The following is a 72,089-nucleotide window of genomic DNA, read 5'->3' as shown; positions in this document are numbered from 1 at the left end:
ATTTAGTGCTGTATTATGTGAGTGATTTAGTGCTGTATTATTTGAGTGATTTAGTGCTGTATTATGTGAGTGATTTAGTGCTGTATTATATGAGTGATTTAGTGCTGTATTATGTGAGTGATTTAGCGCTGTATTATGTCAGTGATTTAGTGATCTATTGGGTGAGATATTTAGCGCTCTATTATCTCATGTCTCACTTTCTTCCCAATTCCTGAGCAATTCATTGAAAGCTTAATAAACAGTCAATATCAGTTATTTTTAATATTTAAAAATAATATATATATTATTAGGAAGTGAATATGTTTTAGCAGTTCTAGAAAAATGCTATGGAAAAGTCTGAATAGTTTCCAGATTATTACAGCAAATAAAAAATAACTTGTTCAAATCTGCAAGTTTTTGTGCTCAAATACATCTCAAACCTTTAGAAATCAGGGACGTGATCCGATATAGATCGCAATTTGCGGCGCAAGCGAGGGAACCCCCACCGCCTGTAGTTTCAGCTCGCAACTCGAGCTATCCAATATACCCCGCCGGCAATTGCTAAAGTGCCGTAAGTCGGATAAACCAGCGATGTCCAGAAATCTGCGTAAGTACAAATTTCTGGAGTCGCCAGTGACTTACAGCACTTTAGAAACTGCCGGCGCCTACAAAACCTGACTAAGTTATTAAATCTCCCGTACTGTCTAACACGCCTCCCAAACATAGCCCGACACGTATAACCCTCTATCCGCTATCCCCCCTCACTCTCCTAATAATAAATGTATTAACCCCTAAACCTCCGCTCCCGGACCCCGCCGCACCTAATAATGTTATTAACCCCTTAACCGCCACTCCCGGACCCCGCCGCCACCTACATTAAAATCGGGTAATACGAGACAGCATCACTGCTAGTGCTCTGGCATAGGGGTTAAACTGCTACACCCCAGAGTAATGTATAAAGTACAAAAGAAATGCCAGCACTGGGATACAAAGTTATATATTTATTGTAGACCTAAAAATTGCGACGTTTCGGGGTAACCCCCCTTAATCATGCAATCTAATACAAACACATTGCAGTACAATATTTAAACCCTTAGGTATTCGCGCCAATTCTGTGATACACTGTGAGTGTGGCGCCATCTACTGGATAGACATAATTATTTCAATCTGCTTATTTTTCTCAAATATTAAAAACATAGTGTTCAAGGCAACAATTTATTACTATTAATGCATATACTAACAGTTCACATGACCTCTGATATTCTTGATAAGAGTATAATTATAATATGAAATATACAGACTAGGGGCTCCCTGAGTATCCACCAACACTAAATATGGTGTATTGAACAAAGTATTAAATCTGTCTGTCAGTCATTAAATGTAACATTTAACCCCTTGGGTGTCATGGTCTCCATTTTGAAGATCCACCACATCTCTCTTTGCTTTAGTAATGTTTCCCTATCGGCACCATTTCTAGGGGCTTGTACATGCTCTATAATTTGCCAACGTAATTGACTGATGTTATGATTTTTATCAATGAAGTGTTTAGATAGAGGGGCCTCCACATTTTTATTTCTAATATTACTTCTATGTTGGCTAATTCGGTCTCTTATTTTTTGGGTGGTCTCACCCAGGTATACTAGGGAACATGAACATTTGATAATGTATACTACAAATCTAGTTTCACATGTGTGAAATCCCCGTATGTCATATCTTTTCCCACTGTGTGGGCGAAAGAAATGGGGACCCTTTATAACCGAACTACAGCTCATGCATCCTAAGCATGGATAGGTACCTTGTTTTTTACTACCCAAAAGTGTTTGTCTGAGTCCCTTAGTTGGGCCTATATCTGTTCTGACTAGATGGTCTCTTATATTCTTAACACGTCGATAGGCCATTAAAGGTGGATCCTGTAGTGATTTAATGTGAGGGTTACAGTTCTTTAAAACATACCAGTTCTTCCTAATTATTTTACCTATTTTGTCACTATAGGGGCTGTATTGTGAGACAAAAGCCATTCTGTCACTCTTATTTTTATTTACAGATGGAGTCTTACTTGGGTTCTTGATTTCTTTTAATTTCTTATTGATGAGGTGGGATGGGTACCCTTGTTCAATAAATTTATCTTGCATCTGTCGTAACCTATAATTTCTGTCTGTCTCCTCACTAACAATCCTTTGCACTCGTAAGAGTTGACTCTTAGGGAGTGACTCCAATAGCTTTTTAGGATGAAAACTATCAAACCTTAACATAGTATTCCTGTCTGTTTCTTTAACAAAGAGGTCAAATTTTAAGCCATTCTCACCTTTAATTACTTTGGTGTCAAGGAATGTAACCGATTCTTCACTATGTGTGACTGTAAAGTATAAATCCCTTACCTCTGAGTTGAGTTCAGTTACGAATTTCGTCAGGGATCCAATGTCGCCCCACCACACGCCAAACACATCATCTATATAGCGGAGCCAAACAGCTCCATGTTCCTTGAACAGATGGTTTTCATAGACTTTTCTTTCCTCGAATTCATTTATATAAAGGTTGGCGTAGGATGGGGCGACATTGGACCCCATTGCTGTACCCTTAACTTGGATGAACCAGTCTTCCTGAAAAAGGGAATAATTCCAATAGAGTATTAGACACAGTAATTTCTCAACAAACTCACACTGTATAGCCGTGTATCTGCCGCTCACCATGAGAGTCTTTCTAATGATGGCAATGCCCGTCTCATGTTTTATAGAGGTGTATAGACTCCTGACGTCCATGGTGAACAGCAGATACCGGCTAGTAGGCAGTTCAACAGTTTTGGCCCTTTCCAAGAAGTGCCCTGTATCTTTGATGTAACTGGCCATTCTGGCCACTTCGGGTTGTAACAATCTGTCAATGAATTTTGAGATATTTGTAAATATGGATTCTACACAAGAGACAATAGGCCTCCCTGGGGGTTTATGTAAATCTTTATGAATTTTTGGAACCGTGTAGAATATTGGGTTTCTTGGTTTGTCAATAAAAAGGTACTCTGCCAGTTTTTCATCTATTACTTTCATATTTACAGCCTGATCTAATATAGACTTGATCTCTTTTTGTATTTTAAATTCCGAATTATTAGAGACCCTTCTAAAGGTAGTGTGGTCATTTAACTGAGATCTGATCTCTGTGATATAGTAGTCCCTATCCATGACGACTGTTGCCCCACCTTTGTCAGCTCCCTTTAAAATTATGTTGGTATTCATTTTAAGTGATTTATGTGCAGTATTATCGTTTTTAGAAAAATTCATCCTTGTCTGTTTATGTTGTTTGGCTACCTCCATTTTTTTGACAGCAGCTTGTATAGTTTTGATGTCGTTTTCTACTAAATTTATAAAAGTACTCACACTATGATTATATACACTGGGGTTAAAGGAACTTTTTTTCCTCAAATTTAGTTTTCGTGCTGTAAGAGTATCTTTATTATAATTAGTATTAACAATATTAGAAATATTAGAATCAATTGTGGACTCTACAAAAAATGTTTTAAGTTTAATATTTCTAAACAACCTGTGTAGATCTTTCGACAATTCAAAAAAGTCAATGTCTTTTTGTGGACAAAAAGAAAGTCCCTTGTTTAGCATAGTTAGTTCTTGTATAGACAATTCTGTTTTAGAGATATTTACCACCGTGGTTTGCTCCTCTTTTATTTCTTCAATGTCACCTTCCTTTGCGACTTTCGTGAGGGGTCCGTTGCCTTCTGTGATTGCTTGGCCATTTTGTTTGCTGTGCTTGCGTCCACCTCGGCGGCATTGCTTTCGCTGCCACTCTGATCCAAAGGGGATGATTCGGCACCACTTGATGACGTCATGGAGCGTTCCGCATCACTGCCATTACGGCTCTGTTGGCGTCTCCGTTGATTGGTTCTTCTGCGGTCACTCAACCTGTGTGAGCTTCGGTTGCCATGGAACCCTCCACGCCATCTATACACTCTGCCGGTTCTGTAATCTTCCTCATCGCGTTGGAATTTGGTACGCTTAATCTCCTTAATCACTTTTTGTTCAGCTGCCAGCTTTTCTTCAATTCTCTTCTCCAAAGTATCCATCTCTTCTCCGGTAAGTGCTGCGGTTAAATCAGCTCTGTGTTTTTTAGTCAACTCCGTTTGTGTCTCAATTTCTTGTAGAAGAGCTTCCACAGTGCACACCATTAGATCCAGCGAGCACTTATTCAGTATAGCCTCAAATCTGTCACAGTAGGCTTGATTGTCCTTTAATAATGTCGGACATGCGCTCATCCTGAGCCCCCTAGGTATTCTGCGCACCCTGTAGTATTCCGAAAGATTGAGCTTGCATTCTATTGGCTGATCGGAACAGCCAATAGAATGTGAGCTCAATCTGATTGGCTGATTGGATCAGCCAATTGGATTGAACTTGAATCTGATTGGCTGATTGAATCAGCCAATCAGATTTTCTTACCTTAATTCCGATTGGCTGATAGAATCCTATCAGCCAATCGGAATTCGAGGGACGCCATCTTGGATGATGTCATTTAAAGGAAACTTCATTCATCTTTCAGTCGTCGGGCCAGCTTGATGTTCCGCGTCGGAGGTCGGAAGAAAGAAGATTGAAGATGCCGCTTGGAGGAAAACTTCACCCCGATGGAGGACCTCTTCTTTGCCGCTTGGATGAAGACATCGCCGGGATGGAAGACTTCTTCTTTGCCGCTTGGATGAAGACATCGCCCGGATGGAAGACTTCTTCTTTGCCGCTTGGATGAAGACATCGCCCGGATTGGATGAAGAGTTCGGCCCGGCTGGGTGAAGACGACTCAAGGTAGGGAGATCTTCTGGGGCTTAGTGTTAGGTTTTTTTTAAGGGGGGTTTGGGTGGGTTTAGAGTAGGGGTATGTGGGTGGTGGGTTTTAATGTTGGGGGGTGGTATTGTGTGTTTTTTTACAGGCAAAAGAGCTGATTACTTTGGGGCATGCCCCGCAAAAGTCCCTTTTAAGGGCTTGTAATAGAGCTGTTAACTTTTGTAATTTAGAATAGGGTAGGATTTTTTTTTTATTTTGGGGGGCTTTATTATTTTATTAGGGGGCTTAGAATAAGTGTAATTAGCTTAAAATTCTTGTAATCTTTTTTTATTTTTTGTAATTTAGTGTTTTTTTTTGTAATTTAGTTTAGTGTATTTAATTGTATTTTAGTTTAGATATTTGTAGTTTATTTAATTAATTTATTGATAGTGTAGGTGTATTTGTAACTTAGGTTAGGATTTATTTTACAGGTAAATTGGTAATTATTTTAACTAGGTAGCAATTAAATAGTTATTAACTATTTAATAGCTATTGTACCTAGTTACAATAAATACCAAGTTACCTGTAAAATAAATATAAACCCTAAAATAGCTACAATGTAATTATTAATTATATTGTAGCTATCTTAGGCCTAGATTTGGAGTTCGGCGGTAAAAGGGCTGTTAACGCTCCGCGGGCTTTTTTCTGGCCGCACCATAAATTTAACTCTGGTATCGAGAGTTCAAACAAATGCTGCGTTAGGCTCCAAAAAAGGAGCGTAGAGCATTTTTACCGCAAATGCAACTCTCGATACCAGAGTTGCTTACGGACGCGGCCGGCATCAAAAACGTGCTCGTGCACGATTCTCCCATAGGAAACAATGGGGCTGTTTGAGCTGAAAAAAAAACCTAACACCTGCAAAAAAGCAGCGTTCAGCTCCTAACGCAGCCCCATTGTTTGCTATGGGGAAACACTTCCTACGTCTGCACCTAACACTCTAACATGTACCCCGAGTCTAAACACCCCTACCCTTACACTTATTAACCCCTAATCTGCCGCCCCCGCTATCGCTGACCCCTGCATTACACTTTTAACCCCTAATCTGCCGCTCCGTAAACCGCCGCAACCTACGTTATCCCTATGTACCCCTAATCTGCTGCCCTAACATCGCCGACCCCTATGTTATATTTATTAACCCCTAATCTGCCCCCCACAACGTCGCCGACACCTACCTACACTTATTAACCCCTAATCTGCCGAGCGGACCTGAGCGCTACTATAATAAAGTTATTAACCCCTAATCCGCCTCACTAACCCTATCATAAATAGTATTAACCCCTAATCTGCCCTCCCTAACATCGCCGACACCTACCTTCAATTATTAACCCCTAATCTTCCGACCGGAGCTCACCGCTATTCTAATAAATGTATTAACCCCTAAAGCTAAGTCTAACCCTAACATTAACACCCCCCTAAGTTAAATATAATTTACATCTAACGAAATAAATTAACTCTTATTAAATAACTTATTCCTATTTAAAGCTAAATACTTACCTGTAAAATAAATCCTAATATAGCTACAATATAAATTATAATTACATTGTAGCTATTTTAGGATTAATATTTATTTTACAGGTAACTTTGTATTTATTTTAACCAGGTACAATAGCTATTAAATAGTTAAGAACTATTTAATAGCTAAAATAGTTAAAATAATAACAAATTTACCTGTAAAATAAATCCTAACCTAAGTTACAAATAAACCTAACACTACCCTATCAATAAAATAATTAAATAAATTACCTACAATTACCTACAATTAACCTAACACTACACTATCAATAAATTAATTAAACACAATTGCTACAAATAAATACAATTAAATAAACTATCTAAAGTACAAAAAATAAAAAAGAACTAAGTTACAAAAAATAAAAAAATATTTACAAACGTAAGAAAAATATTACAACAATTTTAAACTAATTACACCTACTCTAAGCCCCCTAATAAAATAACAAAGCCCCCCAAAATAAAAAATTCCCTACCCTATTCTAAATTAAAAAAGTTACAAGCTCTTTTACCTTACCAGCCCTGAACAGGGCCCTTTGCGGGGCATGCCCCAAGAAGTTCAGCTCTTTTGCCTGTAAAAAAAAACATACAATACCCCCCCCCCAACATTACAACCCACCACCCACATACCCCTAATCTAACCCAAACCCCCCTTAAATAAACCTAACACTAAGCCCCTGAAGATCTTCCTACCTTGTCTTCACCATCCAGGTTCACCGATCCGTCCTGAAGAGCTCCTCCGATGTCCTGATCCAAGCCCAAGCGGGGGGCTGAAGAGGTCCATGATCCGGTCAAAGTCTTCATCCAAGCGGGGCAGAAGAGGATCTTCCATCCGATTGAAGTCATCATCCAGGCGGCATCTTCTATGGTCTTCCATCCGGAGCGAAGCGGCAGGATCCTGAAGACCTCCAGCGCGGAACATCCATCCGGACCGACGACTGAACGACGAATGACGGTTCCTTTCAGGGACGTCATCCAAGATGGCGTCCCTCGAATTCCGATTGGCTGATAGGATTCTATCAGCCAATCGGAATTAAGGTAGGAATTTTCTGATTGGCTGATGGAATCAGCCAATCAGAATCAAGTTCAATCCGATTGGCTGATCCAATCAGCCAATCAGATTGAGCTCGCATTCTATTGGCTGTTCCGATCAGCCAATAGAATGCGAGCTCAATCTGATTGGCTGATTGGATCGGCCAATCGGATTGAACTAGATTCTGATTGGCTGATTCCATCAGCCAATCAGAAAATTCCTACCTTAATTCCGATTGGCTGATAGAATCCTATCAGCCAATCGGAATTCGAGGGACGCCATCTTGGATGACGTCCCTTAAAGGAACCGTCATTAGTCGGGAGACATCGGAAGAAGAGGATGGATCCGCGTCGCCTGCTTCAAGATGGACCCGCTCCGCACCGGATGGAAGAAGATCGAAGATGCCGCTTGGAGAAGATGTTTGCCGGTCCGGATGTCCTCTTCTTGCCGGATAGGAGGAAGACTTTGGAGCCTCTTCTGGACCTCTTCAGCACCGGATTATGGATCGCCAACCCCCGCTTGGGTTGGATGAAGATCTTGGAGCCAGGACGGATCGGTGATACCTGGATGGTGAAGACAAGGTAGGAAGATCTTCAGGGGATTAGTGTTAGGTTTATTTAAGGGGGGTTTGGGTTAGATTAGGGGTATGTGGGTGGTGGGTTGTAATGTTGGGGGGGGGTATTGTATGTTTTTTTTTACAGGCAAAAGAGCTGAACTTCTTGGGGCATGCCCCGCAAAGGGCCCTGTTCAGGGCTGGTAAGGTAAAAGAGCTTGTAACTTTTTTTAATTTAGAATAGGGTAGGGAATTTTTTATTTTGGGGGGCTTTGTTATTTTATTAGGGGGCTTAGAGTAGGTGTAATTAGTTTAAAATTGTTGTAATATTTTTCTTATGTTTGTAAATATTTTTTTATTTTCTGTAACTTAGTTCTTTTTTATTTTTTGTACTTTAGCTAGTTTATTTAATTGTATTTATTTGTAGCAATTGTGTTTAATTAATTTATTGATAGTGTAGTGTTAGGTTAATTGTAGGTAATTGTAGGTAGTTTATTTAATTATTTTATTGATAGGGTAGTGTTAGGTTTAATTATATCTTAGGTTAGGATTTATTTTACAGATAAATTTGTAATTATTTTAACTAGGTAACTATTAAATAGTTCTTAACTATTTAATAGCTATTGTACCTGGTTAAAATAAATACCAAGTTGCCTGTAAAATAAATATTAATCCTAAAATAGCTATAATATAATTATAATTTATATTGTAGCTATATTAGGGTTTATTTTACAGGTAAGTATTTAGCTTTAAATAGGATTAATTTATTTAATAAGAGTTAATTTATTTCGTTAGATGTAAATTATATTTAAGTTAGGGGGGTGTTAGTGTTAGGGTTAGACTTAGCTTTAGGGGTTAATACATTTATTAGAATAGCGGTGAGCTCCGATCGGAAGATTAGGGGTTAATAATTGAAGGTAGGTGTCGGCGATGTTAGGGAGGGCAGATTAGGGGTTAATACTATTTATTATAGGGTTAGTGAGGCGGATTAGGGGCTAATAACTTTATTATAGTAGCGCTCAGGTCCGCTCGGCAGATTAGGAGTTAATAAGTGTAGGTAGGTGTCGGCGACGTTGAGGGGGGCAGATTAGGGGTTAATAAATATAATATAGGGGTCGGCGGTGTTAGGGGTAGCAGATTAGGGGTACATAGGGATAACGTAGGTGGCGGCGCTTTGCGGTCGGAAGATTAGGGGTTAATTATTTTAAGTAGCTGGCGGCGATGTTGTGGGGGGCAGATTAGGGGTTAATAAATGTAATATAGGGGTCGGCGGGGGTTCGGGGCAGCAGATTAGGGGTACATAAGTATAACGTAGGTGGCGGTCGGCAGATTAGGGGTTAAAAATTTTAATCGAGTGGCGGCGATGTGGGGGGAGCTCGGTTTAGGGGTACATAGGTAGTTTATGGGTGTTAGTGTACTTTAGAGTACAGTAGTTAAGAGCTTTATGAACCGGCGTTAGCCAGAAAGCTCTTAACTCCTGCTATTTTCAGGCGGCTGGAGTTTTGTCGTTAGAGCTCTAACGCTCACTGCAGAAACGACTCTAAATACCAGCGTTAGAAAGATCCCATTGAAAAGATAGGCTACGCAAATGGCGTAGGGGGATCTGCGGTATGGAAAAGTCGCGGCTGAAAAGTGAGCGTTAGACCCTTTAATCACTGACTCCAAATACCAGCGGGCGGCCAAAACCAGCGTTAGGAGCCTCTAACGCTGGTTTTGACGGCTACCGCCGAACTCCAAATCTAGGCCTTAGGGTTTATTTTATTGGTAAGTATTGAGATTTAAATAGGAATAATTTAGTTAATATTATTAATATTATTTAGATTTATTTTAATAATAATTAAGTTAGGGGTGTTAGAGTTAGATAGGGTTAATATAGTTAATATATATATATATAAGATAATAACGATATTAACTATATTAACCCTAATATAATTAGGGTTAATATAGTTAATATAGATGGCGGCGGTGTAGGGGGTCAGGTTAGGGGTTAATCTATTTAATATAGGTGGCGGCGGTGTAGGAGGATTAGATTAGAGGGTAATACATTTATTATAGGTGGCGGCGGTGTAGGGGGATTTAGATTAGAGGCAAAAGAGCTGATTACTTTGTGACAATGCCCAGCAAAAAGCCCTTTTAAGGGCTGGTAAAAGAGCTAATTACTTTGGGGAAATGCCCCGCAAAAAGCCCTTTTAAGGGCTGGCAATAGAGCTGTTACTTTGGGGCAATGCCACGCAAAAGGCCCTTTTAAGGGCTGGTAATAGAGCTTGACTGTCCCTATAAGGGGTTATTTTAAAAGATACAATTTCAATAGAACAGTTTGAAAACAAATGTGGGGTTGAAAAAAACTAATCTTAAGATATAAAAATGAGGATGCCCATTCATCAATTGTAATGAAGATACTCTATAACTTACAATTTAATGTAGTGCTGAAATTCTAATACCCTGCGCTCTGGCCGCCCACCTCAAAAGTATTTTTTTTATGAGCTAACAGTTTAAGCTTTTCTCCAATCTAGCCGTCCAGCACTCACACATTTTTTTTGTAGCTAGAGCGCGGATTGGAGAACAGCTCAAACAGTTAGGTCAGAAAAAATTACTTTTGAAGTGGGCGGTCAGAGCGCAGGGTGTTAGAATTTCAGTGCTACATTAAAAAGTAAGTTATAGCGCATCCTTTTTACAACTGATGCATTAACTCCATCTAAAACATCACTAACATTCCAGATCTGTTTATACAAAGGGGAAGTTAACCATCTGTTTACTGGAATTTAATTCTGTAATTGTCAGCCAGTTAGTGGGACAGCTGAAGCATCAAATGGTAATGAATACAAAATGTCATATGCACAATGGGTGCTCAGAGGAGGGTTAGGAGGGGCATTCTCTTTTCCCAGACATTTTGCTCCTTTCATATAAGGATAAGCACATCATTTAGTCACTATTTTGATGCTAATGAGACACTATTTAAATATTCAGCTCATGTGCACAACAAGAAGTCTCTCCTGTGCTACATGTTTACACTGATTTTATTATACTTAAAGGGACACTGAACCCAAAATTGTTCTTCCATTTTTCAGATAGAGCATGCAATTTTAAGCAACTTTCTAATTTACTTCTTTTATCAATTTTTCTTCGTTCTCTTGCTATCTTTATTTGAAAAAGAAGGCATTTAAGCTAAGGAGCCAGCAAATGTTTGGTTCAGTACCATGGACAGCACTTGTTTATTGGTGCTCTCCAATCAGCAAGGACAACCATGGTTGTTCATCAAAAATGGGCTGGAATCTAAACTTACATTCTAGCTTTTCAAATAAACATACCAAGAGAATGAAGAAAATTTGATAATAGGAGTAAATTAGAAAGTTGCTTAAAATTGCTGCTCTACCTGAATCACAAAAAAAAAATGGGTTTAGTGTCCCTTTAAGCATTGTATCCCTCCCACCCCCTCCTCCATTTTTTATTTTTTTTAAATCTGGGGACTCTCATTTTGTGACCACTGAACTGAAATTGATACATTAGTAGCACAGATAATAAAGTAAACATGAAAGGCAATGCTAGGTCTCTTTTGTTTGGTAAACAATAAAATAACAAACAGCATCATATTTACATTGTGTACTTCAATTTGTCTCTTTGCTCTTTCATGTAGGCGCAACTTATTATTAGATAGAACATTCCTGTAATGCGTAGGGTTAGAATATATCAGCTTGCACAAACGGTTATAACCCAAACTGTCAGTAGAGGGCAGCAGTAGTAAATCCTAGACATGCAGTGCTTTATACCAGGAGTTCTATTGTGTATAACAACAACTTTACTCTGATACTTCTTACGGTAATAAATAATCATAAGTAGCCGGGGCAGCATGTGGTGTATTGTATGTACCAGGATCGGATTGGCAATACAATGGACACAGTAGTGTTTTTTTTTTATCTCCCCTTTAATCTGTTCCCAGTGAGTGATACATTTTACCTAATGTATGAAATTGTTTGCAAATAGCAATTTTATTTTATTTTTTTCACGTGAAATAGCTGATTTTGCCTTTTGTATATATACAGTTGTATGCAAAAGTTTAGGCACCCCTGGCAATCTCCATGATTTTCATTTATAAATAAATAACTAGTCCTAAAGCCCGTTCACACGGGCCATTTTTTGCAGTACAGCGGTCCCACCTTGCTCTCTTGCTCCCCCTCTCTTTTGTGCTCTCTCCCCCTCTCTTATGCGCTCTCTCTCGCTCCACCTCTCTTTTGCTCTCTCTCTCCCCCCTCTCTTTTGATCTCTCTCCCCCTCTCTTCAGTGTTCTCTCCCCCTCTCTTTTGTACTCTCTCGCTCCACCTCTCTTTTGCTCTCTCTCTCCCCCTCTCTTTTGCTTTCTTTCCTCCTCTCTTTTGTGCTCTCTTCCCCCCCTCTCTTTTGCACTCTCTCTCGCTCCACCTCTCTTTTGCTCCCTCTCTCCCCCTCTCTTTTGCTTTCTCTCCCCCTCTCTTTTGCGCTCTCTCTCCCCCCTCTCTTACGCTCTCTCTTTCTCCCCCTCTCTTTTGCATTCTCTCTCTCTTTTGTGCTCTCTCTCTCCCCCCTCTTTTACATGCTCTCTCTCCCCCTCTCTTTTGCGCTCTCTCTCTCTCCCCTCTCTTTTGTGCTCTCTCCCCCTCTTTTGCGATCTTTCTCTCTCCCTCTCTTTTGCACTCTCTCTCCCCCCTCTCTTTTGCACTCTCTCCACCCTCTTTTGCGCTCTCTCCCCCCTCTCTTTTTCTTGTCTCTCTCTCTCCTTTTTTTTGCTCTCTCTCTCCATTCCTCTTTTGCTCTTTCTCTCCATCCCACTCTTTTGCTCTCTCTCTCCCCCTCTCTCCCCCCTCTCTTTTGCTCTGTCTCTCTTGCCTCTCTTTTGCTCTCTCTCTCCCCCTCTCTCCCCCCTCTCTTTTGCTCTGTCTCTCTCCCCTCTCTTTTGCTCTCTCTCTTCATCCCTCTCTTTTGCTCCCCCTCTCCCCCTCTCTTCGTTCTCTCTCCCCCTCTCTTTTTTTATCTCTCCCCCACTCTATTGCTCTCTCTCCCCCTCTCTTTTGCTCTCTCTCTCCCCCTCTCTCTCTCTCTCTCTCTCCCCCTCTATTTTTCTCTCTCTTCCCTCTATTTTGCTCTTTCCCCTCTATGTTGCTCTCTCTCCCCCCTCTCTTTTTCTCTTTGTCCCCCTCTCTATTGCTCTCTCTCTCCCCCTCTCTTTTTCTCTCTCTTCCCTCTATTTTGCTCTTTCCCCTCTATGTTGCTCTCTCTCCCCCTCTCTTCTGCACTTTCACCTCTCTTCTGCTCTTTCCCCTCTCTTCTGCTCTTTCCCCTCTCTTCTGCTCTTCCCCCTCTCTTCTGCTCTTCCCCCTCTCTTCTGCTCTTCCCCCTCTCTATTGCTCTCTCTCCCCCTCTCTTTTGCTCTCTCTCTCTCTCTCTCCCCCCTCTATTTTTCTCTCTCTTCCCTCTATTTTGCTCTTTCCCCTCTATGTTGCTCTCTCTCCCCCCTCTCTTTTTCTCTTTGTCCCCCTCTCTATTGCTCTCTGTCTCCCCTCTCTTTTTCTCTCTCTTCCCTCTATTTTGCTCTTTCCCCTCTATTTTGCTCTCTCTCCCCCCCTCTCTTCTGCTCTTCCCCCTCTCTTCTGCTCTTCCCCCTCTCTTTAGCTCTTTCCTATCTCTTTTTGTCTCTCCCCCTCTATTTCTATTTCTCTCCCCTCTCTGTCGCGCCGACCGTGCCCGGCCACGCCCCGCCACATCCCGACGCTCCCAATCGACCACGCCCACTTTCGCCACAAACTGCATGGATTGTCAGGTAAGGACCGGTGTGTTTGTCCTTGTGCTGTCTCTACTGCGCATGACAGCCTCGGACAAACACACTTGGCCTTTTATATAATAGGATTGGGTGTTTGGATCAGCAATTTCATTTTGATCTATCAAATAACTGAAGTAATATTTCAGTAGTGAAATGAGGTTTATTGGATTAAATCTCTGCAATAGCTTTTTGTAGCCTTCCCCCAAACCATAAAGATGAATAATCTTTGTTTTCAGGTCATTTGAGAGTTGTTTTGAGGCCCCCATGTACAGGGCTGTCTTTAATATTGACTGGACCCTGGGCAAAAATTTTCTTGGGCCCCCCCATGCAATTTCGCTCTCCACCCCAACATCCCAAAAAACAACTAAATCTATTTTTTTTTTATTATTAGCCCAGCAGTGGATTATCCACTGCTGAGCTAATCATTTAAAAAATGAAATAAATTGCAATATGTGAAACTGGACCTAAGCAGTACTAATAAGTATATAAATATATAAATTCCTCCACTGTGGATTCATTTAATATTCTTTTGAATGTGATTCTGGTGTGAGGTTAGCTGATTAAAGAGATTTAGGGCAGCCAACAGGAGCAAAGCAAGGTAAAGACTGAGGAGGAAGCATGGAGGTGCAGTATAAGTTTACTGACTGGAACAGCAGAACTACTATGGGAAGCTGTAAAATCTGAGACAGAGAGAAAACAAAAACTATAAAAAATAAACCTTACATTAATGTGTGAAGTATCAGCATGACACTATACATCAGCCACAGCAGCACATGTCACTTCTTTGCTAGGAACAAGTCCCCTCTCACAATGCACTAAACAATGCTGCATGGGGAGGGGTGTGTGTGCACTCACTTATTCTTCCCACTAACACCTTTCTACAAAGCACTGTTCCCCTAACAAACTTCAGTTAGTTGATCTTAGGGCCACAGCAGAAAGAGCAGGGCTAAGGGGACCAGCAGACTGAATGCTGTCTGTCCAAGGCTGTATGGATACAGTGTGAGATGAGTCACACAGCCTCAAGACTGAAGAGAGCAGTGTATGCAGCTGCACAGGTGCTCAAATCCTCACGTGCTTGCCACTCCAGCTTTCTGCTGCATGCACCTACAGTCAGTCCTACCCAGAAACAATCGCTACCACCAGAGCAGTTACCTAATAACAGTGGTAACCCCAGTAGGACCTTTTATGATGCAGTGGGAATGGCTGGATGCCGAGTTAGGGCTTTGCATTCAGTGCTGCACAGTGCACATCTAAAACAGCACATGGCAATAGCTTGGCATGTCACATGACACTGGCACGGTCTGGCACAGTTTTAAAAAAAAAAAAAATATATATATATATAAGCAGAGTACTTTTGACTGTGACAGTATTAGGACAGAATGTGTGTGTTCCCCATGTCAAATCAGCAGTCTGGTACCATTTTTTTTTTTTTTTAGGACTCTTGGGCCCCTCAACAGAAACTGGGCCCAGGGCAGCTGCCCCTTTTGCCCTGTGTTAAAGACGGTCCTGCCCATGTATCCACTCTTCAGAGTAGAGTCAAAGAGAACAACAACTTGCAATTGGCCACCTTAAATACCTTTTCTCATGATTGGATGCACCTGTCTATGAAGTTCAAGGCTAAATGGGCTTGCCAAACCAATTGTGTGTTCCAATTAATCAGTGCTAGGTAGTTACAGGTATTCAAATCAACAAAATGACAAGGGTGCCCAAATGTATGCACCTGTCTATTTTTGATGCATATTGCACATTTTCTGTTAATCCAATAAACCTCATTTCACTACTGAAATATTACTGTGTCCTTCAGTTAATTAATAGATCAAAATGAAATTGCAGATCCAAACACCCAATTATTTAAAAATTAAAATCATGGAAATTGTCAGGGGTGCCTAAACCTATTACTCTGATATTTCATCACCTCCCCAAGGTGCACAAATCCTTGGAGGAGGTGCATGGAAGACCAATTGTGTCTGGTATAGGTTCCCTCTTTGAAGGGCTCTCAATCTGGGCAGAGACCCTCCTGCAGCCCCTTGTCCAACTCTTGCCCTCATATGTGAAAGACACAAAACATCTGTTAAACACCCTTGAGGATCTATATATCTACAACTCGCGATGGAGGGGCAATCTGGTGTTCTATGGCCGTTACATAGATGATTTAATATTTATTTTTGATGGTTCAGTACCTGAGGCTCTTGACTTTGTTGCACATCTTAATAGGAACAGTATGGGTATCAGTTTTACACATAATATACAAAAAAACAATATTGAATTTTTAGATGTGACACTATCATGGGATGCAATAGGTAATTTATCAACATCCACTTTTTTTAAAAAAGTGGACTGTAATAATTTTTTACATTTCCAAAGCAACCATCTAACAAGATGGAAAATAAATATTCCGTACAGTCAGTTCTGTCGTCTACGCAGGAACTGCAGTACAGTAGAACAATATAATAAACAAGCAAGCATACTCACATCCAGATTCCTAGAAAAAGGGTATCCCTCTGAATTAATTAACTCGGGCCAACAGAGAGCCAGGGACCTTGATAGGGAACTTTTGCTATCAACAGTCACTACCTCAGATCAACATAATAGCCAGAAAGAAACTACATTTAACAAACAACCACTATTTGTCACACAGTATAATTCTAACCACAGAATCATTAACAAAGTTCTAAAAAAACATTGGCCTATCCTCCTTAAAGATCCGATTTTAAATAAAACTTTACCACTACAACCAAAATTAGTTTTTAAAAGAGCACCTACATATAAACAGAAACTAGCTCCTAGTAAGGTTGTTATGTCAAAAAGGAATATGGTGAATAAGTCTAGAGGAACAAGAAAGAAAGGTAATGACATCTTTAATAGGATAGGAGCCTTTAGATGTGGAAAGAAACTTTGTTTTATGTGTGACCACATCACGCAAGGTTCCACTGAGATTGTTTCACATAACACCGGGGAGACTTTTTCCATCAAAAACAAAATGACTTGTGACTCTAATTTTGTTATCTATGTACTCACATGCGAATGTGGGATACAATATATAGGCAGGACCTGTAGGAAGGTCAGAACTCGGTGGAGTGAACACTTAAGAAACATTAAGATAAAATCATCTAAACATAGCGTATCCCGTCACACCTGTCAAAAATCTATATCTGGTAAATGTCCATTTAAAATCACCCCAATAGAATGCATTCCTAAAAGTAATCTGTACAATAGGTTCAGTAAGTTGAGACAAAGAGAAACATATTGGATCTTTAAATTCAATAGTTTATTTCCAACTGGCCTCAATGAAGTCATAGACTCTGCTGCGTTCTCTTAAGCTATTTCATAATATGTCAATTTCTGAAGTTATTAGTATACTATGGTTATAATTATTATGGGCTCTGTTAAGATTTGTATGTTTAACACGGTATCATTCACTGATTTGGTGATGTTTTTTATATTTCCTTTTTTCACTGTGTTAAACAGTGGGAATTCTTGGTATACTTTACTTTCCGAGCTCACTTGCTGCCTAGTTACATCCAATTGGGATAATAATTTATCACACCATCATACACATGATAAATAATCATAGACACAGCAGTATAGGTGACATCACAACTTCATCGTCATTATAAGTGGTATTAAGTGGTAGCTTTAAACACTATTAGGAATTCACTATCACAATCATTTTCACTATGTTTGAAAATTACACATATATACACGCACTTAGGTTTTGTCAGCCACCAGTGGTAATAATAGGACCACTCATATTCTTTTTCTTCATAACACATTCAGCATAATATTGAACACCACACTTAGCATAATCTTTATCTTCATTAATATTACCATTGTCATAAGGCTGATGACTAATATATGGTATAAAATAATACATATAATTTAGATTAAGGTGCACCAACATTTTTTATTAGTTAGAAAAATATATACATTAGGTGTAAAAGGTTGAGTCACTTTAACTATAAATTTATATGCACTGACATTATATCATTATGTTTTAAATCGGTACACGTTTTTTAATTTCATAGTTAAAGTATATAGAGTGTAATCAGCAAAGTTTATTTACAGCACTTTACAATTGTTATTGTGCTATCACATTGACCTAATTAAAGATTGAGTATTATAAGCAATGAAGCAAATTGTTTTAGAGCAATCATATTATTCATTAACATGTTATTCATAATTTAGAGTATGTAATTCTGCCCCCACCATTACACTTAGGAGCGCAATGGGTACATCTGCAAAACCATTGCGAGTGAACCAAATGCGCCTGTATAGGGAGACTACAAGTGGATGCCCATTAGACACCAGATAGCGGTTTCTATTGGACACAGAGAAGCATGATGGGAGTTGTAGTCCATCAGAGTCAAACTGCAGTAAAGTGGGAATGTGACACCAACCAATCGAATGGATTATTAAGTACAAGCCCCCACTTAGACGAAAAAGACTACAAAATAACAGTCACGCAGACACACTATCCGGGCACTTCCGGTAGAGACTAGAGAAGCATTATGGTACTTGTAGTCACTGAAATTAGACGGTCAGAGAACAATTCACAATTAGGCAAATTCTATTTCCTTATAGTTCCGGTAGAGAGGTATGATGGTAATTGTAGTCATCAAACTAAGAGCACATGAACCAATTGGGTGTTTCAAATTGTACAAGCCTCCTAAAGCAGGCTTTTAATTGGTCAAAAAACGATCACCGATTAAGTATGTTTACATTCATACACTTTTAATTATCTCACAATCGACACATTACGATCTAGATCTAACATCACACATAACCACATTAGGATATGGGCTCACAGATTATTGATCAAGTGGACATAATACTAAAGGAAAAACTATTATAAACTTCTAATTAAGGCAACAAGTGGGAGTTTTCGGAAAGAAAAGGTTTCATTGGTTTATGGTCAAGGAAGGGGAGGGTTTATTGCAAACATATGGTTACTGATCCCTATATAAAGGGGTTTTAAAATGGTTCTAGAGTATACAAGCCTGATGAAACAGGGTCTTCCCTGAGAAACGCGTCGCTATTATCTCTATATACAAGGAGATTTGCCATTAAATACACCAAGCTGTAATTTGTTATTGATGGTATTTTTTATCTTTTGTAAAATAAAATACTTGATACTTTTTAAACAAATCTGGTGTTCGTGTGGCATTTCCCTTGCCAGTAACCATAAGGCTGTTTAGCCTTCCTCCCCTCTGAACATTTTTTCCTTTTTGCTGGAATCAATCTAGTGAAGGATTACTGTTTGCGAGGATATCCTGACGGGGATCCCTTGGTACAGCTAGCTGGTTTGCTGTTTAAATACCAGCCCGCTCCTACAGGCACAAGAGAGTGCCTTCACGTTTGTGAGTATCCTGTATCTCATCTAACTTGGATATTGTCTGTTTTGATTGATCTACACATGTGGCGCCTCTGTTTCTGTTTTCCTTGCAGTGAAACCTATTTTTGATGCATATTGCACATTTTCTGTTAATCCAATAAACCTCATTTCACTACTGAAATATTACTGTGTCCTTCAGTTAATTAATAGATCAAAATGAAATTGCAGATCCAAACACCCAATTATTTAAAAATTAAAATCATGGAAATTGTCAGGGGTGCCTAAACCTATTACTCTGATCTTTCATCACCTCCCCAAGGTGCACAAATCCTTGGAGGAGGTGCATGGAAGACCAATTGTGTCTGGTATAGGTTCCCTCTTTGAAGGGCTCTCAATCTGGGCAGAGACCCTCCTGCAGCCCCTTGTCCAACTCTTGCCCTCATATGTGAAAGACACAAAACATCTGTTAACACCCTTGACCAAATAACTTGGGAAGACAACTGTTCATGGCTTACGGTTGATGTGGTGGGGCTGTATTCGGCCATTCCACACAACTTTGGTATACAGGCTATTAAATCCTCACTTGATAATTATAGCAGATTTGACAGAGAACTGAAGGACTATTTACTACGGGGACTTGATCAACTTCTGACACATAACTACTTCCAATTCGATGAAGAGTTCTTTCTCCAGAGCCGTGGGACCGTTATGGGGGCAAAATTTGCCCCAGCATACGCCAACCTTTTCATGGGTTGGTGAGAGCGGTCCCACGTCTATGGAGAGAAATATCCTTTTCGTCACTGTATGAAGAAATACAAAAGATACATTGAAGGGTAGGGGCGTGTCTGACCACCGACTAAGATGGCTGCTTGCTAAGCTTTGTCTGACTGTGTGAGATGTTAAAACTGCTGTTTGTCTCTCCACAAGCTTTTAGACCTTATCCTTCTTACTAGAACTAGGACGAGCATCACTCTAGGAACAGATACATGGGATTTATGTATATTATTAAGAATAAGCAGCCGGAACTAGAGAAGGTACGCAGCAGAGGTCTCACAGTGGCCTATACCTTTCTCTACCCCTCCATTTATCTGATTTATCAGTATATTCAGCCAGTTGTGCTGAAGTAAGAATATCAGCTAGATTTCACGATGGCTGGTTGCTTAAGCTACAGTATTGTTGAACTATTAAGTACTCATTTGTCTTTGGTTGAGGAGGAATTGACAAAAGAGTTGCGCACATTTGGGGCTATGATCGCTACTGATCGAGAGACTGGCCTAATGGAAGTTCATCACATGGGGCATAACAAGGCTCCACTAACCCAGACCTCACTTATACCGGAGCCAACTGCCACTAATGAAGGTGAGAAACTATCCTATAGTCGGGAGTCTGCTATTATAACCCGACACAGGCCGATACCACAACAGGGGCTTGTTTGCCACGAGGCGATCTGGAGACCAACGCAGTATAAAGTGCACTTACTACTGCAGGATGCATACCCAGTCGCATGTGAGTGCCGAGATTCGGGCACCGCATATACTGTTTGCCGCTTGGATGAGCATCATCTTGATGTGAGGACTTGGACCCTGACCCCCCTGGCGAGAGAACAGATGTCGGAACCTGCTGCGAGACGGCCGCTTGTTGCAGGGACTGTAGATTGCATAACTCAGTGCTTACCGCATCCAGGGGAGCAGGAGAAACTGAGCTGGAAGTCAGGAGGTAACAATGAAGTTGCATTGACCAGGCTCCGGTACAGTGTTTCACAGAGCGAGATAGGTCCTGAAGGGATATGTCATGCTACACTTTGCCTATGTCTTAGCCTGGATATGTACTGTGGCCCCAGCGCTTACAACACGGTTGGGGTCGGATGAACTATTTGTCAAGAGCTAGATAGTGTGGAGATACAATATTAAACCACATTAATCGGCTGCTATGTTTGTTTCAGACTTTCTAAAAAAACTTTGCTGCAAGTCAGTGAAAATGTCCCTCCAGATAACGTAGTAATATTTCTAAGCCCCCAGTTATCCATAAAACGTCTAGATTGCTTTATTTTATTTAAAAATGCTTCAGATGGTTTTCCTGATGACTTATATATCTTGATCTGTCCCCTTTACTTATGTGCATTTTTACCTTTGTGTAGGTTTGATTTTAAGTTTATACTTAATATGCAACGTCATTTATAGGAGCCGTTCATTATATCATCCACATGCTTATTGTGTTTTGTGACACTCTACAGGCGGGTAAATTTGTATATTATAGCTGAGATGGAGCCCAATAGGTACTTAGTGCGAGTTTTTAGGTTATTTAAATAAGTTGAGTCCATACACTTACATGTTTGATAGAACAGTTCAAGAGTCATATACTTAGGGCTCATTTACCCAGTACCATTAGTACATATATCTATAATATTTTGAACATGTGGGGTTGGTCAATTGTATATCAGTCAATTGTATATCAGTGGGTACATCCACTATTAAAAGTATTAAGTCTTTTAGTTCCAGTAATAATGCTAACGCAGGTCTCGCAGGCCATATACAAATGTGGATAAAGTTTAGTTTAAATATATCTCCAGTCCAGGTATATGCATAGTCCCTAGCATAGATATGTACGAAATACTTGTTTGGGCTTTTCTCCATATTTTGTTTGATATGTTTCAACTCTCTAAATGTGACGACTAACATTGTTATTCTAGCCCACAAGTTACCTTAATTCTTTTCAGGGGATAAAAAAATTATGGATTGAAATTTATTTAGGTTTTGCATTGCCCCATAGGTACTATTTGGAAGAATCCTTATACTTTATTTATCTGCACTTAAGTACAGTAATCTTAGATAACTTCCTCCTCAACACCCATATGTATTTATAGTTATGAGGGTCCAATAATGGGCTTATATATTATTAGTGTGAATTTATATTTGTGCATTCCTAGTTACTTCCCTACACTTTTAAAAATTGGGTGTTTTACTCCTGAAAAGCTATCACCCCTTTCCCAAATCTTGACAGTATTTTATGCTTAGTTCTACAAAGGCCCAAAAGTGGTCTTATATTTCCCACCTTCTGTTGCTTACCCTTATTAGTGACCAGGGGTCCAAGAGTGGCCCAGCTAGTTCTGTACAGAAGGTTTACCTCAAAAAAGAATGAAAAAATGAGGTTCAGGATGGTATTGTGTGTCACTTTGTTTTAATGCCATAATGCTAGTTCATCTATACTGGTCTATACCTATATTACATGAATATATTATTATTTCCTAGTTCTCATTTGTACTAGATCAGAAGTAGAAAATCTGTATGTAACTCTACCATTCCTGTATGTTCGTTTTCTTTTTTGTCTTTTACTTTGTATGATTATAAACCTTAATAAAAAGATCTCCTGTTAGTCTGGATCGGCACAGAGCAAGAAGCCCATGATTTTGTACACTATCTGAATTTAAAATTCACCTTTTCCTATCACACCAGCAGCATACCATACATTGATGTCACACTGACAGGGGATCCATCAACTAATAACTAATATGATTAATACCGTTTTATATAGAAAACCTATTACATCTAATGCAGTCCTACATGCATTCAGCAACCATCCACCACACACTGGTTTTGGCATTGCTAAAGGACAGTTTATACGTATTAAACGGAACTGCTTTAGTAACACCGATTTTGAGATAGAGTAAAGTTCTTATATCACAGCTTAAAGAGAGGGGCTAGTGACATTGAAGTCACTAGGATGACAAGAAATGATGTTGCAAGTGAAGAGGACAGGAAAACCTCACATAGAGGTGGATGCCTCCAAACCAATTTTTGTAACAACATATAGTTCTCAATTCAAGGAAATCTGTAATATTGTTGAAAAACACTTGCCCATTGTAACAGCTGAAGATAGTCTTAAGAACTATGTATCCAATGGCTGTAAGTTTGTTGCCAAACGAGGCTGCACTTTGGGCAATGTCCTCTCTCCAAGCATGTTGCAGGCAGACAGAGGCGGCAACAGCAGCTGGCTTAATGCCACAGGTCACTACAACTGCCATTATAGTAAGTGCATAGCGTGTAGTCATGCTAAGACTACACGCTTTTTTCATTCTAAAGTTACACAAAGAATGTAGTACAACCTACTTGATCTTACAAATTGTAGAACTGCATATGTTATGTATCTCATAGAGTACTCCCTGTGTGAAAAACAATATGTGGGATGCTCGACAAGGGAAGGAAGGTCACGAATTAGAGAGCATTTAAACAACATTGAACAAAATAATGATTGTTCTGATCTAGCACAGCACTTTATTTCCACACACAACCAAAATGTGAACAGTTTTAAGTGGCAAATCATTGAGTATATTAGAACCTCACTAAGAGGAGGGGGTCAGGGCAAGTAGATTATTGTACAGGGAAGCCTTCTGGATTTTCCAGTTGAAAACAAGGAGACCACTAGGCTTTAACATTGATGGTGACATTATTAATTTCTGGCAATGACAGCAGTCACCTTACCTTAGCATAAGATTATTATTACTATCCTAATCCTAACATGTTGCCTCCTCTGTTTTTTGTTTTCTGTCTCCTCTAGTATTCATTGCAGTGTGTTCTAATATACTAGCATACATATAAATATATTTTATTATATGTCTGTTTAGGGTCTGTAATTTAGAGTACTATATAATTGTTCGATTTAACAGCATAACTGATACAAATTGTTTAGCAGTTGAATTGTGTAATTGTAGGATGTACACTTTCCCTTAATGTCCATTCCGGTATACAATTCTGTACAGGTAATTGTACCTTTAATTTTCTCAGCAGGTGTTAATCAGCTTGTCAAAGCAGGGCTATTTAAGTTCCGGTTGACTAGTTGTCAATGTGTCTATGAATAAGGCAGTAAATGCCGAAACGCGTTAGACGTTTCACTAACTGAGATCGTGTTTTTTGCTTTTTTATATATATTTTTAATTAATTTGTCTCCATTAAAATTGTCTTTTTTACATAACGTCTAGAGGACTGACGTTTTATACAGCACTGAACAGGTTTACTGCTATTGTAATATACAGTTGCAATCAAAATTATTCAACCCCCATTGCAAATCAGGTGTATTGTCAAAATATACAGACTTTCACCTGTTTGCAATGACAAATCAAACAAAAGCTATTAAAATATCTCAATACATCAAATGCTTTAAGTGGTTTTCCACAATTCGACTGAAAATGTAACTTTTAATGAATTCTGCAGTCTCAAAAATATTCAGCCCCATCATGGCAAGCATCTAAAGTATTTAGTAGAGCACCCTTTTGCTATTATGACCTGCTGCAAATGAGATACAAAGCTTCTGGCAGTGTCCCTGAGGAGTCTTAGCCCATTCCCCATGAGCAATGGCCTCCAGTTCAGTAATATTCTTGGATTTGTGTGCTGCAACCGCCTTCTTCAAATCCCACCAGAGATTTCCTATTGTGTTCAAGTCAGGTGACTGTGATGGCCACTGTAGAATCTTCCAGGACTTCTTCTGCAACCAAGCCTTGGTGGAATTTGAGGTATGCTTAGGATCATTGTCCTGTTGGAAGGTTCAATGACGCCCAAGTTTCAGCTTCCTTTCAGACGGAATGACGTTTTCTCCTAGGATTTCCTGATCCATCTTGCCTTCCTTCCACATGCTGCAGGTTTCCTGTGCCATAGGATGCAAAGCAGCCCCAGAGCATCAATGAACCACCACCATGCTTAACTGTAACAGAGTGTTTTTTTCAACATATGCTTCAGTCTTCATCCTCCAGACATACCATTTATCCATCGGGCCAAAAAGTTTCAATTTGTTTTATCGCTCAGCAGAACAGATTACAAAAACTTCTAAGGCTTATTTGTATTATTTTGTGCATATTCAAGCTGACGTTTCTTGTGATTTTGGGTCAGTAGTGGTGGAAACCGTCTGCATTTAGTATGTGCCTTACTGTGCAAACTGTGCAGGTTTTTTTGCAGTCACTTTTCTCAAACCTGCTTTCTCAGAAATTGCAGCTATTCACAGCTTTCTTTTTTTGACCCATCCAGGTAGTAATAACCCCTGCTCCTTTAAGTTTGAACTTGCAAACTGTGCTTCCAACTGTGTCACTAGCAACATTCAGTGCCTTGGCTATCTATTTGTATTTTATTCCTTGTTTGTGAAGATAATCTCTTCTCTTAACTTTTGGAGCATACTTTTGACTTAACCATATTTCTAACATGCAGTCAAACGTGACACTCAACAAACCCCTATCCAGTTCAGGTATTTCATGTGTTCTGGCTCAAGCACACCTGGTCCAACTAATGAAGACCTTGATTAGCTGCATCAGGTGTGCTTGAGACAACACCTGTATGCATATTTGTGCTGTTGTGAGGGGATTCTGTTTAGGGGGTTAAATAATTTTGAGACTGCAGAATTAATTAGAAGTTGCTTTTTCAGTTGAATTTCGGGGAAAACACTTGAAGCATTTGTTGTTCTGAGCTATTTCAATTGCTTATGTTTGATTTGTTCATCGCAAAACAGCTGAAAGTCTGTACAATTTTCACAATAAACCTGATTTGGAATGCAGGTTGAATAATTTTGATTACAATTGTAAATGTATCAAAGTAAATTAAGATTATTATAGCCTTGGTGTATAAATAATCTAGATTTTATTAAAGACAGGAGGCAAATATTTTTCATCAAATCTTTACTGAAATCCAAACAGCAGCAAAGAAAACTGAACACAAATTTGCATAAAAGCTACAACAGTACAGCACCATTCAGCACACAGCTAGGGTATAACAGTCCTAACATAACGTAGTAACTTCATCTTTTCTGCAATGAAGACACAGGAGCGAAAAAACTGAAACCGTCAAAGATCATCCATAATTAACAGCTGTTGAGAGAAGCCACGGACAGGAATCCTCTAGATGATTAAACTAAGAAAATAAAAGAGAAACAATCAGATAAAGCCACCGTTCTCTATGATAATCATTAAACATTGCAATAAACATAAACCTAGACAACCCTCCACTCTTCTTTTTTTTGGGGAGGGAAGAAAGGGGAAGGGAAATATATTCGCTTTCTGTCTTTAATAAAATCTAGAGTTATTTACACACCAAGGCTATTATAATTTAATTTTACAGCAAGACAGGAGGCTTCCTATTATTGCATTTTTTAACGCACAGAAGTAAAAACATTAGCTGCATGAGGAATGGGTTTAAAATAAAAACAAAGAAAAGTCGAAGCCAAGGCCCAGTCTGTGTGGCTTTAAGAATATCTTGAAGCTGACTGCCTCTCTGATCGAATGTGTTTTCCGAGAGACAAATCAATGCCATCCGAAGACATGATCCAGCGAACCCATTTGGCCAGAGTAGTAAGAAGAAACTGGTTTAAATGGGGAATGTAAGAAATTAAATCTGACCCCGCTGAGACAAACAAGAAGATGAGGTTCTGCCCAAATATTCTTTAAGGCAAAGAGCCACACAAAGATTGGGGTCCTCTGGGAAATAAGGATAAAATATGGATGACGAGGTGGCTTTGGTACGTCAAGAGACAACAAAAGAGACACCCTCCGGAGAAAAGGAGAGACTCTCTAAGTCTAAGGCACGAATGTCCGAAATTCTACAACAGGAGACGAGGGCAAAGAAGCGTGGCCAATTTCGCAGACAGTTGTTTCAGAGAGAGAGGGACTCATTAATAGGCAAAGACCTGAGAAAATTTAGGACCAAAGAAATTCCCAAAGTTTGTGAATATTGAGGGTAAATGAGGATATTTCAAATGAATGGCCTTCAAAATACGACACACCAACGGGTGTTTGCCCACTAGGTTACCATTCAAACAGCTAGATTACGAGTTTACATTATGATTGAAAAAGCACAGTTATGGCCCATAATGCTTCATTTTCCCTAACGCTGCTATATACAAGTCTTGTCGGTATAGGTGTAACCGCACGCCTTTAGCCTGTCACGCAACCGTCAAGTACCGCACTTTTAAAAAAGTCCTTTTTCAATGTGACTTCCATAGTACTGGTATTAGGAGTTTGCCTGGGAGGCCTAAAAGGTGAGCGGGTACCACTCTGACAAGATCCGACCGCCATCTAAAGTCAGTTAGTTATGAGTTTTACGTTACAAATCTGTAGCATCAAACTCATAACTAAAGTGTTAAAAAGTACACTAACTGGGGGGCGGAGCCTGCCAGCGTCTGTGATGGCTTGTGTAATTTTTAGCTCCGGTGTGAGGAACTTCTTCCAGGACAGTTTTAAAGGACGCCTGAGCAGTAACAGAAGAGGCATAGCGACGGGCAACTTGCGATGAGCTGGGCATCAATCAAGCCTAAATAAGCTTGTGAGAGAGGAGGGCAAAAGTTCGGGGTCCGTAGATCAGTAAGGCCACAAGCCTAGACACGCATCACTCGAGTACCCGGACGGGGCCAGCACCAGCAGGCACCATACGAAAATAGGTAGGAGTACTGCAAACCCTGTACTGTCACAGACCGGATAAAAAGTTATTCTGCATAACCCACTTTAAACTCCCTCAATACAAACCTACTAACGGCCATTATACAGGCCTTCCCGGATATGGCAGATATAAGCCCTTGATATAGAAGCCACATGGTTTTCCCCAATGCAGCCTAGGATGTATAATTGCGGTCTTTAAAGCAAACTGTTAAGGGGCTATATACAACAAATGAAGTAAATACCAAAACATGTGAGCAGCCCTGACATAAATTGCACAAATTTAAAACAGCAGCGCTCTGAAGGGGGAACACTCATCCTTTTTTTGAGAGCATAGTTGGGAGTGTTTGAAGGATGAGGAAATAATTCTAGTGCAGTCAAACGACAACAGACATCTTTTAAATTTCAAAACTCTGTGCATACCACCTATCTAAAAGGATCTCTTTTTTTTGTATTCCTGTTCTTAATACTACCTGCAAATATACTGCAGGATAGACCCCTACAATATTTCCTGTGGTGTTTTTGGCTCTCTGATATTTTAACAACAACATGGCATCAAGGTGGACACCCAGAATGGATAAAACCAATAAGGGCCCCTGCTCCTGCTAGTTCCAAAATGGACAATTTTTTTAGATTCTAGAAAACCTCTATATCAGCAGCAAATGAACTACCAGACACTGAAAATGTTACGCCAGACGCAGACCCATCTGCTCTCCTCACATGGGTCCGACATACATCCTGCCAACTAAGGCGGATTTTGCATCCTTTTTCACTCAAGGTGGGCAAACTTATTAAAGATGGACCTATCTGAAGTTAAGAGAGACCACTCTGACTTGGGTGATAGGGTAATGCAAATCAGAAGAGGATATGGATCAATATAATAATGGACACAGACCTTCAGAACCGTACCCTCCAGGTACATGATGATATGATACAACAGCTTACAAACCAAGTTGAGGATCTAAATAACAGAGGGAGGCTGTCAGAACCTCAGGATAAGGGGCATCTCTGGAGAGAGAGATTATGGCGGCCCAAATCCCACAACATCTGCAACAACTATTCCACCACATCCTACAAGAAGAAGTACCAGTCATCCCCTTTAGATAGAGCACATCGGGCTTTTACGCCCAAAGCCACCAGAGGACAAGCTGCTAGAGATATAATTTTAAGATTCCAAAGCTTCAGGACAAGGAGAGAATTATGACAGCCTCACAGAAAGCTCGTCAAATCCTGTTTGAGGAGATACATAAAGGTCTTTGCCGATCTGAGCACCATCATGCTGACCAAACGCAGGGGGGGCGAGATACCTATACTTGCTCATCTACAGGACTTGAAAATACCTTACAGATGGGGGCTTCCCATTCTGTATCAAAGTGTTGCATGGTTCTCAAATTGTCACCTATAACACCCCAGATGATCTTGAGCAATTTTGCAAAAGTTTGAATATCCCAGCCCCATCTATACTTGCGTCAAAAGATGCTTTACCATCAAGAGACACTCCAACAGCGCAGAATGCCAAAACCACAGAGATTCCCCTGGACACAGATGTCGCCAGGAAACCCAGCAAAGAAGGCCCAGAAAGCAGTCCTCTAAGGGAAGAACTAACCTGATTCTACCACCTTACTTAACTAATTTCATAAGAATCCATGACTCAGTGAAATTGAGTCACCTTAGTCTTTAAAATGTTATGAAGAAATACGAAGAAGGCTATATATGTATTTTATTACAAGTTTATTTAAAAAACAGATTAATGCATATATATTTGTCCCTTTGCCTATTGCTTCCTTAGTCCTTAAAATAAGGTAGTAATTACCCTCCAAATGGAAGCTGTTCCATCATAGTAATATCCTTTAATTACTATGATTCCCCCCTTCCTGTTTGAAATACTGTTTTAAGTATTGTCACTTGTTAGGTTTGAATTTTGTATGGTTATGGTTACTTTGATTCAGTGGTACTATGTGTTTAACCTTTTCTTTCTGTCTGTCACATAGATTTTTGTTCTAGAGAAATCTACCCCTTTCTCCACCCCCTCTTCTCCTTTCTCTTCCTTCCTTGATGATGGAGACAATGCTGGAAGACTCCAAAAACACACAAGGGACAACGTCTTAACCTTTAGGTATAATCATCAGACGAAACTAATCCCTCTCGTATATACACTTCCCTGCTAAAAGCACACATCAAAATGAGACATTTGAATCCCCCCTACCTCCAGATATATGTGGTTCTCTTGCACATAGTCCGCCTAACTTCAACGGTTTTAGTTACATCACATATGGCAGAGTCCCTGAAATTCTACTTATTTCTCAAAATGTTAAAGGCCTCAACTCCCCAACCAAAAAAATCCATTGCCCTTAACTGGTTCCATAAACACAAGGGAGAAATCATTTTTTTTACAGGTAGACTCACTTTTGTAGGGCAAGCAGAACAAAGTGTTCTTCTAAACATTTCCCAGTAGGTTAGTTTCAACTCTGCTCCCACAAAGCGAAATGGTGTAGGCATATTGTTCGGGAATAACATCCCTTTTCAACTCACCCAAAAATACACGGATAGGAGGGTCGATACCTGATATTGCTAGGCGACACTATACAACCGCCCAGTCACTTTAGCAAATATTTACGCCCCGAACACAGGACAGGCACGTTTCTTTAAAAAGATAATAGGAACACTGTTGGAGGTAACACAGGGTACGGTGGATACTTGCAGGCGATAGTAACGTAGCTATTGAGCCGATACTAGATTGTTCCAACCAGAGAGCTCAATACCAGAAGCTCCTTAGGAGCTATTACGAGAACCCTACGTAGTGCAAAACACTATTAGATACATGGAGAATTCAACTTTTTACTCTATCCCCAAAGATCTTACTCAAGAATAGACCACATATTTATTGACCAGAGGAGTATGCCCCTAGTGAGGTCCTCGGAAATCTTACCAACCCCATGGTCAGATCACTCAATGGTGACGTTGTCCTTGGCTTTGCCAGACAAGCCCCTTACCGAGCCACATTGGCGCCTCGATGAAACTCTCCTCCTAAAACCCATAATCAAAGACAAAATTACACACTCTCTCAAAGATTATTTCCTCCATAATGCAACGCCCAACACACCCCCACCCTGGTCTGGGAGGCACATAAAGCTGTGGTTAGAGGAGAACTTATGAAGCAGAAATTCATACTCCTTAAAACCTATAATGAAATATATAATCAATTACTCCAACAACTCCGAAACATAGAAAACCTACATATGCAAGCCCCAAACAATACACAACACATAACACAACTATCTAAAACTAGACGCGACTTAAACAACTTACTTAACAAGGAGGCGCAGAGGAAGGCTATCTATTTGAAAAAACTCTATTTCATAGAAGGCAGTAAGGCAGGCACCCTATTAGCCAGAGCCCTTAAGACCCGCACAAATAACAATTTCATTCGTAAACTAGCACAGTCTAGCAAACCAGGAGATTACACTTATAATAGCAAACTAATAGCAAACATTTTTAGTAACTACTATAATAATCTGTATAATATCCCTGCAACATCCCACTCCTCGGATCATGAGGCAATAGACTCGTACATACGAAGCTCCAACATCCCGACCCTAGCTGAGCACATATCTAAGCAGATGGAAGACCCCATCTCCATGCAGGAGGTTGTTGCTGCCATAAATAGTACACCCCTTCATAAAAGCCCTGGGCCGGATGGCTTCTCGACCTTATACTACAAACAGTTTCTAACTATTCTAACCCCCACCTCACTAATCTTTTCAACTCCCTAGATAAAGATGGCTCACTCTCCCCCAACCTTTTAGAAGCACACATCTCAGTTATCCCCAAACCGGGAAAATCCCCACAGAACCGAGTAACTATCGCCCAATATCCCTATTAAATGGAGACATCAAAATTTATGCTAAGATCATTGTGAATCGTATTAGCAAAGTGCTCCCAACGCTCATACATGTAGATCAAGCTGGCTTTGTTCCGCTCAGGGAGGCCAGAGACAATACGATCAGGATTCTACATTTAGTGGAATATGCAAAAACACAACAGATCCCTGCTGTCCTGGTCTCCACTGACGCGGAAAAAGCTTTTGATAGATTAAATTGGCCTTTCCTACATAGCACACTAAAACACTTCGCTTTGGTGAATTAATGATTAAGCGTATTTTCCATCTTTATAATGGTCCCTCCGCTAAAGTCTGTGCGAATGGGGTTCTTTCACAAAGTTTTAACATACGTAATGGGACAAGGCAGGGATGCCCCCTATCCCCTATACTCTTCGTCCTCACGATGGAGATCCTGGCATGCCACATTAGGCAAAATCCAAATATCCATGGAATTACCATTGGCCCAGATACTCCAAAACGCTATGTTTGCGGACAATGTCCTACTCACCCTTACTTCACCTGCCCTGTCCCTACCCAATTTGACCATAGAATTTGATAGATTCAGTGAATTCTCACATTTCCTCATAAATTATTCCAAATCAGAACTCTTAAATGTATCAGTGACCTATAACAATTTGCAAATTTCATCAAAACGTGCACATTTAAAATTCTAAATTTGCATTAAAATACTTAGGTATAATATTGTCCTCCAACCCAGCGCGATGGTTCACCCTCAACTACCAACCTCTTCTACACTCTATTCAACACTCTTTCACCTCGTGGAAAGATAAATCATTATCGTGGTGGGGAAGGATACAGTCTGTCAAAATGACAATTCTCCCAAATTCTATATGTATTACAGGCAATGCCTATCACACTCCCTAAAACCTTTATCCCACAACTACAAAAAGCTGTTAACACCTTTGTATGGGGTAGACTCTGTCCTAGGATATCTAGAGGAACTATGTATAGACCCCTTCAAACAGGGGGGCTAGGCCTCCAGACATAAACTTATACTACCAAGCGTTTGTTCTGCAGAGAATCTAGATTGGCATTGCAGACAAGATTCAAAGGCGTGGGTAGAAGTTGACTCTCAGATCTCCTAACCCAGGCCTCTTTGTTGGCTGCCCCAGACCAGACGCACTCCCCTTGTGCGTCATCCCCACTTATAGGCACATTTTCAGCAATGGGACCATTTGATAAAAGTAGCTCCGGCCCTGTCCACACCTGTTTCTCCACTTTCTCCTATTTTTTCCAATATAGAATTGATGGGGGGCTATGAATCTAAAAAGAGAGATGTAACAGTAAACAAGTTATTAGACTCCATACCTATAGCGCACCTACTCACAAAAGGCAAACTTAAAACTAGAGAGAACTCACACAAATACTACATGGCTTCTTTGCCCCATGACTAAAATATGCGCAGTTACAGCACTTCATTGAGACAACCCACAATAAACAAGATCTCCTTAGAACCCTGACTCCATTTGAGCAAATTTGCTTATCTGGAAAGATTACTAGAGGCTTGCTATCAATAGCCAAGAGACTACTCCATAGCACACAGACTCCCTTGCTCCCCCCGTATGCAGCTCAGTGGCATCGGGAACTAGACACAACCCTGGACACTAAACAATGGCTACGAGTATTCCAGAACACGCGTACCTCCTCTACCTCCCCCAGAGTCATTGAACTCAACTATAAAGTCCTCCTACGTTGGTACTTGACGCCAATCAGACTAAACAATATTTATCCCGCCTCTTCATCATTTTGTTGGAGAGTTGTAATGGCTAGGGTAATATGTTACATATGTGGTGGTCATGCCAAAAATTAGGCCCCTTCTGGAGCTTTGTAGAGCACAACTGAAACAGCTAGCTGGAGCAGATTTTTCCCTAAACCCAAAGTTAATTCTCTTAAACGAGACCCCCCACTTCAATGTAAAATTAGAGGGACACTGATACGTATAGGGTTTAACAATGCAAAAGCTCTTATCGCCCTGCACTGGAAATCCCCCACAACACCAACTCCAGAGAGTTGGATACTAAAAACTGACGAGATGCTCTCATGTGAAGAGTATGGCTATTTTAAAAGAAACAAATCAGCATTCTATGCAGATCTCAGATTTTATTGGGATTCTTTCATTCAAACACAATGAATTCCCTCTCCTAGGGTACGAGCTATATGGATACAGTAAGATGTGAATGCCTTGCTAGACGACTGTCAGCTTAACATATGAGCAGTTGCGGATGACAACACAACCCAACTATATATTTTGAATCCAGGGTTGTCTCTCTATCATCTCTACCCCCCCCACCTCCTTACCTTCTTTTCTCTCTTTCCATTCTTGTCCTTTGTTATTTTATGCTTAGTTTTTAATTATATCTGTAGATTTTAATTTACAAAGTTATAGCACACAGCAACTGTATACCACCTACTACACGTTGCGAGTAGACATAACCTCAACATCCCTTTGGGGTAAACTAGGAAAATAAATGATTCTGTAAAGATCTACAGCTTATCCTGGGAGATGGGAGCTCTCAAAGTGCCATGCATAAAGTTTCACCTATGGATGATTGGTTGCTAATCCAGATAGAAGTGACATAGGCCATGGCATGTGAGACTTACACAGTTTTGTGAGACTTATACTTCTGTTCTTGTTTATTGTAATGTCTATTTTTTTCTTGTCAAACCAATAAAAACTATTGTTTAAAAAAAAAAAACACTACCACCCATAAACTATCTATTAACCCCTAAACCGAGGCCCTCCCGCATCGCTGCCACTATTAAAATGTATTAACCCCTATTCTGCCGCTCTTCAACATTGTCGCCACTATAATAAACCTATTAACCCCTAAACTGCCGTCCTCCCGCATCGCAAACACTATTTAAATAGTATTAACCCCTAATCTGCCGTCCGCCCACACCGCCGCTATAATAAACCTATTAACCCCTTAACCACAAGCCCCCACAATGAAATATACTTAAGTAAACTATTAACCTCTAAACCTAATGCCCCCCACAACGAAATATACAAAAAAAAACTATTAACCCCTAAACCTAACCCCCCTAACTTTATATTACAATTACAATTTCCATATCTTAAATTAAAAGTTACCTATCAAATTAAATAAATTAATTATCTAATTACAAAAATAAAATAACTAAATTACAAAAACAAACACTAAATTACGAAAAATAAGAAACAAATTATCAAAAATAAAAAAGAATTACACCTTATCTAATAGCCACAAAATAGAAGAAAACAAGTTCTCAGAGTGAAACAGAAAAGTCTCAGGGGAGCTGTTACTGTATGCAACTGGCAGGGAGTGTATGAGATGTGAAGGTAGTTCTGTGCATAAAAGGATGCTCAGGTGTAACTAATTGTACATCTAGGACTACGGCTACTCATGCAGAAACCGGTCAGATGTGTTTTGCAGGTTTTATTTGTATGAGTCTCATTGACTAAAATAAAAGCTATGTTTTATCTTCTTTTGCTCACTGGACCTTTTATTCACATTTTGGATCCTTCCTGCATCGTGCTGGGTTTCATTTTTTTGTTATCTAATAGCCCTATCAAAATAAAAAAGCCCCTCCAAAATAAAAAAACCCCACTAGCCTACAATAAACTACCAATGGCCCTTAAAAGGGCCTTTTCTCGGGCATTGCCCCAAAAAATTCAGCTCTTTTACCTGTAAAAAAAGCCACCCCCACAACCAACCCCCCCCCAAATAAAATAACTATCTAAAAAAAACTAAACTCCCCATTGCCCTGAAAAGGGCATTTGTATGGACATTGCCCTTAAAAGGGCATTTAGCTCTTTTACATGCCCAGACCCTAATCTAAAAATAAAACCCACCGAAAAAACACTTAAATAAACCTAACACTAACCCCCAACGATCCACTTACAGTTATTGAAGTCCCACTTGAAGGATCCATCCAATCGGCAAGAAGTCTTCATCCAGGCGGCCTCTTCGATCTTCATCCAGCCGGTGAAGTCCTCATCCAGGGCAATGCCCATACAAATGCCCTTTTCAGGGCAATGGGGAGCTTAGGCTTTTTTAGATAGTTATTTTATTTGGGGGGGTTGGTTGTGGGGGTGGTGGGTTTTACTGTTGGGGGGGTGTTTGTATTTTTTACAGGTAAAAGAGCTGAATTCTTTGGGGCAATGCCCCCCAAAAAAAGGCTCTTTTCAGTACCATTGGTAGTTTATAGTAGGCTAGGGTTTATTTTTATTTTGGGTGGGCTTTTTTATTTTGATAGGGCTATTAGATTAGGTGTAATTCTTTTTTATTTTTGATCATTTGTTTCCTATTTTTTTAATTTAGTTATTTTTATTTTTAGTAATTTTAGTGTTTATTTTTTATTTTGTAATGTTAGGTTTTAGTGTAACTTAGGTTAGGTTTTATTTCACAGGTAAGTTTGTATTTATTTTAGGGTTGCACCGATACTGGTATCGGTATCAGTACCGATACCAAGTATTTGCATGAGTACTTGTACTCGTGCAAATGCACCGATACTTAAACCGATACCTCCACTTCCTACCTATATGCTACCTTGTGGCGTTTTTTCAAACTGCATGTTCCCATTTCATTTTAAACTGGAGTGGAGACTAAACTAAAAATTGTTTACTACTGTTCTGCCAATACAAATTGGCTGTTATTTGTATTATTGTAGTAGAGATCACTATTCCTCTTCAGACAAACCCTGAAGTACTGGGCTGTTAATAAACAGATTTCCAGCACTGGATAAAAATTGGCCCAAAAAATATCTTCTGCCCCATGCAGTATGTGGAAAGGTGAAAGACCTGTTCTCTTAGAGTCTAACCTCCATACAAATGTCAGATTGATGTTTATATAAACAGCCCTACAAACCCAATTGCATCACCCCTATAAATTTAATATTTTATTGTAATATTTTTTATTTATAAACATGTTCAGTAAACTTTGACAAATAAAACTATTTTATTATTTCATAATAGTCTTTTGAGATTACATTCCTTTATAATTATAAAGAAGGAATCTTAAATAATTAGTCTGTATTGTGCCTAGTAAACTGTCACATGACATTAAAAAAAAGTATCGGTAAATTGGTATCGAGCGAGTATTTGAAAAACAAGTATCAGTACTTGTACTGCGGTCATAAAAAAATGGTATCGGTGCAGCCCTAATTTATTTTAACTAGGTTAGTTAGTAAATCGGTAATAACTATTTACTAACTAGTCTACCTAGTTAAAATAAATACAAACCTTACCTGTGAAATAAAAATAAAACCTAAGCTAGCTACAATATAGCTATTAGTCATTAGCTGAGGTTTTATTTCACAGGTAAGTATGTATTTAGTTTTAAATAGGTATTATTTAGTTAATAATTGTAACTTTAGTTTAGCTCTATTTTAATTATGTTAAAGTTAGGGGGATTAGCGTTAGGTTTAGGGTTATGTTTAGGAGTTAATATATTTTAATTTAGCTTGTTGCAATGTGGGGGGGGGGGGGGCTGGCGGTTTAGGGATTAATAGGTTAATTTAGTTAATAATTGTAAATTTAATTTAGCTATATTCTTTAGTATGTTAAAGTTAGTGGGTTAGGCTTAGGGTTACTGTTAGGGTAAGGGTTAGGGGTTAATGGATTTATTTAGTGGTAGTGATGTGGAGGCCAGAGGTTTAGGGGTTAATAACTTTAGTAGATTGGCGGCGACATCGGGGAGCGCAGATTAGGGGTTACTAGTCTTATGTAGTGGCGGCGATGTTGGGGGCGGCAGAGTAGGGGTTAATAACTGTATGTAGGTGGCGGCGATGTCAAGGGCAGCAGATTAGGGGTGTTTAGACTCAGGGTTTATGTTAGAGTGTTAGGTTTAAACATTAGTTTCTTTTTCCCCATAGATATCAATGGGGCTGCATTATGGAGCTTTTGTTTTCCGCGATCACAGGTGTTAGGCTTTTTTTTTGCTGGCTCTCCCCATTGATTGTCTATGGGGGAAATTGTGCACAAGCACGTCAAAGCAGTGCTTGTTTTCAGTGCAGTATGGAGCTTCAACGCCACCATATCGCGCTGCACAAGCTCTGGCTTTTTCAAAACCTGTAATAACCAACGCTATAGGGAGGTGAAAATAACGTCGCTTTTGTGGCGGTCGTTAAAAATCCCTATAGCGCTCAAAACTCGAATCTTAGCTGACTGCTTATGTCCTGCAGAAATAGCTGAACAAACAACGTTCATGCGAGCGATAAGCTTTCCCTTGACGGAAAATTTCCATCATAGAAATTCACATTAGATAGGAGAGGGTGACGGGCACTGGTGGATTTGCGGACTTCCGGTGGGGGGCGGAGCTAGCAGAGGCACGCTAGCACGATGCTCTGAGGGAAAGAGCTAACTTCCAACACATCCCACAGCGCACAGTTTCCTTGGCCCCTATTCGACTAGGGGCCTGGAAGGGCCTAGGACAGCGCTAGGAAGTCCTATACAGACGCCGCTGGCCCTGTCGGCTAGGCTCAGCGAAGGTGATCAAAATTATCACTGTTTTCCCAAGCAGGCGCTGAAGAGGTAGACGCGGGGTAAGCTGCAGGAGGGCAATACTGGGCAACTCTCTTCTACCGGCCTCACGGAAAGCCAAGGCGACCTGCGGATCCAGCTGCTTTGCCTACAAACGGGTGGAAAACCAGAGGAAGAAGTAGCAGCTACAATACACACAGAGACACAAAGCAGCCGCCTACGGAATGGTAGCCGGGGGACTTCCTGACATATAGCCCACAACAACGGAGGAGAAGGAAGAGGCCAGACGCTGTCTCCCGGCCGCCAGAAAGCTGGAGTGCTGATGAAGGCGGTAGTTTAAGAGGATAAACGGCAAACAGCGCTAATCTACACAACTATCAGGCTCGGCCCTCGCTTCAATCTCGAGGTATAGGCCAAGATACTACTTCAGATATGTGAGTAACTCTATTGCTACTACTATATGTGCTTAAGCGCTATCTTCTGCTGACATAAGTGGGCTGACAGGCTGCAAGAGGGTTAATGGAAGTGTGGGGACTGTGTTAGCAATCTCATTTAACACGCTGCTTGTCTGCATTAACAAGCTCTGCATGTGGCCTTACTACTAACACAATAAGCTTCAGACTGGTCTGTATCCTAATCCACTAAAGAGCTTCCTGATTTGCTTACTGAGATCCCTGACTACAAAGTTAGAACTGGGATCTGCTGGGCTACAAGTTCTTTTCACCACTGTGTATAACTACATTTAAAAAGCCTCTTGCTGTTTTCTGGGCTATACAGTGTGCAAAGCACCTCCTAAAAGACTGGCGGAAGCTATAGGGCCTCTGGACATACTGCAAGTGGGCAATTAGCCCGTTCAGGGCAAGAAGGGGTCCTTTTTCAGTCAGGCGGCCCTATCATAAGCCCTGTATAGCCCACCCTATTTCTACAGTAGCGCCACGGCACCAGCCAGAAAAATTTAGCTGTAAAAGATTATCTCATATTTGGAAGTGTCAGACGGACATTTTGGTTCTGGAGGTTCACAAGATATAAAGAGAATGTGAAAGCCCCTACTAAGGAACTGTTGTACATCTTTGGCTCCTGCTTGACTTTAAATCTATAAAAGGAACACAGACTCTGATATATAAAGGAAAACCTACAATTGACTGGGACAGTTTTTGGTCCTAAGGGACACGGGGTGACTTGGCTGATTGTCCTAACCTGTGCCTCTTTTTCCCCCTATTTTTTTTCTTTTTTCTCTTTCTCTTTTTTTGAATTTTTTCTTTCTCCTCCTTTTTTCGCTATCTTTTTCTTTTATCTAAGCCTATAGCAATGAAACCTACAAATGTGATTGGGGGCACCCTAACTTTAATGGTTTCAGCTGTTTTTTCTCCTTCTCTTTTTTTTCTTTTTCTCTTTTTTTATGTACTGCATAGAAGTATATTTGCTTGAATTCCCTTTCGAGTTTTGATGTTTATCTGTTTGTTTGCTGCCCCAACCGAAGTTGTATAGTGTGCTTAACCTCCTTAGCTAGGAGCAGGGGAGGAAAAGGGGCAGGGTAGCTATTGTCTGTTTCTTAAGGCTCCTTTCCAGAGTACCTATGTTATAGAAAGCTGGATATTAGATTCTGGATCTATTGTGTGCAAGAGTACGTAGTCTCTGAATTTGTGAATTAATCCGGTAAATGGTTATATCTTAAAGCTACACCCTGTCTAGGGGTACAATTCTAGGAACAACAAATTCTTACACCTCTCAATTTAACCAGCTGTGCAAAGCAACTGCTTGTTGAGTTTATTAGCCTAGAATATAGATATAATAACTCTTAGGTGATATTGTGTACAACACCCCCTCCAACTCACACTCACACTAACCAGATCACTGTCCAAGTCGGCTTATTCCTTACTGGCTTATTTTTCCACTACTAATCCCTCACTTTACACACCACTATCTCACACTATTTTTGGGCCCACAGGGCGTTAGTATTTAGTCCCTTTTTTTTTTTCTCTCTCTTTTTTTCGTCACCAATCACGTGCACTTCACTATTGGGACAGAGATTTTCTGCCCTACTTTCTCATGGACAAATATATGTCACAATCTAAACCAATTCTCCAGCGAGTGCCACCTAGGCAGAAGACAAAAAGGCTAAATCCACAGGGCAGGAGGCCCATAATGACTCCAACATAAGTAACATTGACACAACAGCACTCCTACACCAATATCTCTACTCTTTACACCGCAGTTTGAAGGGCTGAAAACAAGAAATTTCCAATTTGTCAACAGAGGTTAAACAAGATTGCACTAGACTTCTAGAATTAGAAACCAGAGTTTCAGATGCTGAAGACAAAATACACACGATAGAACAGACTACTACCAGCGCAAGAGAAAATCTTGCACACATTACAGGCAAGATTAGAGGATCTAGAAGACAGATCACGCCGATATAACCTAAGAGTTATTGGGCTACCTGACAACTGTAGAATTTTCAGACCTCCTGAATTTGCTTCCTCGACACTCCCACAGTTAGTTGGGTAGCTGTAATAGAGAATTTGGTAATCCAGTGGAAAGGGCCCCATAGAATAGGATCACTACGTAAACAACTAGATGGATCCCTAAAAACCCAGACCTGTAATTATAAAGTTTTTAAACTTTCAGGACAAGTTTCTTTGCTCAGGCTTATCGTAAAAACAATGGAATTATGTTAGGCCAAACAAGGCTTCTCTTGTTTCAAGATTTTTCAATGAAACTCAAGCTAAACGGAAGGTGATGGCACCATACTGCTCCAGACTTATTAAAGCCAATATTAAGGCGAGGCTTCTGTACCAGCTAAGATCTTGCTGAGAGGTGATGGTGCCACACTCGGCTTTACCAAACCAGAGGAAATCCAAGACTTTTTGCTTAGACAATGGGATCCTATAAGTTATAAGGTTTTTGTTATGGCTGGTTCCGCGGCTGGAGGAAAGGTTACCCGCCACAGCCAGGTTTTTTTTTTTTTTTCTCCTTCTCCTCTTTCCCTCTCCCTTTTTCCCGTATCTTCCCCTTCCCCTCACCCCACTACCAGCTAAGTAATAAAGATGCATAAATTAAAGTTGTTATCTTGGAATATTGGGGGAATCTCCTCACCAATCAAACAGAAATTAATGATAAAACACCTCGGGGTTTATAAACCCGATATAGCTTTTATTCAAGAGACCCATCTCCCCCCGGTAGAAGCATTGAAACTTAAAAGCAAATGGGTTGGTGAGGTGTTATTTACACCTTATAGCCAAAAGAAAAGAGGATTGGCCATCTTGTTAAATAAACAGCTAGAGTACCAGGTAGTCTCAGCAGAAAATGACCTAGAAGGAAGATACCAAATCGTTAAAATTCAGATTAATCAAAAACCCATATGTATTTTGCAACTTATACGGACCTAATAAAACAGAAAGAGGATTTTGGGAACTTTTAGGTAATAAGCTACATAATTTTATTGGGGAGAATATAGTTATTGTTGGTGAGTTATAATATGACATTCTCACCACTTTAGATAGATTTAATAGTAAATCCACGACAAAAAGGTCAGGGAAGCAAAGTTATCGCTAAACTCTGCCAGAGCTGTCCCTAAAGGAATTTGGCGAATCCAACATCCAGATCAGAGGGAATACACATGCGAATCTAAATCCTTTAGATCCTTCTCGAGAATAGATTTCTTTCTAATCTCTAGTCAAATGTTGCGGTCAGATATTAAATCGGATATTAAAGAAATCAATTATCTGATCACGCAATAATCTCATTAGAAATTCAGTATACGAATATCACTTCGGGCTAGTAACGCGCGCTTGTTCTTCCCTCAATATCTTCTCATAATATTAAATTCTCTACGTGGCTGCAACAGAGGTGAAAGAGTTTTTTGATTTTAATAAGAACTATTTGAGTAAGCCTGAAATTCTCTGGGAAACGGCAAAGGCTGTTATGAGGGGCGAAATAAAAGCAATATTTGATCAGGGAGAAGGCCAAAAGAAAGCAGCGAGAGGAACACGCTAGCTAACACGCTTAGGAATAAAATACGCTCAATATATTCGGAATCCTTCTAACAGGAAATTGAACAAATACAAAAAGGCAAATCAGAAACGAAGACCTCTTCTTCAAACAATTAATGACGTAGATGATTTGAAGCAAAAAGCTTTTTTTGCAGGTAGCCAAGGTATATCGGCTAAAACACCTAGCGAGAATGGTAAAGGCCAGACAACAAAAAACTATATCCAGCTATTAAATACCAAGGTAAAAGACTGATCAAGAGCTCAGAGATAAGAGAAGCCTTCCTAGATTACTTTCAAAAAGTTATACTCCTCCACACCAATAGATTAGCCAATAAAGATTATTTCTGGGAACAGATTAAGTTACCACAGGCTACATTCATGATAGACAAATACTAAAATGAACCTATTACGATCAAAGAGATATCGGAATGCGATAAATAATTTAAAATCAGGCAAAGCGCCTGTGCCGACGATCTTCCGCCGAATACTATAAACTCCTACGCGAGCAAATCTCCTCTCTTCTCCAGTCCTCTATTTAATGAGTATTTTATTAATATTAAGTTCAGTCCTCCCTATTCTCTGCTTCACACGTGGTTCTGACCCTGAAAAAAGGAAAAGACCCTGAAGCACCAGGCATCCTACAGACCTATCTCGCTCCTTAATCAGGATTACCAACTGCTGACAGCCATTATCGCGAATAGGCTTAAAACGGGGGGCTGTCTAGTATTATATAATACATCCTGATCAAATGGGTTTATGAGAGGTCGTAATCCTGTCAAAAATATTCGGAAAGCACAATTGGTAATTAGACTTTTTTGCAAATAAAACATCTCCAGAAATCCCATACTAGACCTGATCTAGCAATCTTAACAGTCGAGCCTAAAAGGCATTCGATCAATCGGCTGGGACACCCTCTTTAGATCACTGGAAGGTTTTGGTCTGTCGGGATGTTTCCATAAGTTTATACTAGGACTCTAACAGTAACCCCGCTGTCAGCCAATTTTATTATCAATGGAGAAACATCGAACAGATTTCCATTGGGGGAGGAGGGACGCGGCAGGGTTGCCCGTTGATCCCCTCTATTATTTAATCTATCCTTAGAGCCCCTGGCAATATATTTGCGACAGGAAGTAAAAGGAATTAGAATAGGTACCCAAAAAATCGTACCTCGCTCTTGCAGACGATCTAGCTCTTGTTTCTTAGTAATACGGCGCAGGCTATACCTCAAGTTCTCCAGATATTTAGTTTGTTTGGATCTTTTTCGGCTATAGGATTAATAAGAAAAATCAGAACTTTTATGGATATACAAACCAAGTATAGGAAGTGATTCATCCTTTCAGGAAACTACATTCTACGTTACCTAGGAGTATTCTGAGTAATAACCCTAGGTTATGGTATGAAATGAATAATTTCTAAAGTATTATTGACATACAAGATAAACTGACAAAATTGTCTAATTTATTATTAAGTATTTCGGCCAGAATCATGCTTATCAAAACTATTATGTTCCCTAAGCTTTTCTATTTTTTACAGAATTTTCCACTCCTACTATACAATAAAGATATCGCTCGAATTCAGAGGATCTTTAAACACCTTTATTTGGCGCGGGAAGAAACCACGCATAGCTTTCTCGACACTAACTCTTCCTAAAGAGCACGGGGGGCCTGGCGTGCCCAATATTAGACTATATAACTATGTATCTGTGGGTAAGTTTTGCACTTGATTGGATTACCCAAAGAGAACATGTTACTTGGTACGACTTGGAATCATTCCTAATAGCTCCTTTTGACTTAAAAGCGATACTTCACATTCCAGCGCCAAAACTCCATCTAACATTTCTCAATTCTTTACTTTGAAAGACGTTGTGATCGCTTGGCAGAAGATTAGCAAAGTATTCCAGAGCAATTTTTGTAAATCACAATTCCTTCCTATAATGGTAACCCCAGCTTCTTACCAGGTCTGAAGCCATCTGTATTCTTAGAATGGCCCTAAAAGGCCTGAAGTCACTCGGTCAATTATGCTTAGATAATAAGTTGGTAATAAGGGTCCTTTGAGAGCTGAAAACCAAATATAATTTAACAAACTCATCCTTTTTTGCTTATCTACAGATAAATCACTGGATAGGGAATTTGAGATTTGGAAACAGGACCCGACCTGGAGGCTGGAGAATTAGGGAGAATAATAAAGTTATATCAGGAAGGGGGTAGTAGAACTACCCATTTATACAAAACGCTGATTAGCGCACAAGGGGATCAACATATTGATAGAATTAACAGTGAAATGGAAGAAAGCATTCCTCGGTGAAAGGGAGTGGGTCGTGACTAGTCTGAGGTTAATATCCAAGGCCAAAGTTTCAGTTAACTGGCAAGAATCGCATCTTCAAGCTGATGAATATGGCATACTTGTCACCTGCTAGAATATCAAAGTGGTCTGGCTCTACAGAACGAGGAGAATGCCATAAAGTAGACAGGCAATTGGCAGGACTTAATACACTGTGGCCCTAGATTTAGAGTTCGGCGGTAAAAGGGCTGTTAACGCTCCGCGCTTTTTCTGGCACGCACCCATAAATTTAACTCTGGTACGAGAGTTCAAACAAATGCTGGCTAGGCTCCAAAAAGGAGCGTAGGGCAGTTTTAATACCATACCGCAAATGCAACTCTCGATACCCAGAGTTTGCTTACGGACGGCGGCCGGGCCATCAAAAACGTGCTCGTGCACGATTCTCCCATAGGAAACAATGGGACTCGTTTGAGCTGAAAAATAACCTAACACCCTGCAAAAAAGCAGCGGTCAGCTCCTAAGCAGCCCCATTGTTTCCTATGGGGAAACACTTCCTACGTCTGCACCTAACACTCTAACATGTACCCGAGTCTAAACACCCCAAACCTTTACACTTATTAACCCCTAATCTGCCGCCCACCCCGCTATCGCTGACCCCTGCATTACAGTTTTAACCCCTAATCTTCCGCTCCGTAAACCCGCCGCAACCTACGTTATCCTATGTACCCCCCTAATCTGCTGCCTAACATCGCCGACCCCTATGTTATATTTATTAACCCCTAATCTGCCCCCCACAACGTCGCCGACACCTACCTACACTTATTAACCCCTAATCTGCCGAGCGGACCTGAGCGCTACTATAATAAAGTTATTAACCCCTAATCCGTCTCACTAACCCTATCATAAATAGTATTAACCCCTAATCTGCCCTCCTAACATCGCCGACACCTACCTTCAATTATTAACCCCTAATCTTCCGATCGGAGCTCACCGCTATTCTAATAAATGTATTAACCCCTAAAGCTAAGTCTAACCCTCAACACTAAACCACCCCCCTAACTTAAATATAATTTACATCTAACGAAATAAATTAACTCTTATTAAATAAATTAATCCTATTTAAAGCTAAATACTTACCTGTAAAATAAAACCCTAATATAGCTACAATATAAATTAATTATATTTTTAGCTATTTTTAGGATTAATATTTATTTTACAGGCAACTTGGTATTTATTTTAACTAGGTACAATAGCTATAAAATAGTTAAGAACTATTTAATAGTTACCTAGTTAAAATAATTACAAAAATTACCTGTAAAATAAATCCTAACCTAAGATATAATTAAACCTAACACTACCCTATCAATAAAATAATTAAATAAACTACCTACAATTACCTACAATTAACCCTAACACTACACTATCAATAAATAAATTAAATACAATTGCTACAAATAAATACAATTAAATAAACTAGCTAAAGTACAAAAAATAAAAAAGAACTAAGTTACAGAAAATAAAAAAATATTTACAAACATAAGAAAAATATTACAACAATTTTAAACTAATTACACCTACTCTAAGCCCCCTAATAAAATAACAAAGCCCCCCAAAATAAAAAATTCCCTACCCTATTCTAAATTAAAAAAAGTTACAAGCTCTGTTACCTTACCAGCCCTGAACAGGGCCCTTTGCGGGGCATGCCCCAGAAGTTCAGCTCTTTTGCCTGTAAAAGAAAACATACAATACCCCCCCCAACATTACAACCACCCACCCACATACCCCTAATCTAACCCAAACCACCCTTAAATAAACCTAACACTAAATCCCCCCTGATGATCTTTCCTACCTTGTCTTCACCATACCCAGGTTCACCGATCCCGTCCTGCTCCGATATCTTCATCCAACCCATGCCGGGGGCTAGACATCCACTGAAGAAGTCCAGAAGAGGGTCCAAAGTCTTCCCTCCTATTCCGGCAAGAAGAGACATCCCGGGACCCGGCAAACATCTTCTCCAAGCCGCCATCTTCTATCTTCTTCCATCCGGTGCGGAGCGGGTCCATCTTGAAGCAGGCGACGCCGGATCCATCTCTTCTTCGATGTCTCCCGACGAATGACGGTTCCTTTAAGGGACGTCATCCAAGATGGCGTCCCTCGAATTCCGATTGGGCTAGGATTCTATCAGCCAATCGGAATTAAGGGTAGGAATTTTCTGATTGGCTGATGGAATCAGCCAATCAGAATCAAGTTCAATCCGATTGGCTGATCCAATCAGCCAATCAGATTGAGCTTGCATTCTATTGCAGTTCCGATCACCTATAATGCGAGCTCATCCTGATTGGCTGATTGGATCGCCAATCGGATTGAACTAGATTCTGATGTGGCTGATTTTCCATCAGCCAATCAGAAAATTCCTACATTAAGTCCGATTGGCTGATAGAATCCTAGTCACCAATCGAAATTCGAGGGACGCCATCTTGGAATGTCGTCCCTTAAAGAACCGTCATTCGTCGAGACATCGAAGAAGAGGAAGGATCCGCGTCGCCTCTCAAGATGACCCGATCCGCACCGATGGAAGAAGATAGAAGATGCGCTTGGAGAAGATGTTTGCCGGAGTCAGATGTCCTTCTGCCGATAGGGAGAACTTTGGACCCTCTGTCTGGACGTCATCAGTGATGTCCCCCGCCCCCCCCCCTTGGTGGATAAGATATCGGAGCAGGACGGATCGGGTGAACCTGGTATGGTGAAGACAAGGTAGGGAAGATCATCAGGGGATTAGTGGTTTGGTTTATTTAAGGGGGGTTTGGGTAGATTAGGGGTATGTGGGTGGGGTGTTGTAATGTTGGGGGGGGGGTATTGTATGGTTTTTTTTTAACAGCAAAGGAGACTGAACTTCTTGGGGCATGGCCCCGCAAAGGCCCTGTTCAGGGCTGGTAGAGGTAAAAGAGCTTGTAAACTTTTTTAATTTAGAATAGGGTAGGGAATTATTATTTTGGGGGGGCTTTGTTATTTTATTAGGGGGCTTAGAGTAGGTTTAATTAGTTTAAATTGTTGTAATATTTTTTCTTATGTTTTGTAAATATTTATTTATTTTCTGTAACTTAGTTCTTTTTTATTTTTTGTACTTTAGCTAGTTATTTAATTGTATTTATTTGTAGGCAATTGTGTTATTTAAGTTTATTGATAGTGTAGTGTTAGGGTTAATTGTAGGTAATTGTAGGTAGTTTATTTATTATTTTATTGATAGGGTAGTGTTAGGTTTAATTATAGTCTTAGGTTAGGATTTATTTTACAGGGTAAATTTGTTATTATTTTTAACTAGGTAACTATTTAAATTGTTCTTAACTATTTAATAGCTATTGTACCTAGTTAAAATAAATACCAAGCTTGCCTGTAAAATAAATATTAATCCTAAAATAGCTATAATATAATTATAATTTATATTGTAGCTATATTAGGATTTATTTTACAGGTAAGTATTTAGCTTTAAATAGGAATAATTTATTTAATAAGAGTTAATTTATTTCGTTAGATGTAAATTATATTTAATGTTAGCGGGGGTGTTAGTGTTAGGGTTAGACTTAGCTTTAGGGGGTTAATACATTTATTAGAATAGCGGGTGGGAGCTCCGATCGGAAGATTAGGGGTTAATAATTGAAGTTAGGTGTCGGCGTTGTTAGGGAGGGCAGATTAGGGGTTAATACTATTTATGATAGGGTTAGTGAGGCGGGTTAGGGGTTAATAACTTTATTATAGTAGCGGTGCGGTCCGCTCGGCAGATTAGGGGTTAATAAGTGTAGGCAGGTGTCGGCGACGTTGAGGGGGGCAGATTAGGGGATAATAAATATAATATAGGGGTCGGCGGTGTTAGGGGTAGCAGATTAGGGGTACATAGGGATAACGTAGGTGGCGGCGCTTTGCGGTCGGAAGATTAGGGGTTAATTATTTTAAGTAGCTGGCGGCGATGTTGTGGGGGGCAGATTAGGGGTTAATAAATGTAATATAGGGGTCGGCGGGGTTAGGGGCAGCAGATTAGGGGTACATAAGTATAACGTAGGTGGCGGTCGGCAGATTAGGGGTTAAAATTTTTAATCGAGTGGCGGCGATGTGGGGGGAGCTCGGTTTAGGGGTACATAGGTAGTTTATGGGTGTTAGTGTACTTTAGGGTACAGTAGTTAAGAGCTTTATAAACCGGCGTTAGCCAGAAAGCTCTTAACTCCCTGCTATTTTTCAGGCGGCTGGAATCTTGTCGTTAGAGCTCTACGCTCACTATGCAGAAACGACTCTAAATACCGGGCGTTAGAAAGATCCCATTGAAAAGATAGGCTACGCAAATGGCGTAGGGGGATCTGGGCGTATGGAAAAGTCGCGGGCTGCAAAGTGAGCGTTAGACCCCTTAATCACTGACTCCAAATACCAGCGGCGGGCCCAAAACCCACGGTTAGGGAGCCTCTAACGCTGGTTTTGACGGCTACCGCCGAACTCTAAATCTAGGGCCTGTGTTTGCAAATGCCCCAAGGTAGTTCAATTTTGAACAAAGTGATTTTTTGGTGCAACAGAACTCTTAGATATCCAGACACAGATTACACAAAAGGAAGAATACTTTTCCTATTTAATTCTGATTCACCAACAATTCAATTATAGGATTCCTAAATGCAGTATATATTGACAGATAGAAATGTAATATTTTTCGAATTGGAAAAGTAAGGGAAGTTTGTAAGGTTTTCGGAATTCTTGAGTAAAGTACAGGCATCAAATAATATGGAACAATATAACATGAAAAGTCTTAGCAATAAACAAACTATATCGATTTTTTGCCAAATGGAAACCTCTGATTTTGGCGTTACCTATAGACTCCCAATTACAATTAGATAGCCGCTTTTAGGAAATCTGAGTGGTTTTACAACAGATTGACACTGGAATATTTCCAAGGTTATGGCTATCAGAAGCAACCTCAACTAGATGAGAGAGTAAGGGCACTACTCTCTTTCAGATGTATCTTTTTCCCTCCCCCCTTCTTTACCTTCCCCTTTTTTTTTTTTTTTTTTCTCTTCCCCTTCCTCATAAGCTGATCTTAGGATTCATATAAATTGTAATTGGCTATACATTTAGGTTTAGAACTTTTATCTTATCTACTCCTAATAAGGGGGAAGGCTTAGATGTCGCTTGTTAGACCTTGTCATAAGCTCAGTGGATACTGTAAGATAGAAGCCCTAACATATCTAGATATAGAAGAGAATGGATACTGAGTAAATTATTGTTCAATAACCTCCTCTCAACTCTGTTAAGGGACAGTTAAGATGTGGAGTGTTTCTTTTTGTCTTTTTGATCGTAATGAAAACAGAAAAAACCCAGCTCGGTGCACAAATATTGCCCTCACTGAGATGATTAACCCAATTGTGAGAAAGTTACATAGGTTATGTTATTATGTTATGCATATGCTTTGTATCATCGATTACCCTTGCCCTGTGTGGCATAAAAGGGTTTGTGTTATTTGATTGTACACTGTGCTGGATTAAAATAAATATATAAAAAAAAAGAAAAAAAAAAAAAGATTAGGAGAGGGTTAAAAGGGATCAGCTTGCCTTCTATCACCCAGGGGTGAACCCACTGACGCCCAGGCTGAAGAATAACATTTCCGGGTACCTGGGGTCCAGGACTCTCTGAGGAGGAGTTGAGCATCTTTAGAAAGTACTTCTGATGCCCCAGGATCCCTGAAATCTGCCCAGGGCCAGCAGAGTGAGATGTCCCTGAAGAATCAAAGGATGTGGCCCGCCTCTCGGTCTGACAAGAGATCCTGGACTCAGGGGGGAAAAAGGAGAGGAGGGGCAATTGACATCTCCAAAAGGAGGGGAAACCAAGGTTGCATCGACCAAATGGAAAGACCAGGAGTCAGGCACATCTGAGTTTCGGACCATCCAAAGTGTTCTCAGAATGAGGGGCAAAAGGAGGGGAATGCGAAGCCCCTCTGAGAGCCCCAAGGTTGTATGAATGCATCCGTGGCATCACTCCCTGGATCTGGGAGCCAGCTGAAGTACAGTCTTATGCAAAAGTGTAGGCACCCCTGACAATTTCTATGATTTTCATTTATAAATAATCGGGTGTTTGGATCAGCAATTTCATTTTTGATCTATTAAATAACTGAAGGACACAGTAATATTTCAGTAGTAAAATGAGGGTTTTATTGGATTAACAGAAAATGTGCAATATGCATCAAAACAAAATTAGACAGGTGCATAAATGTGGGCACCATTGTCATTTTGTTGATTTGAATATCTGTTAACTACCTAGCACTGATGTAATTGGGAACACCAACAATTGGTTTTGGTGAGCCCATTAAGCCTTGGAACTTCATAGACAGGTGCATCCAATCTTGAGAAAAGGGTATTTAAGGTGGCCAATTGCAAGTTGTTGTTCTCTTTGACTCTCCTCTTGAAGAGTTGCAACATGGAAGCCTCAAAACAACTCTCAAATGACTTGGAAAACAAAGATTGTTCAAGATTATAATTAAGGGGAAGGCTACAAAAAGCTATCACAGAGATTTAAAGCTGTTAGTGTCCACTGTGAGGAACAAAGTGAGGAAATGAAGACCACAGGCACAGTTCTTGTTACAGGCCGAAAGTAAAATATCAGAGAGGCAAAGGCAAAGTATGGTGGAGAACAGTCAAAAACAGCCCAGAGACCACCTCCAAGAACCTACAACATCATCTTGCTGCAGATGGTGTCACTGTACATCATTCAACAAGTTCAGCATATGGGAAGTGATGCAGAAGATGCCTTTTCTGCACACACGCCCACAAACAGAGTTGCTTGAGGTATGCAAACGCACATTTGGACAAGCCAGCTTCATTTTGGAAGAAGATGCTGTGGACTGATGAAACAAAGATTGAGTTATTTAGTAATAACAAGGGGAGTTATGCATGGCGGCAAAAGAACACAGTGTTTCCAAGGACAAACACTTGCACCCCCACAGAAAAATTAGTGGATGTTCCATCATGCTGTGAGGCTGTGTGGCAGTGTGTGGGAATATTGGTTAAAGATGATTCCAATCAATATCAGCAGATACTTGAGAATAATGTGAGGAATCAGTCACAAAAGTTGAAGTAAGCTGAGGCTGGATATTTTAACAAGACAATGACCCAAAACACTGCTCAAAATATCATTGAAAATCTGGTGGGGTGATTTGAAGCGGGCTGTCCATGCTCCGGAACCCATCAACATCTAACTAAACTGGAGATGTTTTGCAAGAAGGAAGGTCCAAAATACCTTCATCCAGAATCCAGGACACTCATCACAGGCTAATGAAGGTCTAGAGGCTGTTACCTCTGCTAAAGGAGGCTCTACTAAATATTGATGCAATATTCTGGTAGGGTGCCCAAATTTATGCACCTCTCTAATTTGGTTTGATGCATATTGCACATTTTCTGTTATATCCAATAAACCTAATTTCACTACTGGAAATTATTACTGCAATCCAGTTTATTTGATAGGATCAAAATGAAATTGCTGATCCAAACATCCAATTATTTTATAAATGAAAATCATGGAAATTGTGCAAGGGGCTGCCTAAACTTGTGCATACGACTGTACCTGCGAAGTTGATGGTTGGTACGGGAGGCAAACAGGTCCCAGAGAAAATGACCAAATGATTCTGGATAGACAGAAAAACAGGGAGAAGATAGTTGCCAGTTGCAAGAGAACCAGTCTGCTACTGTATTGGGTGAGTTTGAGGGATGTATTGCACCTGGAGTGAAATGGTTGCACAAAACCGCAGAGCCCAAAAAGTCGAGAGGTGAGATCCGAAAAGGGATTTGGACTTGGTGCACCCCAGGCGGTTTATGTATTGGACGGCTGAGATGTTGTCCATCCGAAAAAGGATGCAATAGTCAGTAAGATGTTTGACCAGAAAAAGGTTGCTTATGAAACCTGGATCTGAGGAGGAGACCTGTTATATTCCCCCTTTGTGACTGAGGGAAAGTAACTCTGCTTGCACCAGATTGGTAGCTTCTTTTGACCAGATGTTGGGGATTGGGGGGGAGTCCTGGAAAGGAGGACAAATAAAGTCGATTTTGAAACCTAGAATCTTTGAGAGATCCAAGGGTCTTGTAAGATTAGGTCCCACTGAAGGGAAAAATGAGAGTCTGCCCGCAAAGAGAAAGTGGAAAGAGGGGGGAAGGGGTACTCACTTTGGAGGGCTGCTGGGCCTGCCGGCAAGGTGATTCTGAGAGGTCTAGCCTGGTTGCTCGGGAACAAGGAGGGAAGAGCATCCAAGGTTGAGAGGGGTACTGCTGGAATCCAAGCGCTTGATGTTGTTGATGCTGGTGTGCCAGAAACTGCTGGCAGCCAGGGAGACGACCCCTGAATCTTCCGGCCCTGCCAAAAACCAGAGTGGGGTTGAAGACCCTTCTTAGGGAGGACTGTATTTGCTTGATGGAGGTAAAAGTAGAGACATAGTGCCTCATATTTTGAAGGAATGGATCCTCAAAAAGAAGTCCATTGGCTGAAGAGCCGGCCTCTTCTACTGCTAAAACTGATAGGTGTGGGTTTATGCGCAGCAGAGCGGATCTTTTGCGCTCGCTGAAAATGGCTACATTCGCGTTGCCCAGTAAACAAAAGGTTTGAAATGAACATTCTTGTATGCGAAAAGTTCCAAGGAGGAGCCGGAGAGGAGAGCCTCATCAGCGAGATGAAAGATCTGCGCTAGAGAGCCAGAAATATCAAGCAGTTTGTCTTGAACTCCTCTGAGGGCCTTATCCATGCCCTTCCTTGGGTCCTTAGCCTTCCTGGTCAAAAAGGTAGCCAATTTGACATCAAACTCAGGAGTGACAGATTCTCTACCGGGTAGAGAGGGTCTGCAACTCTCATCCATGAGTTTGTTGCTCTTGTCGGTCTAGGGCTTTGCGAAGGCGCTTTTGCAAGAAACCGGAAAGATGAGGAGCCAGAGACCATTCGGAGGATGTAGAATGTTTAATGTGTTTAGGGATAGAAATGGGTTGCCCAAAGGATCTATTAAATCCTCTTCTGTCTCCTCATGCTTTGGCAACTTCTGAAAAGGCATGCTGGGATGCAAAGCAGAGTAATGGATGTCATGATCAGATTGTTCATCTGCTTCTGCCTAGTCATCCACATAAAATTCTGATTGATCAAAATTATCAGAGTCTGAGCTCTGATACCCCTCTTGTACACCCTTGGGGTAAAGGGTTCTTTTACCCCATTTTAACTCTGGGGAGGAGGTTCTAGCACCCCTATGTGAAACTCCCGGGGGGACAGGCATTAGGCCTACGGGCTGGGGCTTTGCCCTTGTGAGGGGCTGGACGAGACTGTGCTTTCCAATGTCTCTTACATCTATTATTATTATAATTATACTTTATTTATTAAGCACCAACATATTCCGCAGCGCTGTCCATGGATACAATTCATTTAAATAAAACAATACAAGACTTGTAAGATACAGGACAAAATTTACAAACACATACAGGAGGGATTGAGGGCCCTATTCCCGTGGGAACTTACAATCTAGAAGGGTAGGAGGTTGGGAAACAGGAGGTGAGGACTGCAAGATTGAGAAGGATGTTAATACAGAGTTAGATGAGGGAAATATTAGGTAAGTGAAATTAATTTATTATTGAGTTGGGTGGTAGGCTTCTCTGAACAGAAAAGTCTTCAGGGAGCATTTAAAGGAAGAAAGATTAGGGCAAAGCCTGACAGCATGAGGGAGAGTGTTCCAGAGGGTAAGTGCTGCACGGCAGAAGTCCTGCAGTCTAGCATGAAAGGAGGTGATAGTTGCGGATGCAAGGAGCAGGTCATTGTTGGATCTTAGTGGACGGCTGGAGTATACTTGTGTATTAGAGAGGATAGGTAGAGGGGAGCGGCGTTGGTGAGAGTTTTGTATGTAAGGGTGAGAATTTTGAATTTAATTCTGCTGTGAATGGGGAGCCAATGAAGGGACTCACAGAGAGGTGCAGCAGATACAGTTCGACGGGAAAGGTGGATCAGCCTGGCAGAGGCATTTAGGATGGATTGAAGGGGGGAGAGGCGGGAAAGAGGAAGGCCAGCGAGTAGGTTGTTGCAGTAGTCAAGTCGGGAGATAACAAGGGAGGGGATTATTTGCTTTGTTGTGTCAGCGCTCAGAAAAGGGCGAATTTTAGAAATATTGCGTAGATGATTGTCCATCCTGCAGTCTAGCATGAAAGGAGGTGATAGTTGCGGATGCAAGGAGCAGGTCATTGTTGGATCTTAGTGGACGGCTGGAGGTATACTTGTGTATTAGAGAGGATAGGTAGAGGGGAGCGGCGTTGGTGAGAGTTTTGTATGTAAGGGTGAGAATTTTGAATTTAATTCTGCTGTGAATGGGGAGCCAATGAAGGGACTCACAGAGAGGTGCAGCAGATACAGTTCGACGGGAAAGGTGGATCAGCCTAGCAGAGGCATTTAGGATGGATTGAAGGGGGGAGAGGCGGGAAAGAGGAAGGCCAGCGAGTAGGTTGTTGCAGTAGTCAAGTCGGGAGATAACAAGGGAGGGGATTATTTGCTTTGTTGTGTCAGCGCTCAGAAAAGGGCGAATTTTAGAAATATTGCGTAGATGATTGCGGCAGGATGTAGAAAGCAATTGGATATGGGGGAGGAAGGATGAGTTTGAGTCAAGTGTGACTCCGAGGCAGCGGACTTGGGGTGATGGGGAAATGGTGATGCCGTCAACAGGGATAGAGAAGTCAGAAGTCGGCGTAGAGCTTGAGAGGGGGATAAGAAGGAGCTCAGTCTTGGACATGTTAATCTTTAGGTGGTGAGAGGCCATCCTGGAAGAAATACCAGATAAGCAGTTGCTGACATGAGAGAGGACAGAGGGAGAGAGAGCAGGGGTGGAAAGGTAGATCTGGGTGTCATCAGCATAGAGGTGATATTTGAAAACCATAACTATTGATAAGTTTACCTAGCGAAGAAGTATAGATGGAGAAGAGTAGAGGACCCAGAACAGATCCTTGAGGTACTCCCAACAGACAGAGGCATAGGAGAGGAGGAGTCGCCAGCAAGTGACACAGAAAAAGACCTGTGAGAAAGATAGGAGTGAATCCAGGAAAGAGCAGTGTCACAGAGGGCCAAAAGAGCTAAGGGTCTGTAGGAGGAGGGGGTGGTCAACTGTGTCGAAGGCAGCTGAGAGGTCAAGTAAGATGAGTATAGAGTAGTGGCCAATACTTTTAGCAGAGAGAAGATCGTTTTTGGACCTTGGTAAGGGCAGTCCTCAGTTGAGTGTTTTGGGCGGAATCCGGATTGCAGTGGGTCAAGCAAGGAGTTGGCGGACAGGAAGTGGGTTAGGCGATTGTAAACTAATTTTTCAAGGAGTTTTAATGTTAGTGGAAGCAGTGATATGGGGCGGTAGCTTTCAGGAGAATTAGGGTTGAGGAGGGTTTTTTTGAGTATGGGGAGTGACTTTTGCGTGTTTGAAAGAAGATGGGAATGAGCCGGTAGAGAGAGATAGGTTGAAGATGTGGGTAAGAGCAGGAGTGAGGGTGGAAGATAGGGAGGGGAATTAGATGGGAAGGGATAGGGTCGAGTGGGCAGGTAGTGAGGCGTGAGGAAGATAGTAAGGAAGAAACTTCATTCTCAGTGGTTGGATGGAAGTTACAGAGGGTGGCAGAGGGGAGTAATTGGGCCCTGTTGTTGGAGTATTGCAGGTTGGTGTTGGGATGTTGCTTCGGATAGTATGTGTTTTGTTTAAAAAGTAGTCAGCCAGGTCTTGAGCACTAAAGACAGGCCGGGGGTGGTGGAGCAGGTGGGTAGAGGAGAGAGTTAAAGGTGGAGAAGAGTCGTTTAGGGTTTGAGGAAAGAGTAGATATGAGAGAAGAGAAGTAAGTTTGTTTGGCTAAGTGAAGGGCGGAAGTGTATGAATGAAGAATAAACTATAGTGTATGAAATCAGGTTCAGAGTGAGTTTTCCTCCAGACACGCTCAGCAGTACGGGAGCATTTTTGCAAATAGCGTGTTTGCTGAGCATGCCAGGGCTGTAACTGACGGCGTGGTGTTTTGCGCAGCTGGGGAGGGGGCAAGTGTGTCTAACGCAGAGGAGAGAGTTTTGTTATAGTGGGCTGTAGCGAGATTAGGGCCGGTTATAGTGGCGGTGTGAGGGAGGAGATTTTGAATAATTTTTGAAAATTGGAGCGGATCCACAGCATGTGTATTTCTACAGGTGCGGGGGCGGGATGGAGAAGTGGGTTTAGCTGTTGCATTAATATTATAGGTGACCAAGTGATGGTCTGAAATGGCAAAAGGGCGACAGGTGGTGTCAGATATAGAGCAGAGGTAGGAAAATACCAGGTCGATGGAGTGTCCATCACGGTGAGTCAGGAATGGGGTGGATTGTGAGAGACCGAAGGAGGATGTGAGTGAAAGAAGTTTAGAGGCAGCAGGGGCACATGGGTTGTCAATGGGAATGTTGAAGTCCCCAAGAATTAGGGTTGGTATATTTGAAGAGAGAAAGTGAGGAAGCCAGGCAGCGAAGTTGTCAAAGAATTGTGAGGTTGGTCCAGGAGGGCGATAGACGACTGCCACTTTTAGGGATAGGGGGGAGAACAGACGAATACAGTGGACTTCAAAGGAGGAGAAGGAAAGAGATGGGATTGGAGGTAGGTATTGATAAGTGCAGGAGGGGGAGAGCAGGATGCCAACACCGCCGCCACGTTTCTCACCTTGCCTAGGGGTATGGCTAAAGTGAAGACCACCGTGTGTGAGAGCAGCAATGGAAACAGTGTCAGAAGGAGATAGCCAGGTTTTCTGTAATTGCTAAAATGGTGAAAGCATTTGTTATAAACAGGTCATGAATTGCTGTAAGTTTGTTGCAGACAGAGCGAGAGTTCCATAGTGCACAGGTGAAAGGAGTGTATGCGTGTGGGATGCATTGGATGGAAATGAGGTTGTGTGTGTTGCTTTTATTAAAGTTTCTATATGGAGTGTGAGATTGGGTAGTGGTGGGAATGAGGGTGGGCCCAGGGTTTGGAGAGATGTCACCTGATGCTAATAGCATCAAGATGGAAAGTAAGAGTAGGTGAGAATGAGATTTATAGCAGTGGGGACATTTCTGTGAGTTGGTGCAGTTTAGGGACATAGATTTTAAAATAGAGAGTAGTTTGTGAGAGCAAAGGTATGGAGAGGAAAGGAGAGAGGGGCCAATATAAACTTCTTGTGGAGAAGGGTAAGGTATGAGCATTTGAGCCTGCTTGTGGAATAGACATGAGACTGTTAAAAGAAAAAGCATTTCTGAAAACATAGCAGAAGGTTAAGAGCAAAAGTCTTTTTTGGAAACAAAAATATTTTGCTTGCCTCAAATCTTCTTCAAATCTTGTTCAATTCTTGTCTAATTCTCAGTGCTGTCACTTAAAGATGGTCACTTAGAGAGATGGAAGCTTAGAGAGATGGAATAATCTGCAAACAGTGTTTAAATCCAGCAAGACACAGGCTTTAAAGGGGACATACCAGGAGTTAAAAAAACAGTGTTTAAATCAGAAAGACACAGGGCTTTAAAGGGACATACCAGGAGTTAAAAAAAACAGTGTTTAAATCCAGCAAGACACAGGGCTTTAAAGGGACATACCAGGAGTTAAAAAAAACAGTGTTTAAATCCAGCAAGACAAAGGGCTTTAAAGGGACATACCTGAAAGTAAATGAGAAATAGGGTTAGATTCAGAAGATGTTAATCTTAAAATAAGTAGCGATTTGTGCAGTTGAAAATTCTTGTCTAATTCTCAGTGCTGTCACTTAAAGATGGTCACTTAGAGAGATGGAATAATCTGCAAACGCTCAGGCCCCAGCTAACGCTCTCCCCTAACTGGTCCTAAATTTATAGGCCTACAGGCAGACAGCTGAGTTTAATTGATTGGAGACAGGGAGATAAGTTTACACCCAGGTGAGAAGACTAAGAATTGCTACAAGATCAGAGGAGTAGATTCAAGGAAAGAAATTGGGTGGGGATTAATTAATTAATTAAGCAAAGTTTTGATAAGTATATGCACATGCTGGGGACAGGAAAGAGCAGAATTAATGGGAGTGACAGTTGGTTCAGGAGTTAAAAAAACAGTGTTTAAATCCAGCAAGACACAGGGCAATTAAGAGGGACATACCAGGAGTTAAAAAAACAATGTTTAAATCCAGCAAGACACAGGGCATTAAAGGGACATACCAGGAGTTAAAAAAAACAGTGTTTTAAATCCAGGCAAGACACAGGCATTAAAGGGACATACCAGGAGTTAAAAAAACTAGTGTTTAAATCCAGGCAAGGACACAGGGCATTAAAGGGACATACCCAGGAGTTTAAAAAAAAAACAGTGTTTAAATCCAGCAAGACACCAGGGCATTAAAGGGACATACCAAGGAGTTAAAAAAAACAGTGTTTAAATCCAGCAAGACACAGGGCAATTAAAGGGACATACCAGGAGTTAAAAAAACAGTGTTTAAATCCAGCAAGACACAGGCTTTAAAGGGACATACCGGGAGGAGTTAAAAAAACAGTGTTTAAATCCAGCAAGACGCAGGGCATTAAGGGACATACCAGGAGTTAAAAAAACAGTGTTTAAGTCACAGCAAGATACAGGGCATTAAAGGGACATACCTGAAAGTAAATGAGAAATAGGATTAGATTCAGTAGATGTTAAGCTTAATAAGAGCAATTTGTCAGTTGCAAATTCTTGTCTAATTCTCAGTGCTGTCACTTAAAGATGGTCACTTAGAGAGATGGAAGCTTAGAGAGATGGAATAATCTGCAAACGCTCAGGCCCCACGTAGGGAGGTTCAGATCCGACTCAGAAGAATCAGGAGAGATAGCTCCTGAGTGGGATGTGACAGCCTTAGAATCTGCTTCAGAACGAGTGGAATTATTACTTGTAAGCTGCAGCAATGGCGAGAATTAATGTCATTTAAAAGTTCTTTGAAAGGCGTCCAGGATGTCTCTAAGGGCTGAGACATGCTAGGGACAAAGGGGGAGAGCATTTGGAGACTGCATAATGAAGTCCTATAAAAGGAGAAGAAAATAATTCAATAAATATGTATAAGTATACAAAGGAGTATATGCATAGAAAAATTATAAATACACCTGAGATAAAAGAGAGTGCAATATACTAGTATATATTACACAGCTTTTTTTTTTTTTTTTTTTTTTTAAAAACACAAGTTCTCTTTATTTGGTTTTTAGAACATCCACAGCCATTTTTCTTTTTTTTTCTTTTTAATTATAAAAATTTAAGAACCACATTTTAACCCCCCTGTTGGGCATTTCACCCTTCGCTTTAAAAATTGAAAATAAAACACACAAAAAAACAAAATAGAATCATCAAATAAGTGAAAACGGAATTTTTTTTTTCTTTTGAATTTTTTTTTTGTTTGTTTTGTTTTGTTTTTAAAGGAGTCCGTCCAGGAAGCTACGAGTCATAATCGTCATCTTCATCTTTACTTGCAGCTGCGGGCCAACGGTGCTGGCATGGCGGACGGGGCAGCAGCAGATTGGAAACGAAGGGAGAATGGAGGGGCGGAGTACTCTGAAATGTGACATGTGATTGGTTGGCAGGGGTGGTAGGGGTGATGCACATATCTTCCTCCCCATCAGTTTCTGTGTCCTCAGAATCATCCTCCTGATCGGAATCTGTCTCCGATTGCTTCTTGTCCTTTCCTTTCATGGCAGTGCCTCCGTTCTTCCGACTGCTTCCTGGTTTCCGACCCCTTCGCGGAACCCTTTCTCCTTCCGTGTGATTGTCTTCCGCCTCTCCCTGCATGTCTGGAACTGCAGCCACCAGATCTTTCAGAAAGTCAAACTGCTGTTCAAGTTCAATGCATTGTTTCAAGTGCGATGTGGTCATGGTCTTGGCGCTTCGAGACTGCGTGACCTGACAAGCCTTCTTCAGCAGGGACTCCAGGAACAGCTCCAGTGCACGAGAAATGATAACAGGCACAGCAGCAGCGACTTTTCCAATTTCTTCATCTAATGAATAATTGTAAATAGGCTTACAAGTAGAAGTAGGTAACTTAAATCTGTGAGGAAAATTTCCACCAATGCCCTAACTGAATCAAGGCTAAATAGATTTAATTAGAAAAGAATGTTTTTTTCTCCATTCACACACTAAAGTTTATTGAATCAAAATTTAACCACACATACATTTAGCAGAAGCTAAAGATTAAAAACACTCCACCTAAGTTGAACTAAGATTTTTAAATTAATCTGAAATCAGTATCACTGGTATTTGGCAGCAAAGATTATGGTTGTAAGCTAAGCCCTTACAATCCGAGGGCTAGTTTAAATTTTAAATTTTTACAAATTATTAAAGCTGCATTGTACCAGATCAACTAAGGTGAGCAAATTAAAAGAAAAGGGAAAGACAAAGCTTATCCCCAGGACCCCTGACGTACGTTTCACAAAAAACGCTTCCTCAGAGGGGTGTGGAGCTGCTGCAAAATGCTCTATTTATGAGTCATTAAGACTCTCCTCCGGTGTTGGAGTGGATGTTCCTTAATTGCCAAAGTTACATTTTAATTGGCTCATACAAGTGTCAGTCACAGAAGTGACTGGTAATAGGGTACAGTGAAGGGTTGGAATTCAAAACGTCACGCTGCGTCCAAAATGGGCGTTGTTGTTTACATTGACATTTGTTGGACAGATCTCATTGGAGGATTGATCGACCATATGTTATGCTGATGTCTATGGTTACTTATCTGACATGTCAATGCGAGGTATACTGCAGTTACTTATCAAATTTGACCGCTTACCATAAATAGATAGATCGTGTTAGTATATCCCTTTATATAAACATTGCACTTGGGGAATACCGTTTAGTAAAGTTGCTGTCCGTATTAATCATACCTGAATACAGGGGATAGTGCATATAAGTGCATAAAAATGAGAATCGGCATATCATATCTCCCATTAGACATTACTCAACAGCATGCTGCAGTTGTTATTATTGATGGATGTAATGGATCTGCTCATTAACATTGTAAGGGCTTAGCTTACAACCATAATCTTTGCTGCCAAATACCAGTGATACTGATTTCAGATTAATTTAAAAATCTTAGTTCAACTTAGGTGGAGTGTTTTTAATCTTTAGCTTCTGCTAAATGTATGTGTGGTTAAATTTTGATTCAATAAACTTTAGTGTGTGAATGGAGAAAAAAACATTCTTTTCTAATTAAAACTATTTAGACTTGATTCAGTTAGGGCATTGGTGGAAATTTTCCTCACAGATTTAAGTTACCTACTTCTACTTGTAAGCCTATTTACAATTATTCATTAGTTGTATTCTGCCCTTAACTTTAAATCTGTGGCAGGAGGTCTCTGTGGTTAGGAGATTATAAAACTCAAATTGGGCTACCTGCCCTTAACCACTGAATCTCTTGTTATAATATACTTTGCCCTACCCCCACCCTCTCACTTTAAACTGTTCTAAACAAGGAGAATATACCCAGATTCTTATTCTGGGTTTAGCCTTTTTCTAGGGGGTCTTTTTTTCTACATTAATTATGAATATTCAAGGCGATATAGCTAATCGCCAGCAAAAAAGGTTACAGGAATGAAATTCACTGTTCAATACAACTAATAGTGATAACATACAAATTAATGAAGAAGAGTTGAATAATGTACTGTGCAAACTACATCAGACTTTACATAAGCAGTCCAAAAGGTGGTGGAACTGGCACTTTTTCGAAAAGTATGCCGAAAAAAACCTAATACCCAGGGGTCTAAGAATGAAAGTGTTCCCTGCATTCACTTTAAATAATGAAGATCTAGTAAAACAATGGGAAACTGCATTAACTGAGTGTTCGCTTAAATTAATCCAAATTCTAATAAAACATGACAAACTAGAGCTCACTAAATTAGACACTGAAATAGAGGAATATAACACCCAGTTGTCAAAATTTGATGAAAAATTTGATTACAAAGCAAAATATGATAAATACCAACATGAGCTAGACAAATTAGAAATGGAAGTAGTAGCGAATAAAAAACAGAAACTCCAAAGAGATATAGAGGATTTTCAAAATCAGAGAATATACCGTTGGCGCAGTAACCATACATCTAGACATAGATCCAACAGATATATAGTACAACAATCTGACAGCAGTGCTGAGAGTGAATCTGATATCTCTGACAATGAAGTAGAGATAGGTAATCCTAACCAACACACCAATCAGAGAGGCAATAGCAGTGATAATGCCTCCCAATCCACCAGACCTAAGACACATAGTGCAGCACAGTCACTAAATACATCTTCCTCTTCTTTTTTAGTCCAAACTCCACACAATCCAACTCCTCCAACATTGCAGACCAATCACACAATACCCAATTCACGGGGGAACAAAAGGAAATTCACTGGTCCAACACGTCAATCCACCAGGATGAGGGAACTAAGTCCCTTCTCCAAAATCAGGATGACAAACTAAGGGTCATCAATCTGTCGGATCACACACTGAACCAAGATCATATAGATGTACTATCTAAGGGATTATCTTTTTGTCCAGTTAATTCTCTCAATAAATTTGAATTAATAAAAGACATACATTTATTCTCACGCAAGCTGATGCTGAAAAAAATATATGCCTATAATCCCAATGTATTAGACGCAGAAGATCTAAGTACAGTTGATCTATTAGAACAACTCAGTGATGAGAATATGATTTATACCAATGATGTTACCCCACCTGATTCCAGTACATGGAAATCCACACTGAAACCTAAATCCAAATATGTTCCCTCTATGTCAAATTCACCTGAAATTCAGGTATTCTGTAAAATGGTCTGCAATCAAATTGAGCAATTGCCTGTTACTCGAAAGAATCACAATTTGACAATATCAGAATTCAAAGCTCTGAATGAGATTGAATCTTGGAAAGACATCACTATAAAGCCGTCTGACAAGGGTGGGAATGTGGTATTGTGGCCATCTAAAATGTATATAGACGAAGCCTCCAGACAGCTATCCAATTCTACCTGCTATAAACAATTGATCTTTAATCCTCAAAGCTCATATTTGACACAATATAACAACCTAGTCAAACAAGCCTGGACAGACAATATCATTACTAATACTGAGAAAAAGTACTTAACTATAGATCACCCTAAAGTCGCTACGCTATATTTCTTACCAAAGGTGCACAAGAACTCCCAAATACCCCCTGGCAGACCTATCGTCTCTGGGAACGAAAATTTAACAGAAAAGGCCAGCAGATATGTCGACCAAAGATTAAGAGAGTACTTAAATACATTACCTTCATATGTCCGTGATACCATGGAGGTATTGCAAATATTACAAAATATACAGCTTTCTGATGACATGTGGCTTGTCACTGCAGATGTAGAGTCACTCTACACTAATATTAGACACACAGATGGAATAGCAGCCATCAAGTATTTCTTGTCAACAAATACAAATGACAATGAAGATCATAATAATTTTGTAATCCAACTACTGCAGTTTATCTTGACACACAATTTCTTCACCTTTAACGATAGGTACTACTTACAGACGCAGGGTACCGCGATGGGTACGGCCTGCGCACCTACATATGCCAATCTGTTTTTGGGGCATTGGGAGCTCTTTAATGTATTTTCGACTGAATTACAACATCATACTGATCATATCCCGCTATGGATAAGATATATAGATGATGTCTTATTCATTTGGCAAGGAACATCTCAGGAATTAGATCAATTCATGAACAAAATAAATATGAATAACAAAAACATCAAATTAACATATTCAGCCGATCAACATAAAATTTCCTTTCTGGATATAACTATATTCAAGAAAGAAGATGGTTACATTAACACCACCATTTACCGAAAAGAAACAGCGACTAACACTCTATTACATAGATCTAGTGCTCATCCACCATGTACCCTTAAGGCTATCCCCTTTGGGGAATTTCTGCGCCTAAGACGCAACTGTTCCAGTACTGACATATATCTCACGGAAAGCAAAAACTTAATGGACAGACTTATGGCACGAGGCTATAGCAAAAAAGCAGTCAAACGAGCCAAATACAAGGCCTTAAATATCCACAGAGAAAATTTACTCATTCCCAAGGTCAAAAATACTAGTGAGTCTAATCCAAGACTAATCACTACATATAACCCACAAATGTCAGAAATAACTAAAATAATCAACCAACATTGGAAAATTCTGCAAAATGATCCCTCTCTGAAGGAAAATATCGGTGACAGAATTTCAATTGGGTACAAAAGACCCACAAATCTCAGGGATAGACTCGTCTCTAGCCATTATGTAAGAGCCTTTAAGAAAAAGGACACTGATCCAGGGATGTTTCCATGTGGGACTTGCTCTGCATGCCCATACGTAATGAAGTCTAAAACCATTCAAGACAAAGATGGCCAGTTATATAATTTAGCTTCTCATTTTTCCTGTAGAACTATTGCGGTTGTGTATGCTCTCTTTTGCCAATGCAAAATGATCTATGTTGGCATGACAACCCGGGAGATCAGGGTACGTATTCTGGAACATGCTAACAACATAAAAAATGCCAATAAGGATGAAGCTCGGTGGCAAAAAGTGTAACATCTGTAGCAAAACACTTTCAAATACAATCACAAGTGCTCCACTAGCAATCTGAAATATATGGTCATTCAGAAAGCCTCATTGGGAATACGAGGAGGGTAATCTGGAGAAGACATTACTCAAACTCGAATGCAAATGGGATCTTACCGTTTAAATTCTGTAAAACCTAATGGCATGGAATGACTTCAATAATTTACTTTGTATATTTGTAAACGAAAATGGGGTATCACTTTTCCAGTAACTGTCTTGTCTATCACTTATTAAAAAATTTTTTGGCTTATTCCATATTTCACTTATATTGACTAAACAAATCACCAACACTACCCCAATTTCTAGGGTTATAGGTTACTAACCTTTAACCCGTTTATTTAATTACACATAATTGTACACACGTCAACCTGTACACTTTGTATAAGCTAAACTCACTTTAGAGTTATACCTTAACTTGTTTATTTAAATTCACACACTGTATACATGTTAGCCTGTACAATTTGTATAAGCAGATTCCATCCAGTGAATATATATACACTAGATTAGGCATGTCTCACCTTTGTCTCCCCCCTTTTTTATGTTAATTTTAATATGTAATATTATTCTTTAGCACACCAGAGCACTTTTCATACACTTTATTTTTATGTCTTATTCTCACTTCTATTCTTGTTCACAATATTTTTTTATTCACCTATTAATGATAAAGTGATCTGACTAGGACATTGTATACAAAATCAGCATTTGCATTAATGAGAACAACAATATCTCATTAAAATCAAGTATACTATTCATTTTTAATAAATCTAAGTATACTATTCAACCTAAGCACTTTGGAAATATAACCGAATAGGTAATCAATATGAACTAAAGGCTATCTCGTACACACATGTTCCAATAAGAGGCATCATATCATATTAGTGCCTAAAATAATATTAACATCCCCACAATTCATCCCTGGTATCTGTTCATTTCCCAATAAACAGTGTTGCCTTTTATGTAACTCTTCTTTTCTTTTTAGAATCTTACATGGGAATTAAATGTACAAGCAGTTTACCCAGATTAGACTAAGTAATTGGCTTTCGTGTAGATATATCTTATCCCTATATATCACTCACATAAGCTAACAGCGGATTATAACAAAATCAAATCTTATAGATTATAATATACGCTCAGATTTGTCAATGACTACTCCATGCTTTGGATTTATGTGTAAACATGTGTTATAAGTGATCAGCCAATAAGATCGTTACTACAGAAGCGAATATAAACAAACACGCCCACTCCAGACGTAACATTAATGTTAGCGTATAAGCAGCGCACTTGTATAGACGGAATAAATGTTAATGAGCAGATCCATTACATCCATCAATAATAACAACTGCAGCATGCTGTTGAGTAATGTCTAATGGGAGATATGATATGCCGATTCTCATTTTTATGCACTTATATGCACTATCCCCTGTATTCAGGTATGATTAATACGGACAGCAACTTTACTAAACGGTATTCCCCAAGTGCAATGTTTATATATAAGGGATATACTAACACGATCTATCTATTTATGGTAAGCGGTCAAATTTGATAAGTAACTGCAGTATACCTCGCATTGACATGTCAGATAAGTAACCATAGACATCAGCATAACATATGGTCGATCAATCCTCCAATGAGATCTGTCCAACAAATGTCAATGTAAACAACAACGCCCATTTTGGACGCAGCGTGACGTTTTGAATTCCAACCCTTCACTGTACCCTATTACCAGTCACTTCTGTGACTGACACTTGTATGAGCCAATTAAAATGTAACTTTGGCAATTAAGGAACATCCACTCCAACACCGGAGGAGAGTCTTAATGACTCATAAATAGAGCATTTTGCAGCAGCTCCACACCCCTCTGAGGAAGCGTTTTTTGTGAAACGTACGTCAGGGGTCCTGGGGATAAGCTTTGTCTTTCCCTTTTCTTTTAATTTGCTCACCTTAGTTGATCTGGTACAATGCAGCTTTAATAATTTGTAAAAATTTAAAATTTAAACTAGCCCTCGGATTGTAAGGGCTTAGCTTACAACCATAATCTTTGCTGCCAAATACCAGTGATACTGATTTCAGATTAATTTAAAAATCTTAGTTCAACTTAGGTGGAGTGTTTTTAATCTTTAGCTTCTGCTAAATGTATGTGTGGTTAAATTTTGATTCAATAAACTTTAGTGTGTGAATGGAGAAAAAAACATTCTTTTCTAATTAAAACTATTTAGCCTTGATTCAGTTAGGGCATTGGTGGAAATTTTCCTCACAGATTTAAGTTACCTACTTCTACTTGTAAGCCTATTTACAATTATTCATTAGATGTATTCTGCCCTTAACTTTAAATCTGTGGCAGGAGGTCTCTGTGGTTAGGAGATTATAAAACTCAAATTGGGCTACCTGCCCTTAACCACTGAATCTCTTGTTATAATATACTTTGCCCTACCCCCACCCTCTCACTTTAAACAATTTCTTCATCTGTCTGCATGATTTTCTTTATCCGAGCAGGCGGAAAACGGGCGTTGTATTTCTTTTTCTTGCTCGGCATCTTCTCCCTGAGAGCAACAAATACAGGAGAAAAACGGGAGAGAGGAGAGGAGTCCCGAAAACGCCGCCGCCGAGACGCTGTCACTCTCTGTTCCATATATATATATTACACAGCTTACTTCAAAATATATATAGTATCTCCATGGAAGATTAATTAAAGCACTAAAACTAAGAAGGATGAAGGTTCATCCTCTGTCTAAATAAGGATATATAAATATATATGTGTATCAACAAATATAAACTAAAACTATGGAATATGGCTGCTATTAGTTAGTCTATAAATTGATTATGAAACTAATATGTCTCCTCTTAAGGTATACTATTTGGTAATTAAGGGCACCTAATGATAATTTTTTGCAGGATTGAAAACACCCCCTATCATCCCTGAACGTTACACATGCAAAGTACATTATTTTGTAAACATCTGACTCCAGGGCCGTGCCGAGAAGCGGCGTCGTTCAGCCGACTGGCATATGAGCTGGTCAGGAGAGCGTCCGCCCAGGCCCCCGAGTAAAAGACGCGCAAGCAACGCGGTGGTGGGAGTGGTGGTCCTTCTAAGCGACGCTTGAGAAGAGAGTGATCAGAGCTGTAAAAATTTCAGCCGCTCGATCACTGGAGAAGGGACGCCACTGCAACCAATGATTTAGTTTACTCTAACAGAAGGGGTTTAGTAAAAGAAAAATATTACATAAGAATATAAGAAATATAAAAAGAGAAATAACGGATCCAAGAACAAGGGATATAAAATGGAGGATGGAATAGAAATAAAATGAAATCTAAGTAAAACAATAGATAAAATGAAATCACGCGAGCCCAGCAATCTCATCTCCATTAACCCACAGCGCTTATCCCCTCTCTTTTCTTGTGCCCTCTGGAATGCTCTCTCTGTCTGTAACAAACTTACAACTGTTCATGACCTGTTTGTTTCTAACGCTTTCAATCTTCTAGCAATTACTGAAACCTGGCTATCTTCCTCTGACACTGCTTCCATTGCTGCTCTAACGCACGGCGGTCTCCACTTTAGCCACACACCTAGGCCAGGTGAGAGACATGGTGGCAGTGTTGGAATCTTACTCTTCCCCCTCTTGCTCCTATCAGCACCTGCATCCTCATCCATCTCTCTCCTTCTCCTCCTTTGAAGTCCACTGCATCCGCATTTTCTCCCCCCTCTCCCTCAAGGTGGCAGTTATCTATCACCCCCCTGGACCAACCTCCCAATTCCTCAACAACTTTGCTGCCTGGCTTTCTCACTTTCTCTCTACAAATACACCTGCTCTAATCCTAGGGGACTTCAACATCCCCATTGATAACCCATCTGCCCTGCTGCCTCTAAACTTCTCTCACTCACAACCTCCTTTAGTCTCTCACAATCCACCCTATTCCCTACTCACCGCAACGGACACTCTTTTGATCTGGTATTCTCCTACCTCTGCTCCCCTTCTGATGTCACCTGTCGCCCATTTCCCATCTCATACCACCATCTGCTCACCTATAATTTCAATGTACATGCTAAACCAATTTCTCCCGCCCGTCTCCGCACCTGTAGAAATCTGCACACTGTGGATCCTCTACAACGCTCCAACCATTTTAAAAAACGCCTTCCCCACACTTCCACGGTATCCTGCCCTGACCTTGCTACAAACCACTATAACAATACTCTCTCCTCTGCACTCAACACCCTTGCTCCTCCACAAATACGCAAAACCCCACGTCGTCAGCTCCAGCCCTGGCACTCTCAGCAAACACGCTATCTACAAAAATGCTCCCGTGCTGCTGAACGTGCCTGGAGGAAATCCCACTCTGAACCTGATTTCCTACACTATAAGTTCATTCTTTATTCTTACTCCTCTGCCCTTCACTTAGCCAAGCAAAACTACTTCTCTTCTCTCATATCTTCTCACTCATAAAACCCTAAATGTCTCTTCTCCACTTTCAACACTCTCCTCTATCCACCTGCACCACCCCCTTCATCTGACTTTAGTGTTCAAGACTTCGCAGACTACTTTTTCAACAAAACACTTACCATCCGAAGTAACATCCCACCACAAGACTGCAACCTTCCATCTCTGCCCCCGGTCACCCCCTCCAACACTCTCAATACCTTCTACTTAACCACTGAGAATGAAGTGAGTTCCCTAATATCTTCCTCACACCTCACTACCTGCCCACTTGACCCTATCCCTTCACATCTAATACCTTCTCTGTCCTCTACCCTCACCCCATATTCAACCGATCCCTTACTACTGGTTCATTTCCATCATCCTTTAAACATGCAAAGGTCACCCCCATCCTCAAAAAAACCCTCCCTCTACCACAATTCTCCTGCAAACTACCGCACCATATCACTACTTCCGCTAGCTTCTAAAGTCCTGGAAAAACTAGTTTTCGATTGCCTAACACACTTCCTATCCTCCAACTCATTGCTTGACCCCCTGCAATCTGGCTTCCGTCCCCAACACTCAACTGAGACTGCCCTCACCAAGGTTACTAACGATCTTTTTTTTGCTAAAAACAACGCCACTACTCTATACTTATCTAACTTGATCTGTCTGCTGCCTGTGACACTGTTGACCATCCCCTCCTCCTACTCTCAGCTCCTTTGGGCTCTCTGACACTGCCCTCTCCTGGATGCACTCTTATCTCTAATAGGTCCTTTGCTGTCTCATTTGCTGGTGACTCATCCTCTCCACTGCCTCTGTCTGTTGGAGTACCTCAAGGCTCTGTTCTAGGCCCTCTACTCTTCTCTATTTATACTTCCTCACTGGGTAAACTTATCAGTAGCTATGGCTTCAACTATCACCTCTATGCTGATGATACTCAGATCTACCTATCCACTCCAGCACTCTCTCCTTCTGTCCTTTCCCACATCAGTGACTGCTTATCTGGCATTTCTTCCTGGATAGCCTCTCACCACCTAAAAATCAACATGTCCAAGACTGAGCTTCTTCTAATCCCCCATCTAATTCTACTCCAGTTTCTATGTTTACTATTACTGTTGGTGACAACCACTATCTCCCCATTACCCCAAGTCCGCTGCCTAGGAGTTACACATTGACTGCAATCTGTCCTTCATACCCCACATCCAATCGCTCTCTTCAACCTGTCGCAACCACTACGCAATATCTCAAAAAATCGTCCTTTTCGGAGTGCTGAAAACTACTAAACAGCGAATCCATTCCCTAGTAATCTCCCGACTTGACTACTGTAACAACTGACTAACTGGCCTTTCCCCTCTCTACCACCGCCTCTCCCCCCTTCAAAATCCATCCTAAATGCCTCAGCTAGGCTAATCCACCTCTCCCAACGCTCTGTATCTGCTGCACCCCTCTGTGAGTCCTTTCAATGGCTCCCAATTCACAGCAGAATTAAATTCAAAATTCTCCCCCTGACCTACAAAGCCCTCACCAATCCCCCCATACCTGTCCTCACTCATCAACAAATATACTCCAGCGCCCGCCCCCTAAGATCCAACAACGATCTACTCCTTGGCCTCTAGTTATCAACGTGTCTACTTACCTGCCATCGCTGGCCCCAATACCGCCCGCCCTAAGCTCGCCTAACATCTTCCGCCGGGGGACCTGAATCGCTCAGCCAAAGTTATCAATAAAGCTGTCAAAAAGTCGCGCACCAAGTACGGGGCAATGAGGCAGCAGACTGTGATAGTTATCACTCATCCGATCTCGCTGCTCTTTCGGCTTTTTCTACAGCTTTATTGGTAAGCTGTCACTAAGCACCCACACTAAACTACACTGTTCTACCCCCTATACCGGCACCCCTGGAGCCCCTCGCAACTAAATAAAATTATTAACCCCTAAACCGGCCGCTCCTAGACCCCGCTGCAACTATAATAAATGTATTAACCCCTAAACCGCCCGCTCCCTGAGCCCACCGCCACTCTAATAAACTGAGTGATTAACCCCTAAACCGCCGCTCCCGGACCCCCGCCGCCACCTACATAATACCTATTAAACCCCTATCCTGCCCCCCCTATACCGCCGCCACCTATAATACATTTATTAACCCCTATCCTGCCGATCCCGTACCCCGCCGCAACTAAATAAATTGTTTAACTCCCTAAACCGCTACTCTCTGGACCCCGCCGCAACCTATATTAAACTTATTAACCCCCTAATCTGCCCTCCCCCTACAACCATCGCCACCTATAATAAATGTATTAACCTCTATCCTGCCCCCCCTATACCGCCGCAACCTATAATAAAATTAATTAACCCCTAAACCTAATTCTAACCCTAACCCTAACACCCCCCTATCTTAAATATTAATTAAATACATCTAAATAAATATAACTCTTATTAAATTAAATTATTCCTATTTTAAAACTAAATACTTACCTATAAAATAAACCCAAATATAGCTACAATATTACTAATAATTATATTGTAGCTATTTTAGGATTTATTTTTATTTTACAGGCAAATTTAAATTTATTTTAACTAGGTACAATAGCTATTAAATAGTTATTAACTATTTAATAGCTATCTAGATAAAATAAAGACAAATTTACCTGTAAAATAAAAACTAACCTAAGTTTCAATTACACCTAACACTACACTATCATTAAATAAATTATTCCTATTTAAAACTAAATACTTACCTGTAAAATAAACCCTAAGATAGCTACAATGTAATTAATAATTACATTGTAGCTATCTTAGGATTTTATATTTATTTACAGGTAACTTTGTATTTATTTTAACTAGGTACAATAGTTATTAAAATAGTTAATAACATATTAATAACTACCTAGCTAAAAGAAATACAAAATTACCTGTAAATAAAATCCTAAACCTAAGTTACAATTAAACCTAACACTAGACTATCATTAAATAAATTAAATTAATTAACTACAAGTAGCTACAATTAAATACAAATAAATAAACTAACTAAAGTACAAAAAAATAAAAAAAAATAAGTTA

At 40.3% G+C, this 72,089-nt stretch overlaps 1 protein-coding gene across 1 annotated transcript; it reads right to left on the bottom strand.

Moving 5' to 3' along the window:
* Window positions 1-59,448: 59,448 nt before the first annotated feature.
* On the bottom strand, window positions 59,449-67,240 carry LOC128664924 (dr1-associated corepressor-like). The gene is given in 2 exon segments (XM_053719717.1): window positions 59,449-59,999; window positions 67,066-67,240. Coding segments are annotated over 2 exon segments (639 nt in total). The 5' UTR covers window positions 67,154-67,240.
* Between the last annotated feature and the right edge of the window lie 4,849 nt (window positions 67,241-72,089).

Source organism: Bombina bombina, chromosome 6 (genome assembly GCF_027579735.1).
Source record: "Bombina bombina isolate aBomBom1 chromosome 6, aBomBom1.pri, whole genome shotgun sequence".
NCBI classification, from domain to species: domain Eukaryota; kingdom Metazoa; phylum Chordata; class Amphibia; order Anura; family Bombinatoridae; genus Bombina; species Bombina bombina.
Note: the sequence above shows the minus strand (reverse complement) of the source record. Positions and strands in the feature narration are given on the sequence as shown.